Genomic DNA, 56,546 nt, shown 5'->3' on the forward strand with positions numbered 1-56,546 from the left:
AAGAAGAAGAAGAAGAAGAAGAAGAAGAAGAAGAAGAAGAAGAAGAAGAAGAAGAAGAAGTAGTAGAAAGAAGTAATGGAGGAGAAAGAAAAAGAATCAGACCCTTGGCATCCCACAAGCACAGACTTCCGGGGGTTTGTATCCTCCACCTCCATTCCAAGACAGCTAGCTACAGTGGAACATCAACCCAGTTCACTTAAAACCTCTGAAAATCAGATCTTTACCTTTAATCGGGGTTACCTTTACCTGGACTATTAACGAGCTCTGAATCTCAAGGAATTTCTGTCGTGACCTGGGATAGAGCTGCAGAGTGCAGATGTGGTGCTGAGATTCCCTTCCTTCGATAGAGCTTAAGGGAAGGTTCCTGTTATAGAGGAAGAAGAAAAGAGATACTATTCCCTGGATGGAAAAGAAAGATTAACATGTTTGTTCCTGCTGACAATAAGTCACAGAGACACAGGGTTCCCTATAAAGCCGAAATCCAACGTGGAAGAGAGTCTGCTCCTGGCACACAGGAGGTCCTCAAGAATAGGGTCTGCTGTCCCCCAAGAAGCTCTAAGGAACGAAGAGTGGAGCCCTCAAGCGTAGGACTTCCACCTGGTTCCTACTGAAGGTTGGTCCCGTCCGTGCTGGGAGACCTCTGATCCGGGGTCTCGGGGAAGGGCCACCCGACTCACCTTAGAGCCACTGAAGTTCAGAGGGTCACCTGCGGTCGGGAGCGGCCACCTCTTATAGGAGAAGCGCATCGTCAGAACAGCCAATAGGCGCCGGGCACAGGGATAAGGAGGATGGAGCAGTGCGGGTGTGGGCGGGAACAGCTCGGGTGTGGGCAGGAGCGGCTCGCCCTGACCTCTCAGTCGCTGACCTCAGCCCAGGCGCCCAGGCACAAACCAGGCGTCTCATTCACAGCTATTCTCGTGGAGTTTTAATTAAGTTAATGTTGACTCATCCTCAGTCACAAAAAGTCTGAGTAAGATTAAACAATCCGTTTAGAACTTCCCTCCAAACCATCATCACACCTGCTATTGACACAGTGACCTCCCGCGAGCTTGGACCCAGTCTCTGGGATTAGAAACCACAAAGCAGGACTCCCCCACCCCCACCCTGTCTCCCGCCTATCCCTGAGTTTCTGGGTTATCCTCCTGAAGCTGCCTCATCTTTCTCCTAGAGTAGAGCCTTATCCTTTAGACAGAATGTTTTAGAAGTGCTCACTACTCTTGCGATAAAAAAGAAGAAATGTAGGATGCACGCAGATAACGATTCTGTGGCCTGCTGAAATATCACCATCCCTGCTATACGAACTCGGCACAGAAGCCAAATAGTATTTATCTGTTGATGATCCGTTATTAGACGCTCTACTAAAGGGCCAAACCATGGTCCCTCTGTATCCTGGGGGACTAGTCAGTCTTAGGATGCCAGAGTCTGTGGGATGCCCGGGCTGTTATAAGGAATGTGCCATAGCATGCGTACATCCTGTAGGCTTTATCTTTAGATTATTTGCCATACCCAATGCAATTTAACTGCTATGTAGATATAATAGTGCCGCCTTGACTAACGACAAGGAAAAAAACTGCACAAGCAACCCCTCCCCCCTCCCTCCCCCCCCCCCGGGCCTTTCCAATGGGCCCCCTCTTTCAATGCAGGGAAAGAGTTGAATGGGGGGCTGGAGAGATGGCTTAATGGTTAAGAGCACTGACTGCTCTTCCAGAAGTCCTGAGTTCAATTCCCAGCAACCACATGGTGGCTTACAACGATCTGTAATGGGATCTGATGCCCTCTTCTGGTGTGTCTGAAGGCAGCTACAGTACACTCACATACATAAAATAAAAATAAATCTTAAAAAATATATATGGAGTGTTTAAAAACAAAGAGTCGAATCAGCAGCTATGGGAGCCCTGGATGAGGAAGGGCCAGCTGTCTACATAACACTTAGTATTATAGGATATTCTCTTTTCAGGTTTTTGAAAGCTCTGGTCAAATGATCAATGTGTAAACTAAACACAGTGATATCCACTTTTTTATGGGAGGGTCTTTTTGAGAGAAGGTCTTTGGCTGTATCTGAGGCGGGCCTGGAACTCACTCTATAGCCCATGCTGGCCTAGAACTCGGCCATGTTCCTCCCTCTGCCTCTCCCTCTCAAGTGCTGAGATTCCACCAGGTGTGGCTTTCTGAGGCATACAATTCCAAGGCTTGACAAACAGTATGTAACCAGTAACCAGCAAACAATCAAATAGAGAATATTTCCATCCTCATGTCTGTCTTCTCCACCCCTGCCCCTCATGCCCAGGGACAGTCGCTGACCTGATTCTGTTCCTGGAATGAGGGACATGGATGCTTCTGGGGGCTTTTCTGCCAGGCACATAACACAGTGCTTTTGAACTTCAGGTTGCATGTGTTGTCAGTCCCTTGGCTGAGCATGCATGTATTGCAGGGTGCTATATGAAGGTCAGTCAGGGTCTTGCTTTGCTCTGTAGCCCAGACTGGCCTTGAACTCACACACAACCTTCCTGCCCCAGACTTCCAATTTGGGATCATTGGCACCCTCACCAGATCCAACTTGTCTGATGTAAAATTGCAGGAGGCCCACCCCCTTATAGTTTTCCTTTTATCTACAGAATAATTGTATGAATTTAAAAATAGTGCTTGCATTGTAGGTCAGGAAACTGGGGCCCATAGCAAACAGCTCTACAGCCTCCTCCTGCACGGGTTAGTGAGAAGAAAGTGAAGTCATTCTGATTTTAGGTCCAGTGTTCTTGCTCCAAACCATGAAAACAGAGGCCAGAGAGGCTTGGGACCAAGATGAAGTCAAGGCTGCCATTCCCAAGCTGGGTGTCTACAAAGACATGAACTGCCCCCACTTAAAAGAGAGAGAGAGAGAGAGAGAGAGAGAGAGAGAGAGAGAGAGAGAGAGAGATATGAAGCAAATTCATTTAATGAGTACTTGATGGAAAAGCTGATGTTGGGCCATGTCGGTGGGCTGAGAGAAGCTGGAAACTTCCCTGAGCCTCTCTGAGCAGGCCTCTGAGCATCTAGCCCTCTCATCCCCACTTCTCTATCATACATCTTTTTTCTATTATGTGTATTTAGCAAACACACACACACACACTGATTCACATACAGAGGCCAGAGGACAGCTTGCAGGAGTCAGTTTCTCTCTTTCTACCCTGTAGGTTCTGGAAAATGAACTCGAACCATCAAACTTGGCTGCAGATACCTTCACCAGCTAAACCATCTTGCCTACTCTCTCTACCAGGTTTCTTTCTCTCTTTCTTTCTTTTTAATGTGCATTGGTGTTTTGCCTGCATGTCGATGTGAGACTGTCAGATCTTAGAGTTACATACATTTGTGAGCTGCCATGTGGGTACTGGGATTTGAACCCTGATCCTTTGGAAGAGAGTCAGTTCCCTCAACCACTGAGCCATCTCTCCAGCCCTTGGGCCAGGTTTCTTAGATGCCCTTTACCCTCTCTAAATAGCAACATTGTGTCTAGAAGTCCATGTACTAAGGACTGTCACTGGGCTCAATGGGACATTTTTAAATGAAGACACATGGGAGAAACCTACCATCTGGAGACAGCTTTCACTGACTTGCCTGTTAGATTTAGGGCCCTCGTTCTTTTTTGGTTTTTTTGAGACTGGGTTTCTCTGTATAGCCCTGGCTGTCCTGGAACTCACTCTGTAGACCAGGCTGGCCTCGAACTCAGAAATCAGCCTGCCTCTGCCTCCCAAGTACTGGGATTAAAGGCGTGTGCCACCACCGCCCAGCAAGGCCCTCCTTCTTACTCCCCACTCTTTCCTACAGAGTCCTTGTAAATACAGTATTACAGAGTTATCTATGTGATTATTTGTTCACTCAAATCTCCCACAGGGGAAACAATGGTTTTTTTTGTTTGTCTTTTTTTAATGTTAAATCTTCCCTAGCTAGCCCAGTGCCTGGCACAGAAGCATGCAGTTATTTCTCAGTAACCCTCTGTGAGATGTTGAGCACAGTGGTACACATCTATAATCCCAGCAACCTGGGACACTGAGGCAGGAAAATTATTGGACTCTAGTAGTTCAAGACCTATCTTGACAACATATCAAGCCCCCTATCTCAAAACATTATTAAAATAATAATATTATTATGTAATAAAAAATTATTAAGTATATTATATGTAATATTAGCATATACATTAACTATATTATACAATATATTAGCATATCATATTATATGTCACATATGCTATATAATATTATTGTCATAATCATTAATATTGGCTGGGAAAATGGGCCAGTCAGTAAAGCACTTGCCCTGCAAGTATGGGGAGCTAGGTTCAGTTTATAGGACTCAAAAGCCAACAATGGTGGCACATGCTTGACATCCTAGCTTTGTGAAGGGAGAAACAGGAAGATCCCTGGGGATTGCTAGCCAGCCAGCCCAACTGAACTGGGAGTTCCAAATCGCAAAAAGAATGTTCCAGAAAAACAAGGTGGTGGGCTAAGGAGATGGCTGAGTGGGCAAGGTGCTTGCCACAAGTGTAAGGACCTGAGTTTGAATCCCCAGAATCCAGGTGAAGCCAGGCTGAACAGCACATGTCTATAACTACAATATATAGCACACACACACACACACACACACACACACACACACACACACACACACACCATACACACCTGTACATACACATAAATAAATACATAAAATGAATGCCAAATAACTGATAGAACCTATGTGTAAGTACATGCAGATATGCCAGGCATTATGCCTGTAATCTCCGCAAAGGGAAGGCAGAAGCAGAGGACTGTGAGTTTGAGGCCAGGCTGGCCTCCACAGTGAAACTCTGCCTCAAAAACAAATGCTTTTATCCCAGCATTTTTGAAGAATGAATTCCATATTCGGAAGACCCTCTTGCCTTCCGACAGTACAATACCAACTTACATTCCCACTCAAAGGGGTCCAGAGCTCTGTCCATCGTTACCAGCAGTGACCATTCCCTGCACACCTGGCCATGTGACCAGCAAAGAGGAGTCACTTACCATTCCGCAGCCCTTTGCAATCACTAGTTAAGCTGAGACCTTAGACGAATGTTCACATGCACGGCGTCTTGTGAGCAGTTTGTTTCTCACGTTTTTTTTTTTTTTTTTTTTTTTTTTTTTTTTTTTTGGTTTTTTTCGAGACAGGGTTTCTCTGTATAGCCCTGGCTGTCCTGGAACTCACTCTGTAGACCAGGCTGGCCTCGAACTCAGAAATCCGCCTGCCTCTGCCTCCCAAGTGCTGGGATTAAAGGCGTGCGCCACCACCGCCCGGATGTTTCTCACGTTTTAAAAACTGTCCAGAGGGGTCTCACTATGACACTTAGGCAGTCCTTTCAAACTTCCAGAAGCCTCAGGCCTCAGCCTCCCAAGCCCTGGAGTGAGGGGCTGTGCCCTCTTAGTGACATATGCTTAGGCTCTAGAGGATATGGATCTGAGCAGCTGCCACCAAAACCATCCATTTGTCTTCACATTCATAGAAAGCCTCTTATACCTCACAATTTATTTCTGATGGTTTCTACAGCCAAAGCAATCTTTGGTTGAGGATGCTGACTGATGGCAAATGGAAACTGATCAGAGTGGGAAGGCTGTGAGGGTGAGGGAGGATTTTAAAGATTGTCGTTGGACTGGAGATGGAACAAGCCACTTAGAGAAGATATGGTGGATGAGGAAGGCAGAGGAGGGCTGCCCTCATCAGCTCTAATAGGTCTGTTGGAGAGTCCCCTGGCTTTCCTGGGTATGTAAATAAGATCATCTGAAGATCCCTGAAGGGTGTCAGAGCTTTCCAGGCAGTGACACTGATAAGCATCAAGCATCGAGACGGTGGCCTGTAGGTAAGACAGGGTGTGACAGAGGCACAGAAAGGGAATTTGGAATAAACACAGAAGCATGTGTTAGGGCTGTCAGGAGCATGGTCCATAGCATCCTTGTTTATTCCAGCTTTTTGTGGGGGTGTTTCTTTTTAAATTTTAATTAATGAATTCACTTATTTACTTTACATCCAGACTGCAGTTTTCATCCTTCCTCACCCTCAGTCCTTCCTCCATGCCTTCTCTCTCCTCCATTCACTCCTCCTCCCTGTCTCTTCCAAAAAGGAGAGGCCTGACAAAATACGTCTAATGTTTCAATTAACAGGCTCCACGTCTGCTGGGGACTGGGGTGGTGGCTCATCAGGTAAGAGCACTTGCTGTTCCTGGACCTGAGATTGGTTTCCAGCCCCAACATCAGGCAATTCACAACCATCTGTAACTCATGCTCCAGAGGATGTGACACCCTCTTCTGTCCTCTGTTGAAACCTTTGCTTGCACAGGTGTGTGTGCACACACACACTCACACAGTGGCACACACACAAATGTATGTATGCCTGCACCTACTTTCTTTTACTCTCCCTATCACACACCACACACACACACACACACACACACCAATTTGGGTTTCACTATGTTGTTCAGACTGGCCTGAGTGACCAGACAAGACTGCTTTAGTCTCTCAAGTAGCTGAGACTACAGGAATGTGCTAGCACATCCGGTGTCACACGCACAGTTTTAGAAGTGTGAACAGAGAGAAAAGGAGGGAAGGAGAAGGGAGAAGAGATCCTCATGAGAAATGTCATGGTGAATAATTTTATAGGACAATAGTAGCTAACCTCAAACCAAGGGAAAGGTCCAAATATTGAAAATGCCATAGAAAGACCACCCTTTTCTCTATCTCAATTTCAAAACTATTTTTTTACTTTCTGACAATTTTATAGACATACACAATGTATCTTAATCACACCCACCCCAGCATCCGTCTCTCACTGGCCTCAACTCCCTCCAATGCATGCCCCTGCAGAGTACAACATTGATGAACTTATTCCACACCAAGATGAGTTTCATCCCAAAAAGGTAAAAGTGATTAACCTCTAACAAAAAAGAACTATGAAACCATTCCAGGGAATGTCAGTAGCACATTCAGTAAAATTTAACATGTATTTTCGGGGGAAAAAGCTTAACGTAAACAAAAACAAAAAAACCTTTGTAGATTAGAGGAGAAAAGGAAAACCTTTGTTCAGATGATACTTATAGAAAACATGGTTCTTTAAAAGGTTTTAAATTGATTTCTTTTCAATTATGTATTTGTGTGTACACATGCCCGTGTGTGTGTGTGTGTGTGTGTGTGTGTGTTCTTTCCCTGCTTTATTGCAAAGGAGGTGGGAGTGCACACATGATTTCCAGTGTGGGATAGAAGGGGAGAGTCTGAATCACCTGTTTTATGGGTGTCCCATTTAAATGTAAAAGAACATGGAATTTTTTTTCCATCTTATTAATATGTGCTAAGGATGGTGACCGCTGTCTCTGGTGACCAACTATCTCTTTGTTATGTTAGCATCACGAAGATTTATTTCTCTCTCATTCTCATTTAACAGCCAGTGGGTGACCCTCCAGGGCTGTTCTTCTCTGCCTTCTCTGTGTGGTCTGTGTAGTTACTCAGGAATTTGGGAAACTTCTACCTTAAGGCTCTGCCATCCGAATCTATTGGTCACCAAAACGGACAGTAATTTTGAGATAAAATACCGGGTCTTCAATGCTTCGGCACTCCCTAGCTACACCTCCTCACAACACTCTTCCTTACTGTGAGAGATCTGTAAACTGACTTCCCATAAGCCAAGAAGGTGTGAAGCAACTGCAGAGCATCCAGAATCATCTCCATAGGATGCAAAGGTCTTTCTTGTGTGCGTTCACAGCATACAGACTCCAGGGTGACCCTGGAGCCCAACGCAGACACTTCATTAGCTCTGCAACAACAAAGAGCTTAGCTTTTCCATGCCTTGACTTCTCTACCTGTGAAATGCCTTCTCGCATTATGTTTTAAGGTTTTATCCTATAATCAGCATAAAAGTAGCAAAGGAAACATTCATCCTTTAATGATGTGAAGAAGTAACCCACCCACATCCAGCAAGGGCTACACAGTTTAACTCCATCATGACAAATACCAGAGGGAAAGAACTTCAAGTGAAAGAGTGTCCCCTTGGCTTGTGGCTCAGGAGGTTTCAAGCCTAGCATAGATAGGCATTGTTTCTGGACCACAAAGAGACAGAATACACAGTGGAAGGGTAAAAGGGAGCCAAGGTGCTCACCTCATGGCAGGCTGGGAAGCAGAGAAAGGAATCAGAACCAACATATACCCATCAAAGTCACACCCTAGTAACCTACTGTCTCCAACAAGCCCCACCCTGCACAGTTCTAGTACCTTCCCAGAAGGAAATTCAGTCTTGTATTCCATTGACGTAGTAAACCACTGAGCAGGTCAGAGCGCCCAACAGAGATCTAATCATCGCCTCTGGACACATGCTCAGTCACACTCTGAGCTCTTCCTAATCTCCTGGGCATTTTTTATATCCAAGCAAGTCAACCAATATTACTGATTAATTAGGGTTTTTAATTAATTAGGAAGAGGAAAAGGTCTGGGGAAGGGGGAGGGGGATATAAAATGATCAAAGTATATTATGTACATGCATGAATGGATCATGGTGAGACCCACTGCCTTGTACAATAATCTTTAAGTTATACTCAAGATACTGTCCTTGGCTTTGTTATTACTTACCTTTCTGTTTTGGTGTGAGTTAGGAATCAAACCTAGGGTGCTACACTTGTCAGGCAAGTTCTGACTAATGAGGTAAATCTCCAAATAAGTTTGGGTTTTGGATTCTGGGTTGTTTTGGGGGGGTGTTTTTGTTGTTGTTTTTGGTTTTTCGAGACAGGGTTTCTCTGTGTAGCCCTGGCTGTCCTGGAACCCACTCTGTAGACCAAGTTGGCCTCAAACTCAGAAATCCACCTGCCTCTGCCTCCCAGGTGCTGGGATACAATGTAGCTTATCATATCCACCCTCTACTCAAATCACCTCCACCTCTGCAACACATCTCCCAACCTGATGGTCTCTTCTTTTTGAATAACACAGAGTCCTATTAACCATGCTCTTAAACACGTGGGTGTGGGGTCTTCCACTGGAGCAGAGGCAACCTGCACTACCGCTGCCCTACCAGCCACCAACTGGCAAAAGCAACTCAGTTAGGGTGGGGGTTTCTCAGGACCCCCTCCCTCATATATGCTGAATTTTTTAAACTTTTTATTGATTCTTTATTAATTTCACATCATTCACCCCAGTCCACAGCAAAAGCCCTACTGAGTTTTGAGCGCTGTGTCCTTTTTTTTTTTTTTTTTTTTTTTTTTTTTTCAGTTTTTCGATACAGGGTTTTTCTGTATAGCCCTGGCTGTCCTGCAACTCACTCTGTAGACCAGGCTGGCCTCGAACTCAGAAATCGGCCTGCCTCTGCCTCCCAAGTGCTGGGATTAAAGGCATGTGTCATCACCGCCTGGCCAAGCACTGTGTCCTTAAACAACAGAATGTGGGTACACAGAGAACACATTGTGGCAGCTTGCCATATAGCATTCAGATCCAGGAGCATCACTGCAGCAAGGTTTTTAAACCTAGTCAGGAGTTTTTTAAAGATCCTGTGAACGATGCTTGCCTACGTTTATGTCTGTGCACCATGTGCATGCCTGGTATCTGTGGTGGCCAAAAGACGCCATCAGATTCCCTGGAACTGGGTTAAAGATGGTTATGAGCAGCTATGTGGGTGCTGGGAATCCTCTGCAGGAGCAGCCAGTGCTGCTGAGCCACCCCTGCAGCTCCCTGATGAGCATTTAATACCACATTACACAGAGCCTAAGAGTCCAAGAGCCATGTAGTATTGAGATTTGGGTTATAGAAAAATATTTTTAACATCGCAATGTGATTTGCATTGACAATTAAGGGGGAAAAATCTATTCAGATAAAAATGACTGTTGCAGAAAAGAAAACATAGAAACGATCCCTTCATTGAGAGGGCCCAGGTTCCAGCACAGTCCTGTGAGAGATGAAGCTCAGGCTAAGAATTACACCATATGTGTTTGTCCAGAAGGAATACAAACAGCACGTGTACTTGAGAGAAATGAGGGGAGCAGTGAGACAAGACTTTCCTCGTTGCTTTTCATCAGGAAAGTCTGAGCACAGAGCAGGCACACTTTTGCAGAAAGCACCACAGATGCTCTAAGTCCTGTCAGATTCAAATAGAAATTAACTTGAAGAGGAAGCATGATTAATGGGAGAAGTCAGGCTGAGACAAACTCTCTGGAGTCCTCAAGATCCAAATCTACCAAGTCCCCACCCTGGAAGGGTTATCACCCTCACAGGATGCTTTGGGCCTTGTGTCTGATAACCCCCGGGGCTTTCTGGGGAGAACTAGACACGAATGTGCTTATACACCAGAGTCCAGATCCAAATCTCCTCTGGGCCGCCGCACACACAGGCCAGTGCAGTAAGCTCACATGATGCCTTCAGCAAGCTCTCATGGCAGATAAAGCCTCAGGGCTTTCTGAGAAGAGCTGGGGACACATTGACTTAGACATGGTACTATGCACATTTCGCTTTAAATCCACTTCATTTCTCAGTAGTTTAAAAAAAAAAAATGATAACTGAAAACCATATGAGTATCTCTGCTCCATCACATCACACCCCCCCTAAATGAGGGTCACCTCAGACTCACTGAGAAGTTAGCCCAGTTAGTATGGGTCATGACGAAGCTGTGTGTTGGCATTTGCTTAAAGATACATTGATGGGGAGGCAGAACCCAAGGCTTCCCCTGGCCCAGGAAACGTTCTTTGTCTCAGGGTACTGCAGATTCTTCAAACTGCAGACCAAAGAATACAAAGGATTACTTCATTTTTAGTTTTGTGGGGTATGTGGGATGTGTCAACTTAGAATCTTTCAGACTAACCAACATTACTGAGATATTTATTATAAAAGTACTCCAGGGGCTGGAGAGAAGGCTTAGCAGTTAAGAACACTGGCTGCTCTTCCCAGAGGATCTGAATTCAAGTCCCCACATTTACAAGGTGGCTCACAAACCTCTGTAACTCCAGTTCCAGGGGATCCAACATCCTCTTCTGGCCTATTCAGGTATCAGGCACATACAGAATGCACAGACATACACACAAGGAAAACACGCATACACATAAAATAAAAATAAATATTTTAACAAATTTCAATGACTCAGTTCCACTTGGAAGAGCCAAGTCAAATGTTTTAGGATGCCCCATTTGGATAGAAGATAGTAAGAAGGGCACTCTTACTGGACAGAAGGGAGATGTGGCTCTCTGCTCAGATGAACAATGCACATGGATAACGTGTCTCTCTCTGCCCATGGAACAACAGTGCTCAGAATTGTTAGGAATCATTAGGAAAGCAGTTGTTCGGGCTTTTAAGGTGGGAGAGGCTACCCTATGAGAATCAATTGCTGCTGCCTCCAGTGTCTGCAGTCTTGTTTGCTCTGAGCTGTGTACAGAGGCATTATCACCATCTCATTCACGGCTGCCGATCCTTTCTCCAAGCAAGTCAAACAGGGTTTGTTGGGGCCATTGAGCACAAAGCCTGAACCATTTGTCTAATTTAATGATCTCTTAAGAGAACCTTTTATAAAAAGGTATCACTGAGTCTACATTGGGCCAGGGGAGGGGGAAGTGAGCCAACCTCCCTTCGTTGTTTCTGTAATTGAGTTCAAGGTAGGGCAGCCGGGCTTCCATGGAAATCAGGAAGGCTACAGGAGAAGCAAGATGTGACCATATGGAAGGGCCGAGAGAAGAAAATGTGTCTCGCAGAGACAAAGGTGGCCAGGCCCAGAGAGCCAAACACAGAAAAAGATTCTCATCTCATCTCCAAGGGAAATCTATCTGACAAGTGCTTATCCCCCAGGCCCCAACTGGAAGAGGCTCAGGAAGCACTTTCCCAGCTGTGCCAGATGTTAGGAGACTTTACCTACTCTAGTGTGGGGAAAGAAAATCAATCAATACAACCCCAGCCCTTCCCCGAAGAGGGCTAGTAGCCACACCCTTAATTGGCCTTTATTGATCCCCAGAGAGGAGGACTCTAGCTATGTATGATGAAACATTGGAAATGTTTTCAGGAGGGAAGCCAGTGTGTCTCGGATTGGCTGGTAAACATGGCAGGGTTCTAGTTTCACAGTGCTGCATATTGACTGGATTTCATGTTCAACACAGTTGGGTCTTGTCTTGTTTTGTTTTGTTTTGTTTTCTTCCTTTGAAGCAGCTCTAGTGAAAGACCCTGAAAGAAGCATGCCAGACAATAGAGTCACTACAAACCAGATGCATACACAACCTAAACATAACTTGCCAAGTAAGTGTTGGATATTCAGGATGGGGTCAAGAGGACACGTAACCAAATGTGGCCAAGAAAGGGAAGCTTCAGGGTGCTTGGTAGAAGACATGGGCAAATACACAGCCATTTTATGAGCTTAGAGCCACTGAGAGTCTCTTGGGGTCTCTTGCACCACAGCTCCAACTTTTCCCTCTTCAGCTATGTCATGTCCACTCCGAGAGCCAGGGACATATAGCCAAGTGCACCTGGTCCAAAGGCACTGAAGAGGAAGTTCTGTACCTGGCCAGCCTGTCTGGAACCTGCCCACAAGGGCAACAGAAATGGCTGTTTGCCTGTGTGATGAAGTCATTGAAATGCATTCTGTAGTGCTTTAAATCAGTCTCATAGGCAAGGTGCGGGAAAGCTCCAGGGACACAGAGAGGGACCACCGTGTTGCTCACAATGATTTTGTACTGGAAATTCCTTGAAAAGTAAATCTTTGTTTAATCACACAATCCAATCCCTATAACATCAGATGCAATGAAGCTGCAAAACCCACTGCTTGCAGCCACCAAGTCTTCTAATGCAGTTAGTCTCCTTCTGAAAGGACAACCAAAACCACTGTCGAGGTCATCCGCCAAAGACGGGGGCAGGGATTCGAGAAAGGACAGCTGTCACTTGTAAAGGCTTAGCTTCACACGGTGGCACCATAAGAGGATGTAAATTTGTGTCTTACAGCCAAGCCATACTTCTAAAAAGCTCATGCTGGCTAAGTAACTGGCTTATGGACTAAGCACTCAAGGACAGGGAGGGTCAGAGCCACTCGTGACCTCTGAACCTTATTCAATGTAGGTGCCTTGTTTAAGAAAACGAATGTAAACTTGCAAGCTCAAAGTGACAAGGCACTCCCCAGGTCTTAGCAATTCCAGCAAATAAGAGACCCTTAAGCCAGTGACCCCCCAAACTTTGCTAAGTACCTAGGGAGCTTTGTAAAAAATAAAATGTCTAACCGGAGAGGGTGACCCACAATTGCAATCACAGCACTGAGCTGGAAACAGAAGTCTGGTAGCTCAAGGCCAACCTCTGCCATACAGCAAGTTTAGAAACTGTCTTAAAAAAATATTTAAGCCCAGTTTGTGTCCCACGACAACTAAGGTGGTAGGTCCAGGATAGAGTCTACATCTGTTGTTGGCTCCCCAGGAGGGGATGGCTCCAGCACTATGGAAGTAAAGGAGTTTGGGGATCTGCTATGAGCTTAGCTTCATTAGCTCCGAGGACTAGAGACACATGTTCAATCACTTGGTTAGCTAATGCCAGGACATGTCATATGCCAGTCACTGTAATCCCAGCATGAAGTAACCTACCTGACATGCAGCCAGCAATCCGTAAGTGCTTGTTGGAAGTACACAGGAAGCTAGCCTGTCACAGGTTCTGGGAGCTAGAAAAGAGTAAAGGAGAGAAGGAAAGGACGAAGGAAGCCAGCAAGCCTCTTAGTATGCCGGTCCGCCTTCTGATCTGTCTCTTTCTCTTGGGAATGGATCTATGTGTATGGAGGGGTGGTATAGAGATTCCAGAAGATACCTGGAAGATTCTCACCTCTCTGCTCCAATGAGGGCATCTCCGTCTCTTACCCATATTGAAGGCCTCATTCCATCTGCTGGTCTCAGGTGTGGGAGTTAAAGGTAACCAGGTGTATTTTGTCCATAGCACATCAGACATTTCTTTTGAGCCTCTCTCTGTGTGGCCCTGCAGGGTCACTCACTGGCTGTTAAATGAGAATGAGAATGAGAAAGAAAGAAATCTTCATGATCCTTGGATTAGAGCAAGAGGTTCAGCTATGTTTAAATTGGCTCTAATCCAAGGATTTAAACATGCCCTTTAAGAATAGTCTTGTGTTTAATTTGAGAAGAAAGATTTCATGTTTCAAATGGCTTCTGTGATGGTGTCAGGTGCAGGATAGAGATGAGACCCAACTCATGAGATCCCCTATGTTCTCCTTCACTCTCTCCTAGCTTCTAGGGTCCTGACCACTTAGGCTGAGAGCTCTGCAGTTAAGATACATCCCAGATTTTGGGGGGGGGGGTTCCAGTTAGTCCAGAGTCTCCTGCACTTGACCCGGATTGTGACATCACCATGCCCTGCTGTGGCAGGCTTGCTGCCATCATCACCATGTCTCAGCTCAGCACTGATACAGCTTGAGAACTTCTGGAAAACTTAAGTTGGTAGTTTCCCTTTGCAGGTGAGATGTAGCTGGGCCCTGGGGAGCAGCTAGAGGGGTGATTTTTTTGTAATGCTGGATGAACGGGGGTTGGAGGTGCATTTAGCTGCTGATCTTGTGGAAATGGAAGGTGGTAGGAGGAGGTGTTGGGGGCTACATATAAGCTGCAGGAAGATTGCCCTTACAAAAGGACCCATGGATCTCTTAGAGCCCCAGATATCCAACTGATGTATAAGCTGGGTTGTGGCAAGGACCTTGCTTTCAAAGGCTGATGGGGTAGTAGCTAGCATCCTTTTTTCTTTCCTGTCTTGAATTCCCACCAATGAGTCCCAGTAACTGAGCTCAGTGATTCACACATGGTCAAATCAGGTCCTTATAGATTTAGGAATGAATGAACGAACGAACAAATGAATGAATGAATGAATGAATGAATGAATGAATGAATAGATGGATGTGTCCCTTACAGTTCAGTTTCCATCCTACTGTTCTATAAACATCAACAAAGCACTTAGGGACAGCATACTGAAAGAGTCTCTGAAGAGATGGCACTCTTAACAGGATCCATGTTCTGTAAATAAACCAGGTGGACCCACAGTGGACCAACCTTCAGCCCACAAAAACCCATGGTGAGGCCACATGGAAACCAGCGCTAGTGTACAGCTGGAGAGAAGCAGACAGCGCTGGACCCCAGCATTCAGTGGGTAGAGGCAGGATTTGGGGGTCAAGTCAGCCTGGGCTATGTAGCAGGGCCTTGTCTCAACACCGTGTTCCCCTACCCAACCCCCAAAAAAACCTGTTGACAAGAGCTTTAAAGAGAAAAAAAAAGACACAAAAACAAAACCACCAAAGTTAAGTGGCACGTGGCAAGTAAACTCATAAGTGTTTCTGTATGGGAGAAACAGACTGAGGAAATCTCTAGCCCATCTGGTGGTGGTGTCAGCTGTAATACTGTTTCTGCTCCCTCCCGTGTATCCCTAGGATCAGAAGTCTGCCCTAGGTGGGACAGAGTTCCTTGTGTGCACTCACTTAGGGATGAGTGAGCCTGGCTCTTCCCATGCCAACCTTTTTGCCATCATCTAATTTTTTGAGGTTTTTTGCTTTGTTTTGTTTTGTTTTACAGTTTAAAAAAAATCCAGAATACAACAGAAGCAAATCCATTAGCTCCTGTTGGCAACAAACTTCCAGTCTCCTTCTCAATCACTTTGCTAGATACGGTCAGAGAAGAAATAAGGAAGAATTTTCTTCTCTTTCAATTAATTTCTATTTCTTTCCAAGCTGAATGCTGGGCCCAGGGCAAGCAGGGTGATACAATTTATGGGAAGTATTAATCTCCCATTAAAGGAAGGGCAGCTGGCTTGTGCTTACAGAGTAGTTGGCATGCTCCTCCAAAGGGTTTCTAGGGGCCACGGTGCTCAGAGAACACCCTTCCAAGAAGTCAGCAATGTCCTAAAGATAAACGCATCTTCAGAAATTGGTATTTGCTCTGGGAGCATCCCCTCAGCTGCTCTAAACAAACAGCCAACCCAAATGGAAACAGGTCCAAACAGGAAATCTCACCACCAGTATTCAAGGCACCCAGAACTTGAATGAAAATGTGGCATTTCCACCTATCACGTCCATTCGTGTGTCACAGAGTGTAACTGCAGCAAGCTGTCTATATTTCTTTGCAAACTGAATACTACAATTGCAAAAAAAAAATAAAAAATAAAAAATGGAGATGACTTCCAGAGGTCATTTAAAACAACCCAGCCACCTATTTTATTCAAAACTAAAACAGACACGAAAAGAAACGAGAGTGTCATCTACAGAGTTGGTTCCGGGGTCCATAGCATCAGTAGGTTTTTCTTCCTGTCTATGTGAGGGAACATTAATGGATTTGTTTGTTCCAGAAATGTGCTTGCTGATTGTGAATACTGTCCCTGGTCACCAGCAGCCACAGTCTGAAGAGAGCAGGATCCTGAATTCACAGTTGTCCCCATCCCTTCCAAATACAGACCCAAAGGAAGAGCTACCCCTGCCCCCCCACACACACTTCCCAAATACAGCCTCAAGGAAGAGAGATGTTGAATTCTTCACATGTGGAGGTGTCCAAATGCAGCTTCATGATCTAGTGCTGACTGGCTCCAATAGAAATGGTGACTGATGTCATAGAATCAGTGAATACAGATTCACCCTCTGTGGCTACATATGCATGCCCCGCCTACCCATGCTCTGAGCGCCCACTGCACTCTCCTTCTAGCTGAAAGCCTGTGTCTGAGGAAGTCAAACTCCTCCAAAACACACAGCCTCTCTGCCCTTTCTTCCCGCATCCTGCCCCACAGTCTGTGTGCAACTGGGCCTGAACAGGAAGATGCCACTTCTGCTGAACAGACCGTTTCCAAAACCTCAATTTCTCCTGTAATCATATGAGTGTCAGGCACTAAGGGGAAAACCATAAAAGTCATTATAAACAGATCCCATGATGTAAAAGGAAAAACAGTTGGAGCAGACAGTTTAATAAGCAGCCTTCTTTTATTACAATAGGCTTGACGTCACCTGTTATTTATTGTTTCCATCACTAGAACACAAAGCCTTGTGGGACAGGATGAAAAGGACATGTGAACTTTACTAAGCATTTTAATATCCTCTTATTGACAGTAGATAGAAGATCTGAACAAGGGCTGGGAGCAGGAAATGATTTTAGTGATTTCATTATGGTTGGAGGGAAAGCCGCCACAATGGCAGCGTTGGGCAGATGGTCTTCCACTTCCAAAGAGCCCGTAGGTCAACAGGTCCAATATTGACACAAGGCTGGTAAGTAATTAATGGGTGCCTAGCAGGAGAGTCTTCATAAACATATTCTGCATCCTGAGCAGTACAACAGGAAGCTGGCTTTAAAGGTTTCTTTAAGATTGTAGCGGATGGGTCAAGAACACCATGAGAACACAGAATCAACTAAACAGGGCTCATAGGGCCTCAGAGTCTACAGCAAGAATCATGGGCCCTGTTTGGGTCTGAGATAGGTCCTCTGCATATATGTTATGGTTGTATGGCTTAGTGTTCTTGTGAAACTCCTAACAGTGGAGTTGAGGTGTCGCTGACTCTTTTGCCCACGCTTGGGACCCTTTTCCACCTGAGTTGCCTCATTCAGCCTTGATATGAGGGTTTGTGCCTAGTCTTATTGTAACTTGTTATGATGTGTTCAGTTGATATCCCTGGGAGTCCTGCTCTTCTGGGGGGAGGGAAATGGAGGAGTGGATCTGAGGGAGAGAGGAAAGATGGTGGGGAGTACTGGAGGGAGTAGAGAGAGGGAAAACTTCAGCCAGGATGTAACGTATGAAGAAAAAACTATATATATATATATGTATATGAAGAGTCCTTCAAGCTGTTTGACAAGAAAAGGTGTTTAGGGGCCACAGAGAAACACATTGAGACCATAGCCAAGAAGCTCTCGATTTTCTGCTACAAATGTGATTCACAATGAAATATGGAGGATGACATTTTTCTTATTTTTCTTAGTTTCTCTCTGGTAGAAAATAAACATTTAAGTTTTTGAGATTTTTTTTCAGATATCATTTTAATGCATACCAAATGCCATTTCATTGAGGCCTCCTTAGTCACTGGAAGTTTCTGACTTCTCTTGATTTAGTCTACTGTTCTCAACAACTCTTACTTCATTTGTTACAGCTGTTGGTCCTTAACTGTCCCAAAGCCTGGACCTTCCTGAGTCCCATTCATTCTCACTCCAGAGTTCCAGGCCCAGGTGGAAACTGAACATCCACCTGGATGTCCAACAGGAACTTGAAGCTCAACAAGTCCAAAACTGAACCTCTCCTGCTGACTCCCATACCTGCTCTTCCCAAATCACTGCCCCACCGCAGTGCATGAAGCCATCTCCCCTCCAGTTGCCCAATTCACAAATCTGGAATTGATTCTCCAGTCTGCCTTGCCTCAAATCAATGACCAAAGCGTGTTGATTCTTGACTGCTGCACCTGTTCACGCCAGTTCCCTTGTCTGTCACTAAAGCTTCCATGGTGGGATGGAGGTCTGTGATGGAGATGCCATGCTTCTCAAGTCTTCAGTCAAATCCACTGAAGCAATGTATTCCAGAGAACAGGGAAGCCTGTGGTGGCTCTTCACAACCTGAATCATAGTCAGGTATCATCTTACCCAGAACTGAGGGTCTTTCCCCATCTGCCTTCTCATTCCCCAGGGTGCTCTCTTGTGGCTGATAGTTCCTACGTATGGAATATACCATCGTGATAAGCAAGACACAGAGAAAAGAAATGTCACAAGTTCTCAAAGACCACATGGGAGTAAAAAAAAAATGATTACAAAATAAAGGGAATAATGGTGCCCAGAGGTGGTGGGAGTTGGGTGCAAGAAACAGAGAGGGTTCATGGATGGGTGCTATTTGGTAGAACAAATAATATCTAGTGTTCTATGACACAGCAGGGTAACAACTGCATATTTCAAATAACCTAATCAAAAGAATTTTTTCTTAATGTTCTCAAGACAAAGCAATGATAAACATTTGAGACTGACAAAATTACTCATTTGTGTGATTTATATAAATGTACCACAAACTACCCTGAACCACACACAGTAACGTGTTAGCTAAACTTTGTTTGAAAGAGGGTCTTGCTTTATAACCCAGGCTGGACTTGAACTCATGATTCTCCTGCCATGGCCTCCAGAGTGATGAGACTATATCTATATGTCTGGCTAAGAGAAGAAGAAGAAAAAAAAAGAATGGGAATGCAAATGACTATCTAGAATAGAACTCTCTCCAAGAAAAATTACATGACAGGCTTGTGACACTCACACACTTGAATCAGGAACTACTTTGATGGCATAAGATTTGATATGAAAGGGCTGGAGACAGAATGGGCTTGACACCGGCTGCTCTTCCAGAGGACTTGGGTTCAATTCCCAGTACCCACATGGCAGCTCACAACTGTTAGTTAACTCCTGTTCCAGGGGGTCTGACACCCTCACACAAACACACATGCAGGCAAAACACCAATGTGCATTTAAAAAAATAAGAATAAATAAAATATTTTTTAAGAAGATATATGTGATAAAAAAAATCTTAGAAGAAGAAGAAGAAGAAAAGAAGAAGAAGAAGAAGAAGAAGAAGAAGAAGAAGAAGAAGAAGAAGAAGAAGAAGAAGAAGAAAAGAAGAAGAAGAAGAAAAGAAGAAGAAGAAGAAAGAAGGAGATAGATGTGAAGTTGCTGAACACCATGGCAGCTTCTTCTGCCTTGGGCTGTTTCAGAAAGCTACAGTGATACTCTTACACAGTGAGAGACCATTCCGAAACAAGCATCAGTTCTTCTTCACTTACATATAGGTTGGGTGGACTAGACTCCCTACCACAGACTGAATGCATGCTGACTCCACTGATTTTGCACCCTGCTGGGATGGAGTTACTCAGGACTCACTCTCCTCACAGTGAATGGCAAGAATGCAGGAACGCAGGAACACAAGAGGCTGAATGCACAGAGGCATCCTATTCTAGCATTCTGCTGACTAATGACTTGGTCCAACTCAAAGGTCAGGGCCAGGTCAGCATGCTCCATTCACCAAGGTCATTCATAGCCAGGACACAGATAGAGGTGAACAGAATGACCTGCCTCCAGCTGCCTAACCTCCTCTGTCCCTCTGTGCAGTCCTCAGTATCATCCTGCATCTTTACACCATACTCTAAGAGTCACTCTAAGCCCCACTGCAGTCCTCAGCATCATGCTGCATCTTTACACCATACTCTTAAGAGTCACTCCAAGCCCCACTGGGACAAGATTTTTCTGTCCCACCCACTGTGGTAGTTGCAGAAAGCTGCCTGTGCATTTATTCATCCATCTTCTGGTGCCAAAATGTACATAGTGGACAATCAATGGCTGACTGGCTGCCCGAGACCAGATCCCCAGCCTTACAACTTCCATGATGTAGAATCTAGTAGTCCTGAGCCAACCTTCTTTGCCCAACTTTGCTCAGACATCACTTCCTTTCTCAGTCCGACATGCTAACAGGGGAAAACGTAGGCAGCTCAGCAACAAGCACATGGATAGGAAAATACCTTTAAAAACCTCTCCAGATGTGATCCATGCCTACCTATAGGCTGGCAGTATTGTATAGTGATGAGGGGCAGGCTTTAGGGCCAGGCAGGCCTAGAGTAAACCCCAAGGCAACAATTTATTCACTTTCTTAGACTAGCATCAAGAAAGACATAGAAAAGGCTAGTTCAGAGAAATGTCTACCTATTTTCCTTTTGCTGAAATGTCTGCCGGTTTAGCCCTGTCAATATAAAACTGACCTTCAAAGAACTAGGCTAACGAGCAGCCTGTAAGTATACTGGGTTAGAGCAGGCAGCGTGTGCTGGCAAACACACAGCCCAGCCCTACAGAGCTGAAAATGGTGCTCGCTGAAGATGTACTGAGCCCCAGACACAGGTTCTTCCTCGATGTCTGAAGATGGTTTCTGCATGTACTTCATCAGAAGTATATATGCTGAGGGGGTAGCTTTTCAACTTTACATGCCAGCGTTTTCAAGGTCACTAACCCAAAGTCAAAGCAATAAGAAATATTAAAGGTGGAGGGGAAAATCCTTTTAAATCTAAGGAGCTAGAGCAGACAAAGAAATGAAATAAAATAAAGACCCCCACCAGAATGGAGTTGTACCTCAGCTGTCAGGTATGAAATATCCTTTACAAAAAGCAAGAGAATGTCTCTTCTTTTGACATGATCAGATTCCTCGGAAACTGAACTGGAATTCAGGTATTTACACACGTGCACATTTGCTAATTCTTGTTCTTCTTGTAAGTTTTCTCCCTCCTGCACCTGCCTGCAGCACAGGATGATGCCCGTACCCGTGAACTCCCCAGTTTCATAGTTACCCTTACAGAGTGTCATCTTTAAAGAGGACAGCAGTGGATACAAATGTTACATTGCTGTGTTCTTCCCTGAATCACAGGGCTCTCAAGTTTTAGCACTGACCATGTTTTCTTTTACATTACTCTGATTTACAGACTACGGATGTTTTCATGCATAGCAAACCAAATGTGAAGTCTGTAGTGCCTGAAAAACAGAAGAAAGTAACAGAAAAAACAGTAAAGAGCATCGAGAATTGAGAAGCAGGAAACAGCATGTCGGCTCTTACACCACACCCTTTTTCTTCTCCCTCTGTAACTCGTCCTCTGAGGGGGCAGCCTCACCCTTGGAAGCCCTTGTGTTCTCATAAAAGCCACGTGAAACATGCACGCACAAGGGTAAGCAAAAGCAACAGATCCAAGTGCTATTCTGTGTGCAGCGGGCTTCATCTTCTACATGAGAGAACACCTTGTCTTAGCTTTAGTGAGTGACTTCAACATGCTGAAACCCCACGTTACAATCACAGAGACAGAATTCAGAATTCCCATCCAGCATGACACACACAACCTTACAGTCTAGCATTGTGGTTAGCCCCAAGGACAGGAAGATGTAAGGTAAGTCTGCCAGTCAGGTCAAGTGTGACCATGCACCTATGTTCTCCCGCCCTTTGCAGCAGCAGCACTTTCAGCCACAAACCTCTCCAGACTGGAAAGTGAGTTCTTATACCCCCAATGTAGAATCTTTGTGTTTTATCAACAAAAATCTTTTAAGGAAAAGTAGAAACGAAGACCAGTCCCTTAAGTTTAAAAAGATTCTGGGGAAAACTGGAATGGGTTTATAAAGCTGGCCTTTAAAAGGAGAAAATTCTGGTTGGTATGTGAAGTAATGCAGACTGAAGGCTACGTGCCTGGATAGTTCCAGGGATATCTTCTTCAAGGTCATGTTCTGAAGCGCAATTGCTGGACTCATGCTGAAAACAAAGTCTTGCCAACACATTCACACCGAACGCCAGTGTCTCTACTTTCGTCTGTGAAGTAGGGTAGTGCAAGTGAAACCACTGCATAAGTACCACTTCCAGGTTGTCACTACCAATTTGGAGGAGTCCGCACACCTGATGCTCAGAGCCTGCACACCTGATGCTCAGAGCCTGCACACCTGATGCTCAGAGCCTGCACACTTGATGCTCAGAGCCAGCACACCTGATGCTCAGAGCCTGCACACCTGATGCTCAGAGCCTGCACACCTGATGCTCAGCTACAGAGCGCTAGCAGGCTGGCTCTCCAAGCCAGTCACACCTTCCCCCTTACAAAGCGTGGGCAGGACCCGGACTTTAAATATAGCGCAGAACAGAGGTCAGGGAAGGCTGGCGGAACTTCCTAGAGCGCCTCTGCCTTTCTCTTCACCCCTGAATGTGGATGGAAGACACAGCACAGGCCTCACCGTTACAAATAAGTGTGTGTGCAAAGGTCTGCATGGTGGGCCAATGGGACAGGAAAAGGACACGAACCTTCTCCAGTCTGTGCTGGTCTTTGTGTGTATTGCATGAGATACACAAGGATCCTGGGAGAAGCTACCATATAAGGGGTTTCTGTCACTGCAACTAAAGGTATTTGTAATGGACACAAAGTTCTCATATAAAAGCCAAATTAATGGTTATGAGGACAATCCTTACAACTCAATATTGGAAAAAGAACCTTTGCTTTGACAAATATGGTGATTTGAATAGGAATGGTGCCTATGGAATCATGTGTTTGAATGCATGGCCCATGGGGAGAGGCACTATTAGGATGTGTGGCCTTGTTAGAGGAAGAATGTCACTGTGGAGGACAGGCTTTGAGGTCTCCTATACTCAAGCTTCGCCCAGTGTAGAATCCAGTCCCCTTCCACTGCCTTCAGATCAAGATGTAGAACTCTCAGCTCCTACTCCAGCACTCTGTCTGCTTGTACACTGCCATGTTTTCCTCCATAATGATAATGAACTAAACCTCTGAACCTGTAAGCCAGCCCCAATTAAGAGCTGTCATGGTCATGGAGTCTCTTCCCAGCAGTAGTAACCTTAACTGTGACAACAAGCTTGGGCTTCCTCTTCCTCAACGAAACACCAGTAACATACACTCAATGCAGAAGGGAGGCAGGTGACGGTGGTAAACCAGCGTCTAGTACAAATACACGTGGGAGGAGACGGGCATCAGGGCAGACTGCGAAATCAAGGTCTGTTACAAAGTTCATTTAAACCATCATCCAGATACCAACTTCAAACCATAGAAAACACCAAGTTTATTCGTTGGACAGTGGAAGCTCTAACTTGGGTCTTGAGTCTGTGCCTTCACCCTTGGGGAAGCTGTCTTCTAGATCATCAGCAAGGGCCTCATCGACCTCACGTACGACTTTCACGAAGTCTTCCACCTGTGAGTCCCACAAAGAACCAATGTTTACAGCAGAGCAAAAGGTGGCTTTGAAGACAATGATGGTCACCTACGAGAATGTCCTGATGCTTCCAAATAACTCAATATAAAAACAGGTGTCAGCCAAGAGACTTCCCGCGGGTCACTTGAAATACTCCAGTGATGACCCTAGAAGCGACGACCCTAACCAGTTAGTTCCTTTCACTCCCAGCTGTCAGACTCCCACTGCTTCCTTGTAGGGTAGCTCATGGATGTTTTGTTAATTCCCCCTTGTTGTCAAGTCCCCTTATGCTGTCTCTCTCATTAAGGCATTAAGTCCTGGAAGCGATTCTACCATTTTTGACAACGGAATCAGCCCGCTGTATATTCCCCATACTCACCGCAGGGCTGTAGAGGGGCAGGAGGCTCTGGAAGGCACAGGAACATTTCTGTTTACTTAACTGGCCCTCCTTCAGTCCCCGAGCCACGGTTTCCTATGACAAGCAAAAGAAAAAGTCAATAAAGGAAGCCGACTAACGCTGTCTCTGCAAACAGACATCAGTAGACCCAATCCCAGCTGATCTCATCAGCATTTCGAACGCCCTGCGCTGAGCCTTCTGTGACCTCCACACGGCTAATCTCAGTGATGGACACATGTTCACCATGCTGCCTGGGCCAGGAGCTGAGGCACCACTGAGACCTGTCCTGCTCTCCTGCTCTCCTCCCCACACACTGTTGGATTCTATGTGAAGCCTTTACCTCCTCCCAGGCCTCCCTCCCTTACTCAGGCTCTCCTTTCCAGACTGTCCCTGAAGATGACCAACCTCCGGCCCATTCGCTGGCCGGCTGGCCGGCTGGCCCCAGCCCTCATCTCTATTCCTTTATGCCTGATGCTTTTTGGAAGGATCTTTCCAAATTGATATTATCACTTGCTTAAAAAAAAACAAAAATATTTCAGTAGCGCCTCAGTTTTCTCAGAATTAAATCCAAATTCTCTGAAGGTGGTATCTAACAAGTTTCAGAGTGTGTCCTTGGGTTTTTAACCAGTCCGCCTTCCTGCTACCTTTCCTATAACTTAAAAGACTAAGAAACATGTTTGTCTTTCCTCCCAAAACTTATAGCAATGACAAACAATTTTTTAAAAAAAACATCAGGGCCGGGCGGTGGTGGCGCATGCCTTTAATCCCAGCACTTGGGAGGCAGAGACAGGCGGATTTCTGAGTTCTAGGCCAGCCTGGTCTACAGAGTGAATTCCAGGACAGCCAGGGCTACACAGAGAAACCCTGTCTGGAAAAAAAAAAAAAAAACCTTTGGAATTTTGGGTTGGAGAGATGGCTCAGTGGTTAAGAGCACTGACTGCTCTTGCTCTTCCGAAGGTCCTGAGTTCAAATCCCAGCAACCACATGGTGGTTCACAACCATCCATAATGGTATCTGGTCCCCTCTTCTGGTGTATCTGAAGATAGCTACAGTGTAATGACATATAATAATAAATAAATTATTAAAAAAAATAGAAATAATAAAAAAAATCAAAAAGCAATATAAAATAGATGCTGTGGTGGTTTGAATAAGAATGGCCTCCACAAGGCTCACAAACTTGAATGTTTGGTCACCAGGGAGTGTTGCTATTTGAAAGGATTAGGACTAAGAGATGTGGCCTTAAAGCAGGTGTGGCCTTGTTGGAGGAAGCTGTCACTGTGGGTAGGCTTTGAGGTCTCAGAAGCCCACCAGGCCCAGCGTCTCACTCTCTCCATCTTAGATCAGGATATAGAACTCTCTGCCACTTCTCCAGCTCCACTCCTGCCTGTGTGCAGCCAGGCTCCTGCCATGGTAATGGACTAAGCCCTGAAACTGTGAGCCAGGCCCCAATTAAATGCTTTCTTTTATAAGTGTTTATTTGGTCATGGTGTCTTCTCATATAAACACAAGAGTGACTAAGACATAAGTATTACCCAAGAATAAACAGTCAAAATGAATAAATACATGAGGCTAGGGCTGTAGCTCAGCGGTGAAGCACTTGGTAAGCATTTGAAAACCCTGGGTTTGACTCTAAGCACCATAAAAATATAAAAATTTAAATTTATTTATTTATGTATATTTTTTAATGTAGGAGTGCTGTCTGCATGTATACCCACATGCCAGAAAAGGTCATCAAATCCTTTTCTAGATGGTGGTGAGCCACTATGTGGTTGTTGGAATTGAACTCAGGACCTCTAGAAGAAGAGCAGTCAGTGCTCTTAACCGCTGAACCACCTCACTAGCCTCCCAAAATACAAAATTTAAAAAATGAAATCTTTATGAAGAAGAAACACAAATAATATACAAGTATATGGAAAGATAATACAGCTCACTAATAACAAAAAATATACATTAAAATAGGGCACAAAATTTCACCTGTTGAATTTAGCATAAAATTATAATATACATAATAAGAGCCAAACAAAATCAACATTTTTCACATATCAGAAATTATCCATATAAATTTTAGTAATGTAGTCTGTCTATATGCCTTTAATCACTTGTGTGTACATAGGCACACACAAAATCACATTAGTTATTTTAAAACTACAGATAATTACATAAAAATTTCCCAAATTGAGTAAAATAGTCATACTAGCTTTATAAATAAAAAATATTGGTGGAGAGAAAGAACATATTCTTGCAAGTTATCCTCTGACTTCCACACATGTGTAACCGCCCTACTTAAATCAAAAACATAAGAACAGAGCTGAGGTTGCAGCTCAGAGGGAGACTGCTTGCCTGTCAGGCCCAAGGCCCCAGGTCCCAACCCCAAAGTCACATAAGACAGGAGAGGAGAAAAAAAAATTTAATACTATAAAAAATAACAGTGGAGCTGAGGATGCAACAAGTGGCCCCGCATTTGCCCAGCCATCTCTCCCAAAGTACCCGCTTCTCTGTTCTATCCCAGGACAGCCACTCCTTCCCTGAAAGTTCAGGGCATCAAGTAATCTACAGCTTTTATTTTGCTTAAGAAGCCACTAACATGTCCTCCTACCTTTGTTAACACCTGAAAAATATTAGAAAGGAATTCACATGAAATGTCCTTCAAGATCTTCATATGGAAGTCATCTTGGGTGGAACCACAGATTGTAGGCTCGTCTGTATCAGGCTCTGAGGGGTTCTCTGGTTTCTTCTGACAATGTTCCATATTTTGTAATACCCGAATTAGGCTGTCAATTAGAGGAAGATCCCCTGCACAGAATCAAGGAAATTAAATCAGCCAGCTAAGTATTCATTCGTCCATCCATCCATCCATCCATCTATTATCCATCCATCTATCCAGAACTCATCCTACATATCCTGCAGGGTCTGTAGGTAGAGTGGTTTCTGATTCCGGTTCCTGCTCTGACTTCTACCAATGATGACCCTGTAAGCTCAAATAAACTGTTTCCCCACATCCCAGTTGCTTTTGCTTAGTGCTGTATCACAGCAGCACAGGAAACTAGAATAATCCCCAACTCCACAGAGCTCCTCTGAAAGGCTTGAAGCACAAAAGGAGAGAGCTAATGTAACATGGAGCTAACAACTATATCCATGTTCTGCCCAAACACAAAAACTACATAAAGTTGGGGACCATACAGAGGTCCCCACAGTAAGAATGCCTCGTCCTGTGACATCAAGAAGGGATGTTGCTGGTCTCACACAGAAAAACTCCCTGTGCCACCAGAAAGACCATACACACACACACACACACACACACACCAGCATAGCAGCCCTCATTGGTCAAACTGCATGACGACAGAGAACAAGATAAACACATCTGCAGCAGGAGATAAGGACTCCCCAGCTTTTCACATTAAAGCAAGTCTAAGAAATCTCTGAGGTTTAGGAGATAAGCAACTGAACAGCGGACACCCCCAACATCTGCATTTTTACCTCAGGCCTCTCCCCAGCTCCTCACTACCTCCATCAGGACACCAACAGGCAGCACGTTTAAAGCCAGTCATCCCTTACATACACACATACACACATACACACACACACACTCACACACTCACACACACATACCACTCTTCCTATCCCCAAAGTGAACAGTCTGGTACAGTCTCGTAGTACACTCCCTCATTGCTCCTGCTCCTGCCTTGATTAAAGCTAGAGCCTTGCTTGTCCTGATGCCACACAGCCTGCTATTCTTCTCCCTTTTTACCCATGTCTCCTATGTTTATCAGCCCATGGGCTTCCACAGCCAGCCATATCTATCCAACCTGTGCTTCGAGCCTCCCATGGCTCCCTGCCTCGCCCACAGCAGAATTCCTGCCCTCCACACTCTACTCCCTGGCAGCTGCGCTACTTTTCTTCCCTTCACTCAAAAGACACCCTAGCTGTGTGGAATGTTACCCCTCCTCCTCCAACACACAATGTGCGGTGCTTTTGTGCGCTAGTCTCCATGCACAGTGACTCCTCCCAAACTTTCACGTGACGACCTCCACCAGCTCCCACAAAGCTGTTCAGTGTCACTTGCCAGCAAGGTAACTGGTTTCAGACCCCAAAACAGGGACTGAGGTGCATATCTTACCCACCAAAGCAGACTGGGCCTTCTAGTTCTCCCAGCAGCCCTCAGTCCCTACCTAGCATACTCTGCCCCCAACCTTGAACTTTCCAGCCCAAGGGCTTGGCTACCCTTCCCCCAGAGGCCCCTTCCTATATAATCCAGACATTTTGGTCTCCCTCTCTGTCTCTTTTTCTCCTCTTTTCTCTCTGTGTGCACATCCTTTCTCTTTTTCTCTTCCCCTCCCCCCACCTCTCTCTCTTCATGGTGATTTTCCTGGCCTTGGTCCTTGGGGCCAGAGCAGCTTCCCAATACACCAACATTTAATATAACCTAATCTGGTTTGTACTGGTGCATTCCACTGGTGGAGAAATAACTTACTAGTAACCTCTCCTTAAATATAGAAACAGTGTTTACTTATAAAAGAAACCTAAAACAGGAAGATATCAAAACATCCTTGAATGGAAAAAGACAAGCACCTTTTGCCCAGTAGCGCTAATGGTAATGCTCTTGAGACATTATCTATAGCATCAGAAGAAGCAGAGAGCCTCCTATCAGGCATTTAAAACACCAGAGGCACCAGGCAACCCACTTAGATTAAAACAAAAGGAAGTGAAAGAAGCCAGAGATAGAAAAATCTTACTTAATATCAGGTAAAGTTCAAGACTATTATGGGACCTATTACTAAAAACAGTAAGACAAAGGCTGAAGAAACGGCTTATAAGCCATTCCAGGGGATCCAACACTTTCTTCTGGCTTCCATAAACACCAGGTGCACACATATATATGCAGGCAGACACCTATACACATTAAGATAGATAGATAGATAGATAGATAGATAGATAGATAGATAGATGATAGATAGATAGATAGATAGACAGACAGACACACAGACAGACAGAAAGACAGAAAGACAGATAGGCAGGCAGATAAAATTCAAGAACAAGACAAGGAGGGATGAAGCTCAGTGACAGGATGTCCACCTGCGTGTGCACAGCCCTGGGTCAAACCCTAAGCACATCAAAATCAAACTACAGGCAAGCCAACAAAGGTGCTAGAATCAAAATTAATATACAAATCAACAGCCATCATAAGGCCCAACAATAGTCAGTAGAAGAACATATGTGACAGAGAACAGCTATTCAAAAGGTAAAATGTCTACGAGTAAATGTAATATGTAAGCTGAGAAGCACAAAACCGCTTCTGAGATGGGCAGACCTGCCATACTCTCCCCGACACAGCACACGCTCAACGCAGTCCCAATGCAGCATTGCACTTGGGGCTGTGAACTCTTCACTCTCATTCAGGATTAAACAAGTCAAAGCCGGCAAAACATTGAGATGTCAGACTGAAGAGACACTGTCCTCCTCACAGTGATCCTCTGTGAGCACAGCAATGGAATTAGTGAAATACAGAGGGCTTTAGGAAGTATTCATGATAAAGCAGGGTGGTAGCTCTGGGTGGAGCCCTGCTGTTTGGGGCTGGGGACTGAACGAGGAACAGGAAGGCATTCATGCTAAGCAAGCACCCCATTAAAGCCTCTCCTCAATGCCTTTTATAAACATTATCATATGTTTTATATCTAATATTTTACATGACTAGGATACTGAATAAGGGTATTTTCTTTTTAAATGGAGAAAAAGTGAAGAAAAAAAAAACAGTGACAAGCACACACCGGCCTGGGACTTACAATCTGGTGGACAGCAATCTAATGTGGTGAGCGGACACTACACTTGCCTTCTTCTATCTTCAGGTGCTCCTGTTCGGCCCGTGAGGCACTGATGGCAGACAGCACTGAGAAGACAGAGGCTAGCACTGTCTTCTGCTCCTGCAGGATGACGGGCGGGTCATCGGGCTGGCAGAATTCATGGCACACCAGGTCAAAAAGTAAACTCCACGTGTCTTTTCCAGTATCAGGACACTGCACTTAAATATTTTTAAAAAGTAGTAATTTAAAGCTGGTAAACACTTAGGCGAGCAACTATAGTGAGCTCCAAGAAACCACCTTACCGATCGCTTGAACTCCATCATCCACCGTGGTAAGCAGCTGTAAAATGTGCATGTAAACATCCAGCCCCTCCAAGTTTTCAGAACTGAGCAGACAGAAACGGCAAAAGCACTCGTAACTTCACTGGGTAGAGAGCAGCCATCATTCCCTCTCTCAGCAAGTGTGGAATGGCCAACTGAATAGACTCTGCTCACTAGCACTTCCATTAAAATGGGGAAAACAGAAAAAAGTGAGTGTGTTCATGTCTTTACGTGAGTGTGCGAATAAGTGTGTACATGTGAGAATGTGTGTAAATGTGTATGTGTGTATTATGAGTGCATGTGTGTGAATTGGGAAGTGTGTGAATGTACATATATGTGAAACTAAGACTTCCATGGGAGGGATGTGAGGCCTACAGCACTAGGCACCGTGCTCTCAAGCCTTCACAGATCATCCTAGCTCCCTCGCTGAGAACACCAGGACCATACAAATCTAATTCTTTTGCTCAACACTTTGTATTCCTAGAACTCAAGATGCTGCCTCTTTAACCAGACAATTAAGTGAAAAGAGTGAGCAAGTACTGGTTCAGCTGTGCTGACCAAATGTCTGTCATTTGGGGCACTTAATGCCAGGGCCGGGAAGACAGAAGGTGTTAGGATGCTATGCCTACCTTCTAAGTTATCAGTCTAGGAGGAAAGAAGGTAATTAAAGGGGTAATTACCTTAAAAAATGAAATGAATTTAACATTAGAAGGCCCAGGCACTAAAAGATCACACTGAAATTTAGTCAGGGAAGAAATCTTATGAGAAATGGTGTTTCCACAGGAATCTGAAGAGTGTTTGAGGCATGGGCGAGAGGCATCCTGAGCAAAGGCTTGCAGGCCAAAGGGCCTGGCCCATCTGAAGAATGGAACTTCACCCAGCTGAAGCAAGAACACAGATGGACAGGCTTTGTGTGGGGGCCAGCCTTGCAAATCTGGATCAGTTCCTAAGAAGGCAACTGAAGAGCCTGCTGCATGAAGATGGGTGTGCATACCGCAAAAGCAGCTGTAAGGCTGAGTCTCACAAGAGGCAAGCCAGGCAGCTCAGAAGGTAGGAAGAGTGTGGCCCAAGCCAGAGAGCCAGACCTGGGTACCAGAATGGGATCCCAGTAAGAGCCAGGAACATGGCTCAGAAGCTGATTGGCCATAAGGAGAGCTGAGTAGAGAAGAGTAATTAAGTAAGGGCTTCCAGGTTCTCTCCATTCTCCAGACAAGATGGCGGCATCACAATTTACACACTGGGAATACTCAAGAAGCAGGTGTGTGTGTGTCTCTGTGTGTGTGTGTGTCTGTGTGTAGTTTAAACTTCATTTGATAAAAGGTATAAAATTAAGCTACTCCAGTAAGTTCTGAAACTATGCTAACAACTAAGCAGGTAGTTCAAATGTTAATATTGTAGTAGTTAGTAATAAACTGTTTTAACAACCCATAAACTCCTGCCTCTCATGACAAGACACCGAAGCCCCCAAGTCATCCACCTATGCAGACAGGTATACAGACCCAAGGAGGAAGCAGGAAGAAAACAAGTATGCTCAATGGAACTGTTTCATGTTCGACATAAAATAAAGCAAGAAAGCCTTTTCTCTTTGACTATTTAAAATACATAAAATTGCTGTTGGTAACCACAGCAAGCTAAATGCTGTGGCAGAATTTTAACAGCCACTGTACCCGGCACAAATCCCCAAGGGATGGCACCTAGGCTTTGAAGTGGCCCTTTGTAATTAGTCAGTGACCACTGTCTTAGGTTTATGGAGTTGCCCTTCCAAAGGATTCTCAGAGCCTAAATTCATCCCGCAGTGTGTCTCTCTCCCCCCTCCCTCCCTTTCTCTCTCTCTCTCTCTCTCTCTCTCTCTCTCTCTCTCTCTCTCTCTCTCTCTCTCTCTCTCTCATCGACCGAGTAACTAAGAACAATGACAACAAGCAAGCCACACCAGATCAAATGCTTTCAACACAGGATTCTTGCAGAGAAATTACTCTGCCACCACAAACCCATGAGAGAAACAGCATACTGAATGAAACTAAGGCTCTTCCATCTGAGGATGCTTTGAACAACTGGATTTCCCTACAACATTCCATACAAGAGTTCACATACCGCATTTGTTTGGCAGCTTCCAGTACACAGGGTACGATGGAAAACACTGGCTGCTCTTCTGAGTCCTCCTGGCTTTGGTCCGGAAGCCGGGCAGTCCCCTTTCTAATCCATTCCAACATGAGTTTTTCATCTAAGTCAAAGAGTTTGTCCACGACCTCCCCGACCTTCACCAGCAAGTCAACTGCAGTGGAGACAGGTGTTCAAAAGAGAAACCTAGATCCACTCCCCAGGCTGCTCCCAGAGCCAAATCTTCACTTCCTCCCAGGGTGTCTCCAGGAGCCTATTTAAACCTCCTGCAAAGCAAAGTGGATTCCTGGGGCTGGAGAGATGGCTCAGCCATTAAGAGCACCACCTGCTCCTCCAGCACACCCGGGGTTTGACTCCCAGCACCCACACAGCAAGCAGCTCACAACTGTCTATAATTCCAGCCCTTGGGGGTCTGGCACCTCTTCTGGTCTCTGTGGGCACCAGGCACACACCAGCATGCAAGAGATACACAGATGCGCATGCAGGCAAACACCTAAAAGAATTTTAAACATGAAAACATAAACTGGCCAGGTGGTGGTGGCACACGCCTTTAATCCCAGCACTTGGGAGGCAGAGACAGGCCGATTTCTGAGTTCAAGGCCAGCTTGGTCTACAGAGTGAGTTCCAGGACAGCCAGGGCTATACAGAGAAACCTACAGCTGTCTCGAAAAACCAAAAGAAAAGAAAAAAAAGAAAAGAAAAAAGAAAGCATAAACTGACACACAAGATTTACGCCTACAGTAGTTTCCTAACTCGTGCTCTACTCTTCCTCCCTAGGCTGTGTGGTGACTTGCCATTTGTTGAACTCGACATGATGAAGCAAACATTAGCGTAGAACGATGGGTGTTCCTGGATCCTTCTAACCCAGACACTGGCCACTTCTGTCTGGGAAAGGCAAGTAAGCAACAACCTAGGTGGCAAACGTGAGCTTAGTATCGACCTTACAATAGTTAAGGCCACAACAGTGGTGACTTCCCTCTGCCTCCCCAGGTCCCACCATGAGAAACACTTACCTGCAGGTTTCCAGCAGGGTGGGTGGGTCTGAGTCACACAAACACTGCAGCAGCACCTGCCTGCAGAGCCACAGTAATTGGGAGCTTAGCGCATCACATTGCAAATACCACTTTTTGTTTCATTTTAAACATGTTTTTAATTGCAAGACACAGTATAGATGTAGAAAACCCGATCAAGATGGAGAACGCAGCGACCCTTTAGGACAATTCTTCATGTTATGGTGAACCCCCCAACCATACAACTATTTTGTTGTTACTTCATAGATGTTTTTACTACTTCATAACTATGCTTTGGTTATTGTTAGGAGTCATAATGTAAATACCTGGTATGTGACCCCAAAGGAGTCATGATCCACAGTTTGAGAACTTTTTAGAGCAAGCACTCATCTTTCTAAGGAATAACACAGCTGCCCATCTGCATCCCCCATTCCATTCCACTCCAAATTGCAGGCCCCTCTCTCCCAGGTGACCCAGACTTCTCGGCAGTCCCCTCCTCACTCTGCTCTACACTTCTACTAATACACTTCTCATTTTACATCTAATTTGATATGGAAGAGCTTTATGATTTTTCCTTAAAAATTCTTTCAATTATCTGTGCATCTTTCTTATCTGTTTTCAAATGACACAAAATCACCATTCACTCGCTCTTCAATTCATCATGGAGTACCTTGTGTATGAACATAACAAAAACAATTCAAGAGGCCCAGGTACTTGAGAACAGGGATAAACCCTATGACCCTCTGATAAGAACTGCCCAGCTTTACAATACAATAGCTTTAACTTATGCTGGACAGACTTCATTAAGAACCTTAGTAACATCAGGAACCATCAACAAGAAAGGGAATATGCCCATCAAATTTATCATGTAAGTGCATGGTGCTCTCAGATCTATGGTAACCACCTGAGTGAGACTCCACTACTAAAAAGCCCTCTGCCCAAAGCTCCCTGGCCTGTAGAGGAGAAGTAGCCTCAATGCTTGAGCCTTTCAGTTCCAGAGGTGACCCTTTATCTTCCGGTCTATGGGCAAGGCCCACTCGCCAATCTAAGTCAAAGTTCACAGAGCAACTCTTTGGCAATTGAGTTTCCCAGACTAGTTCTGAGTCCTTGGATTCTCTATGCTTACATTGTTCTGGATTCTGGCCAGCTGCCCCCAGCTCCACGTTAGGTTGTACATACTCTTCGACTAGCCCACTTACTCTGATGACTCAGGCCTTTTCCCATGGATGCACAGGCCCGCCCTGAGTCACGTCCATAGCTACACAGAAGGTGTTCCTGAGACAAGGAGCACTCCACACTTCCACCTCTCCTAGGGACCAGGACTCCCTTGGGATAGAAACTTAGAACCCATCCTGGGAAATACAGCTATTAGGTAGGAGTACTTACCCATGATCCTCGCACTTGCTGATGGACACACATATCTCCCGGAAACAAGCCATATTCCCTAAAATTCCCACACAGATTTCCTGTCAAATCAAATTTCACAGGTCACAATGGCTGTAAGGTAATCACAAAGAATAACAACTTGAACAAAACCCTTTCCTGCACCAAGTTTGAAGGGAAGGAATGAGGAGGCGGAATATGAAAGCATACTGCCAGCAGCCATATTTATACACTTAGCTCATACAGCTCATGTAGTTGAGAAGGAACAAACGACACAAAGAAAGAAGGTGGAAGTTACAGATGAGGAAATCTTATGGTGGAAAGGATTCTTACACAGACAACTAATGGAGAGAGCAGCAGGAAACACAAGCAAACGTAAGAAAAACACAGCAGAGGAAAAGGATCAGGACTAAAAGCTTCTGACTGTCTTGCTCAGGAGTTTAGATTTACTACAAGACAGTGCCTCTGGAGCCAGGATTCTCAGGGAATGAACAAGGAGACACTGAACCATGTTGTCCTGAATCATTTAACACAGTAAGTACACAATGGGGACTGTACTGTTTCCACTTTTCAGATGAGGAAACTGGAGCCCAGGAAAGTCAAGCAACCTGCCCAAGATCTCCAACTGGGATGCTGTACCAATCCAGAGCCTGGATGTTAGGTACCAGGATGCTCAGTCCAAGAAGACAAAGCCACTACCAATGAGGCAGGATGGCACGCATGAGAAAGCATGGAGCCAAAGACTCCAAAGGTTTGGCCAACCATCTGTTGGAAGGTGAAGAGAGAACATGAGGCTTGGCTCCTAAGTTTGAAATTACCTCGATTTCCCAGTCACAGGTATGCACAGGTACTAGTCATACCTACAGGAAAAACGAAGATGAAAAGACACAGTGCATTCACACGGGGCAAGGTTTCCACACTTGCTAAGACACAACACTTAGGGAGTTTGTCAACACTTTTCAAGTCCCATCAACTCTACTGAATCAGAACCTCCAGAGTAAAGAAAGCCTCCAGAGCCAATGTTTACCATGGGCACACTGATAGTGTGATATCGACTGAATTAGAACGGAGAACATGGGATTAGAAAATACAGCATGCAGGTTGGAAATTCCTGAACAAAGCTGGATGTTGCACCAGCTACCAAAAGGGGAGTCAGGGCTTTGTGGTATCACCAGAGGAGAGCTGTACCTTGAGAGAGTAAGAATCACAGAGCTAAGCTGGCTATGGCGACATGTGCCTGTCACCCCAGCTTTGAAGGCTAAAATGAAGATCGCCAGCTCAACCCTTCATCATAACAGCATAGGGACTCGCTACAGAAATGACTGTAAAGTAAGGGTCTGCACTTGGACAGGGTCTAGACTGAGACATAGGGAGGAACAGGAAGGGGAAAAAGCTGACAAAAGTGAGGACTACAGAAAGTTCTAGTAAAACGCAGGTGGATCAAACTTTGGGAAAAGATCAAGAGTGTTGGGGCAGAAAACATACACCCTCTTATCAACAGAGAGAGAATGAGTGAGCTTTCTGCCAAAGGACAACCTCCTAACTGGGCGGATGTCAAACAGTGCCTAGAATTTCACATGGAGATGTGGCCTGACTTTTGAAGGTCCTGTAGGACGAAGCTTTTGAGAAGGGTATGACCCTGGTCTAAAGCACTGACGGCACGGTAGGAACACCCCAACCTGCTGGATCAGACACTCATGAAGTGGGCTCAGTACCCGTGACCTGGGATGTGCTAATGATTCCACCATCCAGACAGGCTGAGAACTGACTTTAGTACACTGTGACTAGGACATATTTACTACAGTGTGGCTAATTCCTGAGCCGATCACAACTCAATATATTTAAAATAGTAAAATCCGGGAGACAACCTCACAAAATTGCCAACACTTCAAGTTAATGCAAGGATCCAATAAGAGCGGAACATTCCACTAAATAAAACTCTTAATTCAAAAGTGCTGGAGAGATAGCTCAGTGGTTAATAGCACTGGCTGCTCTTCCAGAGGTTCAGAGCTTAATTCCCAGCAACCATATGGTGGCTCATGACCATCTATAATGAGATCTGGTGCCCTCTTCTGGTGTGTAGACATACCTGTAGACAAAGCACCCCTATATATAAATATATAAATCTTCTTTTTTTAAAAAAAAAATCTTACTTCAACTTTCAACTTGTAAATATACTGGATGGAATTTTGCACTTCATCTCAAAGAAAAAAAAGCAACAATAGGGTTATACTGGAGTTGGGCTTAGGCTCAAACCCCAGCTTGTCTTTAACAAGCTGTGAGATTTGGACAGTCTCTGAGACTCTTTTTATCTATTAAGTGTGTCTCATAGGAGCAACGCAAATTGAGAATCATGCATCATGTACACTGCACATAGAGTTGTAAACAGCAGTAAAGCTGGGGATACTACAATGCTCACATAGTTCCATCTGTTGTTCTTGGGAGCTTGCTCTCAGGAATAACCACAGAGAACTTATTTGGGAAGGCAGAAAAGTGCCACGCTGAGTTACTGACGCACTCCGAAAAGGGAAGGGAAGGGAAGGACAGCTCCGGCGCTGTGCTGGTGAGACGGGATGCAGGCAGTCCTGGACTAGGAAGAGCATGCCAAAAGTTCTCACAATCAGACAGTGGAAGTCCTAAGTGACAACAACCTTAGGATGTTTTTAGGCAGTGGAGAGCTTTGTGAATGAAAAGAACAGGAGACACAAATGGCAGGCCTGTGCTCCCACTGTCCCTTGTTCTGTCACGTATCAGTAGCTTAGTGTGGCTGTGTGTGGCTGTGTCTATCTGGTTTCCATGGCTGTTAAAGCAAAGCATTGACCTCCCTCATCTAGTCCAAATCTAAAATTCTACGTATCTAGTCATTGCAAGGGGTGCATTACCTAAGAACCTTCAATAAGTATAGGTACTCTGATTTACTGGCTTATAGCTAATAAGCAAGGCAAGAGAAAAGAACTCTTAATCTTATACTTACTCTTAATCGGGGACACCTGGATTTGGCCAGCACTCCCATGAATATGTCAGGAGCCTTAAATTCTTGGAGAAATAAAGCCACATCCTACAAACAAAAGTGATTACCAAATTTGATGCTGAGTCCTGTTCTTCAATCTGCAACAGTTAAGACGACCCTAAAAGTCTAATTTCATGCTGACTTCCTTCTTCCCTCCACAAGGGAAAAGCTAAGGTCGGGAACTGTTCCAAAAAGACAAAAGTACCATAGGAAAGAGCCTTTGTGGTACCTGGTCCCTAGGCAGTGGAATAATCCCATAAACCAATCTAAACCAGACAGTGATGCACCAGACAATGACCCTCCTTTTATTCTGTACTGAATAGATTAGCCTAAATGGTTTCTTTTTTTTGACCACCTAGAATTCTCATTGACTTATTCAAAGACATTTGCTGATTGTTAGAAATGGGGGAGGGGAAGGGGGACCAATATGAGAAGTATGGGGAAAGAATCAACTTCTAAATCTTACCCTGTAAGAACTTAAAACTTGGGCTGGAGATGACTCAGTGGATAAGAGCACTTACTGCTCTTCCAGAGGTCCTGAGTTCAATTCCCAGCAACTACATAGTGGATCACAACCATCTGTAATGGGATCTGATGCCCTCTTCGAGTATGCAAGTATTACATGCAGATAGAGTACTCATACATAAAATAAATATTCTTTAAAAAAAAAAAAAAGAACTTACAACTTAAAACTGAGATATATTCAATATCAGGACTTAGATGTCTAAAATCCTTAATAGAAAAGGGGGAGGGAGGGTTGTTTTTGGTTTTGGTTTTTTATGAGACAGGGTTTCTCTGTATAGTCCTGGTTGTCCTGGAACTCACTCTGTAGACCAGGCTGGCCTTGAACTCAGAAATCTGCCTGCCTCTGCCTCCCAAGTGCTGGGATTAAAGGTGTGCACCACCACCATCCAGCAACAAAACAAAATATCTGACTGCAGTGTGACTACAACAGCCTAAACTTCCTCCCTACAGATTTCGTTTCTCCCACATCACCCAAAGGGGCACACCAAGCAGGTGACCCAGAGTGCACATGGACCCCAAAGAGATGAATCTCACCTAGTAATGTAAGGTACAAAACTAAATATACATGTGTCAGTAGCTCCATGAAATTATACTGCCAGGTGATGTCATAGCTGTCTTAGTTCACATCTATGTTAAATACATTATGATGTCCGTAGGATGGAACTGTATGTTTAAAGGCACAATTTTAACATTCATAGCACCTGAGACTTCATACTCTGGGCCACAAACTGGAGAGACTGCAATCACTGAATAGGCCTTTCCCCAAACAGTGGAGGAATGACCCTTTTTACTTATTTATTATATGTATATGAGTGTTCTATCTGCAGGTAGACCTCAAATCCCAGTCTAGATGGTTATGGGCCACCGTGTGGTTGCTGGGAACTGAACTCAGGACGTCTGGAAGGGCAGACAGTCCTCCTAACCACTGAGCCATCTCTCCAGCCCCTTCATTACCTCCCCACTCTTGAGTCTGTTCAGAATCGTACTTCCATCCGCATACCTCATCCATGGACATATCCCAGACTCTGCAAATTTCATTCTCCATTTCTTCAGCAAGCTCTGCCTCCTCTTCCTCATCATCTGAGCCAGATGTGACACTTCCAGGTGTGACAATCTTCAGAAACATAAAGGAAAAAAAAAGATCATACTCATAAGTCTTCAAGTAAAATATTATCACTGAGAAGTCTCAGTCTCTCAAAAGTATCTCCTCAGGCAAAACAGTCTCTAAAAACTAGCGCCTTGTGACCAAGCCAGCTCAGTCAGTCAACAGGTTCTCCAGGGAAGGGGCAGGGATTAAAAAGAAAAAAGACAATTAGACAACATTGTAGCATGAACCCCAGCAAGTTCTGAGGCTAAGACTGGTTTATTTTTTTTCCCAATCTGCATGCAAATAATAAGGTCAGTTCTAGGTTAAGGAACAAGTAAAACAATAAACACAAATAGTCAAGGGACAGCAAGGCAATAAACAAAATCCTCCTGTGGCCTATTCCTGGGAGAAGACAGACACTTCTCTTAAAAGAAGAAAACTAAATCTTATGGGAAGGGTAGAACTCTGTACTGGGGAAATGAGGTGAGCATTCGGAGGTGACTACAAGAGCTCAGAAAGTATAGGACATGTTTGGAGATGGTCAACAGTCTACTGGTGATGGAACACAATGTATGGTAATATGGATGAAGAAGGTGCAACCAGCCTTGGATTCCCAGTTAGCAAACAGAAAGTTTTCTCCTATGAGCAACAAGAACAACCTTTAAAAATAATAAAAAGGAAGATTGTTTTGGCAATGTAGAAAATGGCTCAGAGAAAACAGAAATTGGCGGCACGGACAGCAACAGGCAGAAAACTCACGACTACTGGCAGCCTCATTATAATCTCAATCTATACAAAATCTTGTCTGCGATAATACTGGCTATCTTGTTTTAACAGAAACTATGAAAGGATGCTTCTAGAATGGGATAAGCTCGCGTCTCGGAGATCAGGGCTGTCTGAATCTGTATTCCACTAGAACAAGAGCCGACAAAACACGAATGGTAGGGTCTCAACTTCATAAGTGACAATGGAGTTAGGAAGTAAAAGCCGAGTAAAGAACGTGTGCGGTGTAGTTGTGGCAAGTTAGTCAATCAGCACCCGCGAACCTCCAGCATCCCATCCACTCCCTTGGTACGGAGGGCGCCTGCGCGAGTCTCCGCACCTGGATGAGCCCGCTGAGGACACCGAAAAGCCAGTGCTTGCTGTAGACCGTGCTCCCGATGCGGTCTCCACCACCCAGGTCCTCTTCATCCTCCTGACCACAGTTAGGCGGCGGCGGAGACGGGTTTCGATCCATGCCGGTGCCCGCCAACAGCACCGGAAGCCGCGGAGGAGGCGAGAGGACGCGCCAGAGAACCCAACGCGCTCGGCGCAGCTCCCCACAGCGCCACCTACCGTCAGGCTCCCGAGTGGTCCAGGAACCTGTAGGATTCGTGGGGTCTCCCTCAACGTGTCCACCCAGGACCAGAAGCAAGCACAGAACACACACATCAGTGTTACCTGTCGTTTGTCTGGAACAAAGAGGGGGAAGGGAAGGGGAAAAAAAATACTTACTTAGCCAGGGAAGAGGAGGATGGAGGCGCTTGTATGTGGAACTTTAATACAAGCTGAATCTGGATGAAGAACTGAATATATAAAACAAAATTTGTAAAGGTTCTAAATCTAGAAGGAATTTTAAAGGACTTTTTTTTTTTTTTTGGTTTTTTTGGTTTTTCGAGACAGGGTTTCTGTCTGTCCTGGTTTCTGTCTGTCCTGGAATTCACTCTGTAGACCAGACTGGCCTCGAATTTAGAAATCCGCCTGCCTCTGCCTCCCAAGTGCTGGGATTAAAGGCGTGCACCACCACTGCCCGGCCTTAAAGGACCTTTTCTGACCTCAGAGATAAATAGACAAAAGTCTAATATTTACAACTGCCATGTCCAGGTATGTCAGCCATTCATTAGTGCTGATTTATACCTTACATCAGCTTAAATTTCAGCACCCACTTGTGGGTTTTTATTCTTTAATTTGATTCTTTGTTTGAATCAGGGTCAAGCTATGTAGTCGGGGGCTAGCCTGCTCCTCACCATCCTATGCCTCCACTTCCAGCAGCTAGGACTATAGGCAGTTGCCCCCGTGCCCAGAAACTCTTGTTTGGTTGGTTTTTGTTTTTAATTTTTTTAATCTGAGGTTCATACTAGTACACTGAAGTGTGCATACATGCTCTGTGAATTTTCTTTTCTCTTAAAATCTCAGGTGCAGGCAATTGAATTAGCTGTGACTCGTGTTTATGGAATCTTCTGAGTTGTCATGATCCAACAAAGCTTTCCTGGTCCTTCTCTCACAGAATTGCTTTTTATAACCAGAAAGTAATATTCTCTCTCTCTCTCTATCTCTCTCTCTCTCTCTCTCTCTCTCTCTCTCTCTCTCTCTCTCTCTCTCTCTCTGTGTGTGTGTGTGTGTGTGTGTGTGTGTGTGTGTCTGTCTGTCTGTCTCTCTCTGCATCTTTGTCTCTGTGTCTCTGTCTCTCTCTGCATCTCTGTCTCTGTGTCTCTCTCTGTGTCTCTCTCCTCTGCCTCTGTCTCTGTCTGTCTCTCTGTTTGTCTGTCTCCCTCTCTCTGTCTCTCTCTCTCTGTCTCTCTGTCTGTCTCTCTGTCTCTGTCTCTCTGTCTGTCTCTGTGTCTGTGTCTGTGTCTGTGTCTCTCTCTCTCTCTCTCTCTCCCTCCCTCCCTCCCTCCCCCCCTCTCTGTGCTATGTGTTGTGAATTTTTCGTATATCCTGATCCATCCCTGGAGCTATCTCTACAGTTTTCTCACAGAGATGTGATCTGCTCCAGCGTGGTTCTTGCCCTTCTTTGGCCCTGTGTTAACTCTCATCAACACATACCACACAGCTTTGCCATGGGCTTCATGAGGTTCATTCTGAAGATCAGTTGACATGACACATGGAGTATATCTGTTGGAGGAAAGATTAACTGAATTAATTATATGTAAAAAATATGCACCTGTCAGTGTGTGTGTGGGGGGGGTGTTCTCCGTTGTTTTGTTTTGTTTTTTCATGGTTGTAGGCACAGACTCAACTGCTGAGAATACATTGCCAACCTATGAAAGTGGTTTCAAACTGTCAACTTCAATACAATCCCTAGTTGTATAGAAAATCATTAAGAATGTTGGGTTACTGGGCAGTGGTAGCACACGCCTTTAATCCCAGCACTTGGGAAGCAAAGGCAGGCAGATGTCTGAGTTTGAAGCCAGCCTGTTCTACAGAGTGAGTTCTAGGACAGCCTGGGATATACAGAGAAGCCCTGTCTCGGAAAAAAAGAAAAAGAAGAGAAAAGAAAAGAAAAGAAAAGAGAAGAAAAAAAAGAAGGCCTGGACAATGTGCTATGGGGACATTTAGATGGTGGGGCTAATGTCCTGCAGGTGAGAGCTTATCCTAGTCTAGAGCAGGGAGTGTGGAAAGAGAAATTGCTTTGAATATTGTTTATGCAATGGATACAAACTAGTTTATACCTCAGAGAAGGAAAGGGTGAGAGACTCGAGAACCTCTGGGTCCAGGCCCCTGAGGCAGGGAAGGGACCAACAGAAGGCCAGAGTCTAAGGATGCAGCCAATGACAAAGGATAGAGCCTCCCAGACAGAAAGGGGATGCCTGCCACATGACCCAGGGAAGGTGCGGTTTGGTAAAGAAACTGCATGGGCTCTCTGAACCCCGATTCCCAAGACCTGAGTGTCATCAAGATTGTGTAAAGGGAGCACCCTCAGGCTCCACCTCGACCCCGGAGCTGGTCGCCACTGGAGTGAGTCCACATAGGCCAGTGTGCATTTGCTCTTTGTTCATTTCTTTCAGGTTGCAGGTAGGGGAGTGTCAAAGTTTAGTTAGTGGGCTGGAGAGATGGCTCAGTGGTTAAGAGCACTGACTGCTCTTCCGAAAGTCCTGAGTTCAAGTTCCAGCAACCACATGGTGGCTCACAACCATCTGTAATGAGATCTGATGCACTCTCCTGGTGTGTCTAAAGACAGCTATAGTGTACTTACATATAATAAATGGGCCCAAATAAATCTTTTTTTCAAAAAAAAAGCTTAGTTAGTTAGTTGGTTAGTTAGTTTTGTTTTTTGAGACAGGGTTTCTCTGTGTAGCCATGGCTGTCCTGGAACTCATTCTGTAGGCCAGAACTCAGAGATCCACCTGCCTCTGCCTCCGCTGTGCTTGGATTAAAGGGGTGCCAACACTACCACCCAGCTTAGTGTTAAAGCCTTTCTATCCCAGGGGAAATGATTGCAGAATATGTCTTTTTTTTTCCTACAATTATTTTTTTACAAAATGGGAATGGCTGGTCCCTTTGAAGGGTTGAGATTATCTGTAGAGGGGCATCTAGATCTGAGGCCCCACATCTAGATCTGTGGGAAGTGTCAGACTTTAAGACAATCACAGGATGGTTCTGATTTTGTAAGTCATATTTTACTGAGTAAGAACTTACTGATTTTCATGGGGAGGGCATAGGGGAATGGAAGCTGGGGCCTCACATGTGCTAGGCAATCATGTTTATCATTGGGCCATATCCCAGAATGCATTGGTTTTATCTAGCTTTTAACTTCATAACTGAAACCATACATAGGGCTTTCTTGCTACCTCATGTCATATTCCAATTCCCATCTCTTCATGTCTGTTTCTTAAAAAAAAAGAAAGAAAGAAAGAAAGAAAGAAAGAAAGAAAGAAAGAAAGAAAGGGAAGGAAAAGAAAAGAAAAGAAAAGAAAAGAAAAGAAAGTGATGTTCCTTGCTCATCCACATGGACAGTGACAAATTGCATTTCACAAGTATTTATTCAGCAGGTTGGGATGTTTAAGGATCCAGATTTTAGGAAATAACTCGACTCAGTAATTGCCCCTTTTCTTGGGGGACGCATGACTGGGAACAACAGGAAGAGAAAACTCAGTATTTTTTAGGCAGACCAGCAGGTCGGAAGTGGTTGGGGTCTTTGCCACTCCTGCCCCACTTGTTGGCAATCTGGTCAGCTCTTGAGTCCTCTGCTCCGCGTCCGGTGAACTTCTGAATACCTTCTCTGGCATCGCTGTAATTAGGATGGACAGGGAGACTTTTAACCAAGCTGATGGGTAATAGTCCCACCCTCAGGACACTCTCCTCTTCAGGAGATGGCTATAAGAGAAGGCCAGGAACGCCAGGGAGGGGGAGGCTGGTATGGACCCGCCCAGGCTGTCAGCCTCAGGCTGGATAAGCAGCAGCAGAAGAGAAAGAGTGGGGGTCATCTCCAAGCAATCACATGACCACAACCACTCCTGGTACTATTCACAGAAAAGGGGAAGATCAAGAGGTAATGGGTGGTATGCACAGGATGCAGAAGAGCACTCTTTCCTGGCTGTCCAAAGCAGTCAATCTCTGCTCACCCAGGCCTGTGTTACCTGATGACTTTAGCAGCCCAGGCTCCCCCGGGGCCCCTCCGGGCAGCATCATAGTTCCCCCGAGCATGGAAGTATTTGTCTGAGTTTTTCCAGTTAGCTTTCTTCATGTCAGAGTAGGCTCGCCACATATCTCTAGACCCTGGAGAGGGAAGAGCGTGATGAGGATGGTTGTGTTTAGGTAAAACAGAGGGCTAAAATGTCTATCCAACTCATCCCAGCTTTTCCCAAAACCCACAGAAATGTTGCTAGCTTGAAATAAATAGTTCTTACTGCCCCATGTCTGTGTAAGAACATTGGAGGGAGTTTGATTCTGATAGAGTCCCATCTTAGTTCTGTTGCTATTTGTCTCTGGCTGTTCAAAAAGCTGTTGACAGTGGAGCTGCTTTGCACCCATCCCATGATCTGCTCCTTCTCAGGTAAGCAAGTAAGTGTGTTCTCAAAGCTGTATAGTGGCCAACCTGGGCTAAGTTCGGCTCTTCCTAAGATAGATAAGGGGTTTTCTAAGATAGCTTATATATGCTCTTTGTGCATTGGTTTCCTTAAAGGGTAGTTGTGGCAAATACACCACAAGATTAATTTAAAAATGAATTCATGTCCATACATAACGCTCCTTGGACAATGCCCACTCTGAGTGGAAAACTCAATTTGCCTTGCTTGCTGTCACTGTGGGTTGGGGCTGCACCGGTTCTCCCGCACCTCCCCTGGAACCAGACAGAGAAGTGAACTGTTTATCACTCTCCGCAAGGGGGCAGTAGAGCCCCACTTCTATTGGCGAGTCTTCCTCTTTCACCTACAGATTGCTCCTACACTCCTGTTGAAAGGCTGCTGAACAAACATTATAGGATCCAAGACTAGGAATCCTCACAGAAAAAGGTCAACACTGAACAGAAAAGCTCCAAACGACTTAGGAAAACCCACACCACCACTCTATCAATGGGGATTTCACAAGCATGTTTGCCCTTGATTATGTGGTCCCTGCTCAAGTAAATTCTTAAAACTCACAAACACAACCTCCTGCCCCCATTCTTTAAGCCTACCTTGAGCAGCTTCTTTCATGAACCGGAACCATCTTTGGCTGTTAACTCCCAGGATCAAGAAGCAAAAAAAGATGATGACAATGGAAGGCTTCATGCTCTAGGGCCAGGAAAACAAAGATGAACGTGTTTCTTGGGCTGGAGGATGCTTCTGCAAAGCTGTCTATCTTTGACACCAGTAACAAACCCCACTGGGTTTCATACATAAACCCACACATGTGTAAACAAAGATTATAGGTAAGGGGATTCCAGGGAGCTCTCTAGCTCTCCATTTCCATGTATTTCATTAGAATTCCACTGTCTGAGGGCTTGCAAATGGACCATTCGTATAAAGCACATTGCATTCCAATCGTGCCAGTTGAAACTCAGCTGTAAAGGAACTTTCCAGAGGGCTTCGTGGGGGCTTTTTTAACCAACATAGCTTCCTGCAATGTATCTGTAGGAGGCTAATTGCACCCTTCCCTGAATTCACACGGAAGCACACTACACATTCCATACGGAAAGCATAATGTTCAGTGAATTCCAACCATCTAGTGGATTCGGGAAAGAGACAGAACACTAAACACAACAAGCAAATGCTGGCGGGGAAAAGAATCTGCCTAGAGCGAATGTTGGAAAGTTCTGGCAACTCACCTTGTGCTGTGAGCTCCTGTTGGGACCCCCAGGTGAGTGGCCTCTGTCCCTTGCAGAGGAGATGTGGCTGGGGATAGCTATATATACACTGTCACTGCACTAATGGAGCAATTTCTGCTTGATCTTGCATAATCCCACTTGCCCCTAATTTATCTTTCAGAACATAACTTTTCCTTCATGAACATCTTCTTTCCCCAGATTGCGCAATCTAGCCATTTTCAGAAATGTGGCAAGTTAGGGCTTTCTGCGTCTTCCCCATCCTGGTTGGAAATAATCAGGATGAATGCTTTACATCCAGTTTCCTGCGAAGGGAAAGCATTACATTAGAAAGAGAAATATGAATGTGCAATAGATCATGGGAGCCAATCCAAAGGCCAAGCTAATGCCCTTTCAAAGCATAGTTCAGATTTAAGCTGAAACCTTAGGGAACAGGAGGAAGGAAGGCAGAAACTGGTATTTAGCACTCACATGAATGCACTCAGTGCTGGGAAAGATCTTCTCCAGACTCGAGTATATTCCATATCACTATGGAAGGTAAGAGAACAGATTAAATTTACAGACTTTGATAAACCAGGAATACTAAACAACAGAACAATTAGCTTCAAAGTCCCAAAGAAATAACACACCATAAACATGAGTGAGAAAGGCCCCCTGGATGCTAAATTATCCTAACAGTGGGCTCAGGCAGAAAACAGCAAGACACAACACAGGAATGCTGGAAAATGACACCAGGAATCAGCTATTGAAGCCAGAAAAACAACACTAGGTTTTTCCATGTGAGTTAATCTTATGAGGAAGCCATTCAGACCATGGTCTTCTCCCCTTTTCTATCCCTGCCCCTTAACACAAAATAGAAAAATGAAACGTATTGAGTTCTCTAGAGAAGGAAGGGTGGTAGAGCTGCGACCTGGTAGATGTGGTGGAGGCATCACTTTTGGCCTTCTGCTCCAAGGGCCCTGGGCTGAAAGCTGGAGAAAGCACAGGGGCTAGAGCCCACCCAGAAAGCAATAGCTCAGGGTGTTCCCCAAATTGTTTGTTGCAAGAAGAGAACTGTGAATATCTCATTGGAGAAACAAGCTGATGTAGATAAGCCACATAAGCTGGAAGATGGTGAACAATAGCCAAGAAAAAGAAATAACAGCCCAGAAGAATGGTCGTGTAGAACTTTCAGTTGTACACAAGCCAGAGGGTGGTGTAGTGCTGTGGGAGACAATGGTACAAGTGACGCAGGATGAAGCAGATCAGGCAAGCGTGCACACCATGTTGGAGGATTGTTGTCGTACATTAGAGCCTTGAAGAGAAAAGCCTTTTCCTAGGTTTGGCCTTTATTTTAGTTATTTCGAGCTCTGTGGCTCAAAGGGGAAAAAAAAACTGTTCAAAGATTTTCGTCCCTTGGTCCTTAGCCAAGGCACTGCCCAGCCACGTTTGGCTTAGGAAAGGGAGTCTTCCGTGGCTGGCATGGCTCACCTTGTCCTAGCAGTAAGCAGTGAGCAGCAGCTACAACTTCCCACAAGCCCTGGTTGCAAACCTCTTTGCGGAAGTGCTTCACAGAGAACTGTGGATGAAACCTGCCGCCTCTTCTGTTCTGGCTTCCTTGGGATGAACATCTGGTGCAGTGATTATGTATTGACCTCCTCAGCCACCCTAGACTCAAAACTCATTTCCCAAGTATCCACTTTTTCAACCCCCCTCCCCCTCCTCCCCCTCCCTCTCTTCTCTTCCCTTCCCCCTTCCCCTCCTCCTCCCCCCTTCTCCCTTCACCTTCCTTCCCCTCCTCAACTCCCTCCCTCTCCTCCTCCCCCTCTTCCCTCTCCTCCCTCTTTAACCTGGCTTTATTTTATGTGTATTTTGCCCAAATGGATGGATGTGAACCACATGAATGCCTGGTACCTGTAGAGGTCAGAAAATGGTGTCAGTGCCCCTGGAACTGGAGTTCTAGATAGTTGTGAGCCACCATATGAGTACTGGGAATTAAACACAGGTCCTCCGGAAAACCAGCCAGTGCTTTTAACTGCAGACCCACTTCTCCAGCCCCAACCCCCTTCTCTGATAGAAACATTAGAAGGCAAGTGGGTATTTTTCCTAGACATTAAGAAGAGCTCTTCACATGGACTTTTTCTTTACTGATAATAGTTTAACTAATCCGTTGAAAATTCTTTTAAGCTTTTCTTGATTCTTCATGAAATCTGAATCACGCACCTGAGTCCCACTCATCTCCCCATCTGCTCATATCCACTTTGCCCTTCCAACCTCTCCCAAAATAACACACACGAACAGCAACAACAATGGAGCACAGACTCTCATCATAGAAGCTACAGTATGCCACTGTGTGTCTCACAATGAATATTCTTTCATCCACATATCTTCACTTGAAATGCTCCTTGTAACAAGTCCACTGGTCTGCACTGGTCTGGTTCCAGATCTCTTGCTTTTGTGACGGTGCCCATACTAGATCCTCTGGGGATTTTTCCCAGTTATCCTGTTGTTGCCCTGTGTCATGGAGATTCTACAGCTTCGGATCAGCATGACTGTTCCGTTTGTGAATCCCAGCCATTCGCAGATGATATAGATTGTGGGCTGGGCCAACTCAGAGCCCTGGATCTGGACCTGGGTGGTCACTGAGATGGTCAGCCTTACAGCTCTCTTATTTGCACCACCAGGGTGAACTCTCCAGCAGTCTCCACCTGCCACCTAGCAGGAGGCAGAGCCAGCTCTCCTGCTCTCGTGCCCTAAAGCCATCTCATCCACACCCATGCCTGCAGAGCCTGTTCCACAGTGCTGCCCAGTCAAGGTGTGGGACCCACTCTCCCACATGCAAGGGACTGGGCCAGCTCAACTGTTTTCATATCCTTAGAGCTGGTTTATCTGTGCCTTCAGCCTTCAGGGCCAGCTACACTGTGTTGCCATGGTGAGGTGCAGGGCCTGCTCTATAGACTGCTACAGCCAGTTAGTGTCAGGGGTAGCTCTCCAGCTTCATGCCCTTGGGGCCAACTCCCTCACTACCACAGAGGAGATGGGGCAAGTACAAGGGCATCACCCCTGTGCCTGCACCACCTCACGACAGATGAATGGCAGGGACCAGCCCTCCCAAGCTATACCTTCAGTTGCGGGCTCCCACATGCCCCCTCCGCCAGGACCAGCTCTACTGTGCTGCCCACGTGGGGTGCAGGAATAGCCTTCCGGAGCTCATGACCCTGTGGACAGCTTTCCTGACTGCCAGAAGTGGAAGGGGGTGGGAGGGACATCACCTCTGTGCCAGCACCACCCCACAGCAGACAAGTGATGGGTCAGCTCTCCCACACCCCTGCTACCAGGGCCAGCTCCACTATGCACAGGGCCCACTCTCCCAAGTGCTGCTGCTGCTGGTGGTGAGAGATGGGATGGGCTCTCCAGAATGTAGTAACCATTGAAGCGTGGGGCCAGATCTACACAGCCCCTGGACATCCACCTGATCCCCTAAGGCTACCCTGACCAGGGACATCTTCATGTTCTCTAGTGATAACATAACCCTTGCAGCTATGAACCCAAACACGACCTTCACCAGCAGCTCAGGCTGGGACCTCACCATGGTTCCAAGTGGCCAGGCGGGCCACTCACAACAGACTACTCCTCTCCACCCTTGAGTCTCCAGTTCCATCTTTCTTCATAATGCTTAAGCTGCTCCACTTTTCTTTCCCATCTGACCAACACAGACTCACACACAACAGTGGAACCACTCTAGTGTGGCTGGTGAACCCCTGGGTGACATCCTCCATCTGTTTTTTATGGCATGGAGGTCTGCAGGTGTCTATCTTCCTCCTTCAGCGCTGTGCTGCCTCGATTTGATTTGATTTGATTTTTCTGAGTCCTAGGCATAAAACATCTTTGGCCACCAAGCCAGGCATCAAGCTAGGGTGAACAGAGGGCTGCCATCTGCTCTGCCCCTGACTGGTATAAGAACAATGCCAGCATCAAGGTGCCTCTGCCCACTACCAGGGGCCCCATTGAGAATTTTACCCTTTGAACATATTTGCTTCACATCCCCCAACCCCACCCTCATCTCCCAGCCGCCCAACTTGATGCTCTCTTCTCTCTTTCCCCTCCTTCCAGTCCAGTGTGTATGAGCCAACATTCTTATGAATGGGGCCTGCCCAGGAATGTGTTCAACCAGGGGTCAATCATTAAAGAAAAACGACCTTTCCTCTGCTAGCAGCTATCAAATGCCAATAGCTTCTTACCCCTGGGTGGGATTTTTGTGCCCACCCCACACTGTCCATGCTAAGATTTTGTCTGATTTGAGCTCACATGAGTCTTGTGAGTTCTGTCACAGTCATTGTGAGTTTACCTATACAGCCACCCTCTCGTGTCTTGAATTTTCCTGGAAAACAGTTTCCCTGAAGTCAACCATCACCTCTACCACCTACGTTTTTTCTGCTACCTATTCCAGAAGGACCCTTGAGCCTTGGGGGATGAGGTGTAATGGAGTGTCCAGGGATATTTTTCTTTATTGTTCATCTTTATTTAGTACCACATAAGGTTGCCCTTTGTTCATTGATAATGTGTCTCTGTGGGGTCATTGATAATGTGTCTCTGTGGGGTGGGATCTTGTGAGGACAGTGCTGTCTGTCTCACTGTCACACAGATTCTTCTCTTGGTTCCTTAAGCAGGTGATAAGTAAGTGCAAGGAGCTTATTTGCTGAATGGTCAAACTGGAGGAACATTGTAAAGGACTCCAAATGTTTGAGAACAGCATACCAGTTTGCATGACACTGAGCCTAGCCCCACTTGAGTAAACACAGATTGACCACAGTGTGTTGCAGTGCTCAGGGGCATCCAGGAACAAGCTGCAAGCAAACCCAACATGAACTTACGGTAAATGGGCCCTCCCGTAGATTACTTCATAGAATTGGATTATTGCCTTCAAGTTTAGAAGGACTCTGCAGATAATACATCTAAAGGTCTAAATATAGCACCGCACGTTCTCTGAGCATGAGCCTGAATTATCTTCCTCATAACTAGGAATTTCAAAATGTGAGTCTGGAAATTCAGAAATTGCACAATGTCTCCTTTAGCACTTGGTTTGGAATTTTGCTGACTAATCTCTTTTTCCCTGTTACCTACAGCTGAGAAGGTGAAGAGCCTCTAATTGCCCCAAATCCTGGAGAATTAATGTAAGGAGCTGAGCCCGACCTCAGAGCGCCCCAACCCCGAGGTCTGTGAGGAGGCTGGAGCACCCAGCCCTCAGTCCCAACCTCTCCTTAGCCTCACTCCTTAACCTTCCACATGTGGAAGTGGATGGGACAGCTAACCCACAATGCCACGGGTTGATTTAAGTTGCCCTGCTGAAAAGCTGTTTCTAAAAAGGGGTCAGAAGCTTGAGTTCTAAATTCTTTGATTGATCTAAATTTATAAGATTTGTGTAGCTGCTTCATTGGGTTTCTAACTAGTCTTAAAGGTATAAATATGTTCTGTATGATTATTGGCTTATACGTTATTGGGTATGATAAAAAGTTGTAACATCGGTAACTGAAAGCTAGTTTAAAACTAGTAATCCAGCTCTTTCCTTTTGCTGCTGCGTCTGCAGCCATGAGTATGCTCAGGCTACAGAAGAGGCTTGCCTCTAGTGTCCTCCGCTGTGGGAAAAAGAAGGTCTGGTTGGACCCCAATGAGACCAATGAAATCGCCAATGCCAACTCCTGTCAGCAGATCAGGAAGCTGATCAAAGATGGCCTGATCATTCGGAAGCCTGTGACCGTCCATTCCCAGGCTCGCTGCCGCAAAAACACCTTAGCCCGACGGAAGGGCAGGCATATGGGCATAGGGAAGAGGAAGGGTACCACCAATGCTCGGATGCCTGAGAAGGTGACCTGGATGAGAAGGATGAGGATCCTGCGCCGGCTTCTCAGGAGATACCGGGAATCTAAGAAGATTGACCGCCATATGTACCACAGCCTGTACCTAAAAGTCAAAGGGAATGTGTTCAAAAACAAGCGGATTCTCATGGAGCACATCCACAAGCTGAAGGCTGACAAGGCCGGCAAGAAGCTACTGGCTGACCAGGCTGAGGCTCGCAGGTCTAAGACCAAGGAAGCACGAAAGCGCCGGGAGGAGCGTCTGCAGGCCAAGAAGGAAGAGATCATCAAGACTCTGTCCAAGGAGGAAGAGAACAAGAAATAAAGCTTCCCTCGTGTCTGTACATAGTGGCCTGGCTGAGGCCTCACATGGTTCAGTCATTAAAATAAAACAAGCCCTTGTCTGTTAAAAAAAAAAACTAGTAATCCAGGACACGTGGCATTAAAGGTACACATGTGGCGTGAATCAGCCAAGAGGGCTGAAATCTGGGCAGACAACTCCCGCTAGAGTTTATTTAATAGCCACTTAACACAACCTAAAGTCTGTGGCACCACAATGCCTGAGGGGCTCCTTAAAAGCCATTAAAGTTGAAACAGGACTGCAGGGACTTTTAGTAGCCAACAGGAACAAAGCTGTCCTTCTGTGAGGAAAAAAGTAGTTGTGGAGCTAAATCTCTTCACACCAGCTTCAGGTGCTCAGAAGAAAAGGACAAGCCTCTTCAGGCCTCAGCAAGGCTCATAGCAGGTTGCACAACCTGCCAGCTGACCCCATACCCTGCCTGCAGATAGGAGTATGGCAAGGGGGGCCTTGGGAAAGCCCCTGGACACCTTTCTGCTTGCTCCCCATCTTGGTATTTTGGAAGGATGGATTAGCCTGTGCCATCAGAGTCTGAAGCGTGCTGACAGAGTGTGCCAGACAGGTGGGGTAATGTCTCTCATCTCTGTCACATGGCCACTTGTGTTGGAAAGACCACTTGAGTTTCAAGTGAAGGCATTGGCTAGGTAAAGGAAGGCAACACCTTACCCAGGAGGCCATGGATACAGCCGCTCTTCTTTCTGGGGATAGCCTCCATTGCTGCAGAGGCTGATGGGAAGGTGAAATTCCTCTCAAGAGCAGCCACTGGCACATCTCTGCAGAGACACCCCCCACCCCAGGCCAACAGAGAATGCTAGTGTGATTAAGAATACCTCAGATCCCCTGGGGCCCTGTGATACTCCCTTCCAACAGAACTCCCCAGTCTTGAGGCTGAGAGGCCTGGTGGAAAGACTCCTCCAAGTCACTTGCATGAGAGGACCAGAGCCCTCACTCCTCCACGGGTCCCAACAGCCAGCTAGCCCATAATGTGGGAAAGGCGCCTTAAAGCAGACCTGCCACTGGAGTTTAAAGAGGATTGAAGGGACTCTCGGTAGCCAACAGTGACTGAAGTGAGAAGGATAGAGATGGGGATCTTACCCTGATAGTCAAGCCAGTATTGGGGAAAACAAAGGTTTGGGTTTTGGTGTGTTAAAACCTCCTAAGTCAATGCTTAAAACTGGCTGTGTTTAGGTAGCGTTAGGACTAAGTTCCTTTGCACCTCAGACATTTGTATCACACTCTTTCCCTGCAAGGTTCAGAGATCATTGTAAAAGAGGAGACAGGAAGACTGCAAGAGCCAGACATGGTGGAAGACTACACGGAAACTGTTTTCCAGACTCACATTGCTTGCACATTTGGATATACAGCGAAAGTAGCAATTATAACAGCATGCATGCAGCCCCTGCTTGCACACTTAGACTCATAGCAAGTGAAACAATTGTGACAGCATGCATACAGCCCCTGCTTGGACACTTAGATTCATAGCATAGAAATTCTAACAGCATACATGCAGCCCCTGCTTACACATATGGACTCATAGCGAATATAGCAATTGTGACTGCATGTACAATATCTGCATAGGCTCAAGCCAGACAAAATCCCAACATGGAGAGGGGAGGAGGGCACAAAGCCCTAGCCAAGGAACAGCAGTTGACAACTGCTGAGAGAGGGAGAGTGGGTTTTCTTTACAGGTTCAGCCCTACTAAGTCAGCCATGCTCAGGCACAAGGCCACACATTCAAGGGTATATGAGCAGAGCAAATGAGGCTTGGTGCATTTAAAAAAATAATCCAAGAGCACACAAAGTTGGGTTGGCAGAGAAGGCAGGGTGGATGTGGGAGAGGTTGGAGAAGGAGGTGTTATCTTGGTTGCTATTGCTGTAATAGTCACAATGACTGGGATGGCTTACACGAGACTGGCCCCATACTCTCATATATTTGAAAACTTGGTCCACAGTTGGTACAACCGATTGAGGAGGGTTAGTAGGTGTGGCTTTGTTGGATGTTGTATATCACTGAGGGTGGGCTCTGAGGTTTCAAAAGCCCACAGCATTTCCTGTTAGCTCTCTCTCTCTCTCATGCTCTCTCTCTCCCTCCCTCCCTCCCTCCTTCTCATGATCGTTATCTCATCATGTAAGCTCTCAGATACTGCTCCAGCACCACGCAGGCAGTGTGCTGCCATGCTCTGTGACATGTTGGAAGCACATTTGTCATAGCAATGGGAAAGCAACTAAGACAATGACCAAAAGTAACCTGTGGTGGAAAGAGTTAATTTGGCTCATTATTTCCACATAGCCCATCATCAGGGGATGCCAAGGCAGAAACTCTGGGCAGTAACCTGGAACCAGAGGCCACGGAGGAGTGCTGCTTACTGGCTCACTCTCTGTGGCTTGCTCAACCCCACTTTCTTCTACAACCCACATACACACACACATAAGCACACACATACACACACACACACACACACATACACACATATGCATAAACACACACATACACACACACGTACACACACACATACACACATACACACACATACACACACACATATGCACAAACACACATACACACATACACACAAATACACACAAACACATACACACACATACATACACACATACATACACACATAAGCACACACATACACACATGTACACACACATACACACACATACATACATACATACACACATATACACACACATAAGCACACACACACGTACACACACGCATACACACATACACACAAACACACACACATACATACATACACACACATACATACACACATACACACACATACACACACATACACACACACGTGTACACACACACACACACACACACACACACACACACACTTCTTGCCTTCCTAGAGTTCTGCAGTATGGAGACATTTTTTAGCCATGGACTTTGAGACCTGGGAGAGGGGGCAGGGTCACTTCAGGTCACTATTTCAGTCTTTCAACAACACTTGGCTGTGGTTAGCCAGGCCAAGCACTCGACTGTGGAATCTGCCCCAGCCTGAGGGAAGTTCCCCTTAGCTCCCCGCCCTACGCCCCCGCCCCCCACAGCGAGAGTGCTTCTGCCCTAGGAGGTTGGCCTGAATACATGCCCTGACTGCTTTTTCCCAGGGGAGCCCTGGCCAGGGCCAGAGCAAAGGAAAAGAGTAAGATTTTATGATATGGTCACATAGCTCCTTCAGAGATGTGTCACTACAAACTGGCTTATCTCTTATCCAAAGGTCCTAATTCATACCATGCACCCCTCTCTGCAAAATGTCTGCCTTTGCCTGTCACCCCCTCCCCCTTCCCTGTCCTCCACATTGCTTTTAGGAACCACTCCTCATTGGGGTTTAGAGGAGACGCTGCCAATCCATCCACAGGTAACTTTTTGTTCAATGAACAGGCTGCCTGGTCTGATTTCCCTACCCTGCATTGGCACCTGGCACTGCTTGCTCTGCTCCTACCACCTCTTCTGACTGGGTTCTTTCCTGCCAGAGACAGAAAGAAACCACTGTGATGTGGACGCCTCCCCCAGAGTATTCACATGTTAGAAATTTAACCCCCAAACTCAAGTGGCAGTGGATTTTAGAGGTTTTAAGGTAAATAGTGATGTGTTGGAACAGCGGGTCACGTCAGAACATACCACACTAGGCCCAAACAGTTCCACGTGTAAGAGGTTTAATTGAGAGGGAGAGAGGGGGTAGTGGCACAGAAAGAGAGGAGGGGGAGAGAGAGAAAGATGGAGGAATGTTCCCCGTGTATATATATGGGTTGTGATGCAGCAGCCACAGGTAAAGGTGGGAGGTGAGCCCAACAGATTCTGGGAATATGGTGGCTGTTGGCCTGGCAACAGGTCTGTGGACCCACCCATGCACCGCCACAGACTTTGGATGTCCTGATGCTAACATACTTCCCTTTTTTATATTATAAAGAGAAGGAAAGAAAAAGGGAAGGGGAAGCCGATGATGAAAAGGGAACAAGGGCGAGGGCATTGTGTCTCTTAAGCTACTTCCTGCTGTCTAGAGGCATTGTCAATGGGGGGGGGGG

General features: G+C 45.6%; 3 protein-coding genes, 2 long non-coding RNA genes, 1 other non-coding gene and 1 pseudogene across 9 annotated transcripts in view; 2 read left to right on the forward strand and 5 right to left on the reverse strand.

The window, feature by feature from the left end:
• Positions 1–672, reverse strand: part of Tph1 (tryptophan hydroxylase 1) — a 20,064-nt gene extending 19,392 nt beyond the window's left edge. The window contains exon 1 of the mRNA XM_031386715.1: positions 598–672. The gene's annotated coding sequence lies outside the window, so the exon portion shown is untranslated. The remainder of the gene's footprint in view (positions 1–597) is intronic.
• Positions 673–11,899: 11,227 nt separating this feature from the next.
• Positions 11,900–14,279, reverse strand: LOC116100506. Of its 3 annotated transcripts, none has more exons than XR_004122605.1 (3): positions 13,817–14,279; positions 13,550–13,623; positions 11,900–12,152 (listed from the first exon to the last, which is right to left on the reverse strand). It is a non-coding gene; the product is annotated as an uncharacterized LOC116100506 (long non-coding RNA). The 3 variants fall into 3 exon arrangements; XR_004122604.1 differs by having other exon boundaries at positions 13,782–14,279; XR_004122606.1 differs by having other exon boundaries at positions 13,767–14,279.
• A 51-nt stretch (positions 14,280–14,330) lies between these two features.
• On the forward strand, positions 14,331–16,593 carry LOC116102250. The gene is made up of 2 exons (XR_004123042.1): positions 14,331–14,424; positions 16,293–16,593. It is a non-coding gene; the product is annotated as an uncharacterized LOC116102250 (long non-coding RNA).
• Positions 16,594–23,503: 6,910 nt separating this feature from the next.
• On the reverse strand, positions 23,504–40,569 carry Saal1 (serum amyloid A like 1). The gene is made up of 12 exons (XM_031386716.1): positions 40,407–40,569; positions 39,218–39,331; positions 37,657–37,740; positions 34,686–34,765; positions 33,303–33,362; positions 33,084–33,199; positions 32,263–32,443; positions 30,154–30,236; positions 29,881–30,069; positions 26,650–26,846; positions 24,036–24,128; positions 23,504–23,656 (listed from the first exon to the last, which is right to left on the reverse strand). The coding sequence occupies exons 1-12, from the start codon at positions 40,539–40,541 to the stop codon at positions 23,528–23,530; spliced, it is 1,461 nt and encodes a 486-aa protein (XP_031242576.1). The 5' UTR covers positions 40,542–40,569; the 3' UTR covers positions 23,504–23,527.
• Positions 40,570–44,027: 3,458 nt separating this feature from the next.
• Positions 44,028–46,394, reverse strand: LOC116100507 (serum amyloid A-3 protein). Its single transcript, XM_031384310.1, has 4 exons — positions 46,311–46,394; positions 45,681–45,777; positions 44,644–44,782; positions 44,028–44,294 (listed from the first exon to the last, which is right to left on the reverse strand). The coding sequence occupies exons 2-4, from the start codon at positions 45,772–45,774 to the stop codon at positions 44,156–44,158; spliced, it is 372 nt and encodes a 123-aa protein (XP_031240170.1). The 5' UTR covers positions 45,775–45,777; positions 46,311–46,394; the 3' UTR covers positions 44,028–44,155.
• Positions 46,395–50,148: 3,754 nt separating this feature from the next.
• Positions 50,149–50,290, reverse strand: LOC116104342. The gene has a single exon (XR_004123848.1). It is a non-coding gene; the product is annotated as a small nucleolar RNA SNORA48 (small nucleolar RNA).
• A 1,555-nt stretch (positions 50,291–51,845) lies between these two features.
• LOC116100508 lies at positions 51,846–52,541 on the forward strand (annotated as a pseudogene). Its single transcript, XR_004122607.1, has one exon. The product of XR_004122607.1 is annotated as a 60S ribosomal protein L19 pseudogene (transcript).
• The last annotated feature ends 4,005 nt before the right edge of the window (positions 52,542–56,546 follow it).

This window comes from Mastomys coucha, unplaced genomic scaffold (genome assembly GCF_008632895.1).
Source record: "Mastomys coucha isolate ucsf_1 unplaced genomic scaffold, UCSF_Mcou_1 pScaffold21, whole genome shotgun sequence".
NCBI classification, from domain to species: Eukaryota; Metazoa; Chordata; class Mammalia; order Rodentia; family Muridae; genus Mastomys; species Mastomys coucha.

What these genes read in the sequence shown, in the direction of transcription:
- LOC116100507 (XM_031384310.1), bottom strand. Translation starts at nt 45,774, where the DNA reads ATGAAGCCTTCCATTGTCATCATCTTTTTTTGCTTCTTGATCCTGGGA. An exon ending in CATGAAAGAAGCTGCTCAAG is followed by an intron (nt 44,783 to 45,680) that starts GTAGGCTTAAAG and finishes TTCCCTCTCCAG; the next exon opens with GGTCTAGAGATATGTGGCGA. An exon ending in TGGGCTGCTAAAGTCATCAG is followed by an intron (nt 44,295 to 44,643) that starts GTAACACAGGCC and finishes TCCTAATTACAG; the next exon opens with CGATGCCAGAGAAGGTATTC.
- Saal1 (XM_031386716.1), bottom strand. Translation starts at nt 40,541, where the DNA reads ATGGATCGAAACCCGTCTCCGCCGCCGCCTAACTGTGGTCAGGAGGAT. An exon ending in GGGATATGTCCATGGATGAG is followed by an intron (nt 37,741 to 39,217) that starts GTATGCGGATGG and finishes TTTTGTTTGTAG; the next exon opens with GATGTGGCTTTATTTCTCCA. An exon ending in TGCCCCTCTACAGCCCTGCG is followed by an intron (nt 23,657 to 24,035) that starts GTGAGTATGGGG and finishes TGGGACTCACAG; the next exon opens with GTGGAAGACTTCGTGAAAGT.